The sequence below is a fragment of the Triticum aestivum genome, chromosome 5B (genome assembly GCF_018294505.1).
Source record: "Triticum aestivum cultivar Chinese Spring chromosome 5B, IWGSC CS RefSeq v2.1, whole genome shotgun sequence".
NCBI classification, from domain to species: domain Eukaryota; kingdom Viridiplantae; phylum Streptophyta; class Magnoliopsida; order Poales; family Poaceae; genus Triticum; species Triticum aestivum.
In genome coordinates this window covers 394356705-394428016 of record NC_057807.1, presented here as the reverse complement: position 1 = coordinate 394428016, position 71312 = coordinate 394356705, and the positions used below count along the sequence as shown (strand labels likewise).

The following is a 71312-nucleotide window of genomic DNA, read 5'->3' as shown; positions in this document are numbered from 1 at the left end:
AGGCTGTCCAAAATATCTTGTTGTTGCCCACTTACTAATGGCGCACCAACCACAAATGCGCCATTAGTAATCCAGGTTACTAATGGCGCACCTTCTGGTGGTGCGCCATTAGTAGTTTTGCAAAAAAACATACTAATGGTGCACTGCACCGGAGTGCGCCATTACTAGTTTAAACTAGTAATGGCGCACGGTGGAGAAGTGCGCCATTAGTAGTTTTGCAAAAAAAGGAATAAAAAATATAATAAAAAAACAACATTAGTGGCGCACTTTCCGATAGGTGCGCCATTACTAGTTACAACTAGTAATGGCGCATTTCGTCTGGATGCACCATTAGTATGTTTGGACAGGCGCACTAGTTCAAAAAGAAAATTGATACTAATGGCGCACCTTGGGCCTGGTGCGCCACTAGTAGTTTCAACACTAATGGCGTAGCAGAAGGTGGTGCACCATTAGTATATACTAATGGCGCACCGCCTGTCTGGTGCGCCATTAGTGTCAATCCCATCTATAGCCCTTTTTCTAGTAGTGACTGGATCATAAACCCACAATTCATCGGTCTCAACAAACACACCGCAAAAATAAGATTACATCGAATAGATCTCCACGAGAGAGGGGAAGATCATTGTATTGAGATCCAAAAAGAGAGAAGAAGCCATCTAGCTACTAGCTATGGACCCGAAGGTCTGAAGTAAACTACTCACACTTCATCGGAGGGGCTATGGTGATGATGTAGAAGCCCTCCATGGTGGATGCCCCCTCCGGCGGAGCTCCGGAACAGGCCCGAAGATGGGATCTCGTGGATACAGAAGGTTGCGGCAGTGGAATTAGGTTTTTGGCTCCTGTTCTGATCGTACGGGAATACGTAGGTATATATAGGAGGAAGGAGTACATCGGTGGAGCGTCAGGGGGCCCACGAGGTAGGGGGCGCGCCCAGGGGGCGCCCTCCACCCTTGTGACCGCCTCTGGCACTTCCTGGAGTAGGGTCCAAGTCTCCTGGATCACGTTCGGTTCGAAAATCGCGTTCCCGAAGGTTTCATTCTGTTTGGACTCCGTTTGATATTCCGTTTCTTCGAAATACTGAAATAGGCAAAAAAAACAGCAATTCTGGGTTGGGCCTCCGGTTAATAGGTTAGTCCCAAAAATAATATAAAAGTGGAAAATAAAGCCCAATATAGTCCAAAACAGTAGATAAAGTAGCATGGAGCAATCAAAAATTATAGATACGTTGGAGACGTATCACTTACCGCGCAGCGCGGTGTTGGCTTCGCCCAGCTACTGCTGCAAGGAGGCGTTGGCTTCTGCAAAGAGAAAAGAAGAAAGAACAACAACACTTAGCAAGGGAGAGATGCAGTTGCCGGGGAGATCCGGCCCGACTGCTCAGCAGTCGGCCCGAATCACGGGGACTACAGCCCACGGGTGCGCTATCGCGTCCCCACAGAGAAAGAAGTTATCAACAGTCAACAAGAGAAATACGGTTGCTAGGAAGATCCGGCCCGACTGCTCAGCAGTCGGCCTGAATCTCCGGGACTACAGCCCGCGGGTGCACCAGCATGCTCCCGCGAAGAAAGGAAGACAAGACTTACTCCGGCTCTCGGACAAGTTGGCGGTCTGCTTCTCCAGCTCCCGGACTCCGGAGTTGAAGGTGGCCGCGCAAGACGGCGGCGCACGGGTGTGCAGGCCTCAGGAGTTGGGCCTGTCACCACCTCATTCCCGGCTGGTGGCACTGGCAGGGCGGCCGGCTGCTTGTCTTGCGCTCTGCCGGTCGACGGTGGCGGAGGCACGATGACGTCTGACATGGCTACGTCCCCGCCTTCCCTCTCCATGACCGGCTGCTCGTCGCCGGCTCCCCCGGTCCTCGCCACAAACTCTGGCAGAGGGGGCGCAGAATTCAGGGGAGCCACGAGCAGCGGCTCCTGGCGGCGCGCGGCCTCCGCAAGCCGCTCCTTCGCTGCGGCATCAGCCTTTGCCTGCGCCAGCTTCCTCGCCGCGGACGCCGCCGCCTTGTCAGCCTCCGCCTTCTCCAGGTGGGCAGCTTCCTGCTCCTCGCACCTCCCGTGCGTTTCGCTCCTGCGCCTCCTGGAGGTTGGCGGCCGGATCGATTCACCGGGTGGTGGTGGAGGTCTCCGCCGACCTGATGACCGAGGCGGCGGCCAACTTTTCGAGGGTGGGCGGGGCCTTGAGATAATAAAGGAAGATAAAAAAGTTTTTAGGCCAGGTCGGCCAGAAAGTGGAAGCGTAAGGGAAATACTTACGCTGACACCATGGGCGGCACCTTCGGTTGCCTCTGGAACTTGGCCACCTTCGTCGCAGCCTCTTTCCGCCTGGTCGCCGCGGTCGGGTTCTTGGGCTTCATCGACGCGCTGCCGAGTAGGGCGGCGCCCTGTTTCCGCTTGTGCTGGCCGCCTCGAGCAGACGGCCCGGCGGAGGGGCCTGCGCTGGTGTTAGCGGTGCTCCGGGCAGGGCGCGGCTCATCTTCATCGTCATCATCATCGGGCCAGGTCTCCACGCTGCCCCCTTCTTCGGAGCCGCCTGCTCCGTCGCCGCCACCTACGGCGTCGTCCTCCAGGGCGGCCGCCCCCATGTCGGGGTCGTCCTCGTCGCTCACCTCCCGGTCCGGCTGGTAGTCACCACCCGGCCCACGATGGCGGTCGTCGCCGCAGACATATAAATCTGCGCTCCAGAGAAGGAACCACTTCATATCAAGATCAAGACTAAAACAAGAACTAAAAAAGTAGAAGCTAAGAAACTTACGGCAGGCGGCGGGTCGTCGCGGGAGTACGGCCGCTTCCCGAACCGCCAGGATCCCTCCGATACCTTGAGGTTGGAGATCTCGTTCACCATCCTCGCCACCTCGGCAGTCGGCATCTCCTTCGTGCATACCCTTCTTGGGTCGCGGTGCCCGCTCATCCGACAGATCAGATGAGGACGGCCTTGGAGCGGGAGAACCCGGCACTCGACAAAGGCGATCAGCAGGTCGGACGCCACGAGGCCCTCCGACTCCGTCAGCACCCGGAGCCGGCCGATGGCAGTAGCCATGTTAGCTGACACAGGCTTCGGCTTGTAGCCCCAGTTGGTCCGAAGGCCAACGGGGGGACCGGCCTCATAGGCCGGCAGGTTGAGGAAGTCGACGGCCGGGTCGACGTTCTCCACGTAGAAGTAAGATTGCTGTCATAGTTTCACCAACTGTGACAGCTTGATGACTGGGAAGGCGTTCTTCTTCGACGACCGGCGCACGGCGACGAAGGCACCGCACTCGGCCGCCGTCTCCTTGGTGGAGGTGCCTAGCTTGCCATAGAAGAAGGCTGCCCACAGCTCGATTGTGGGGAGGATGCCGAGGTAGCCCTCACATGCCATGACGAAGGCGGATAGCAACATTACGGTGTTGGGCGTCATGTGGTGCGGCTGGATGTGGTTGAAATCTATGAACAAGCAGAGAAACCCGCTCACCGGGAGTCCGAAGCCGCGGAGGAAATGCGAGCGGAAGACGACCCGCTCGTCCCCCTGCGGCGCCGGCGAAATCTCCTCCCGCGGCGGCACCCGCACCTTGACGAATGTCGTACTGGGCATCTGGCGCGTGGCCCGGAGGAAGGTGAGGTGATCCTTGATCACTGTCGAACCATCCCAGTCTCCACCCTTCTCACGCGCCATGGCGACCGAGCGGAGCTGCATGGGGAGGAAGAGCTCAACGACAGCAAGCTGCGGTGGCGCTACGGCGGGCGTTGAACAGCAGCAGCAGAGAGAGAGGAAGACGAAAGAGTGGGGAGGAGGGCGCGCGTGCTCCGCCGCTCCCCTACCTTCCCCCTACTTATAGCCCTTGGGCTGCAAAGCCGAGGGGGCGGGACATGGGATCGTGGGATTAACTGTGCCCATGACCCCACGACCCCCCTGATTATTACGCAGAGTTACTGCACAGTAACTCTTGCAGGAATCGCAACCGCCCGCCTTGGCCTCAGCGGATCCGCCCGCGTGCCAAGGCCCGGTAGTGGCGGTCCCGGCCCACTGTCACGTCCCGTCAGGAGCATGGGATGGCAGGCTGGCTAGGCTGACATGCGCCGCGTGGCGTGCTTGTGGCGGGCGGCAGGCCTGGGGAAGCTTAGCGAGGACGCCATCTGTTTCCCGCCTTGGAGTTCGAAATTGGCGGACGATCCCGCCTTGTCAAGTTGACTCCGGCAGTCGGCGAGTCACAAGGCAGGCCGAGCGTCAAGAGGGGAAGCTGCTGAGACTTCACGGCCCGTCGACCATGACGCCTCACCAGCTTCGAGGACTACTGTCGGAGTAATGGGCCACGGGTAGCCTCACCCGAGTCCCTGAACCTTACAAGACTTTGGGCCAGCTTCACCCCACGAGACCTCAGAATGAAGCACCGCCTTCCGGTGGCCGGCTGGCTCAACGAACGGCTGCCCGAAGACGGCCACACACCAGCATATGGCACCAAGACCGGCCGGCTCCTAGAAGACAGCCTCCGGAGAGGCCGGCTTCTAGAAGGCGTCCATCCAGCACCCTCAGAGTCTGCGCCCCTCATCAAGAGGACAAGACGAGGTGAGGCTACAGTGTAGTCCCTCACCCCCGAATCCCGAACATGGCATGGCCACAATGCCCCGTACAGGCGGAGATCTCCGCACGGCACGACACTGTTGCCATTCCCCCCTTGACGTCACTCCTGACAGGCGGAGCCCTACTCCCACGATGGCCTGTTGGTACGGCCTGTAGGCGGCGGGCCCTACCAGGCAGTGAGAGCCCGGAAGACGGCGGAGGCTAGACCAGCCAGACTGAGGGAGGCCGGCCTCTAGCAGGCGGCCAGTTCCTCCCTCGAGGCCCGTGCACCATTAATCAGATAAGACATGGTGTGGCTACAGTGATCTCCCGCCAGGCGGAGGGACTGTAGCCACGCTCCATTGACCAAGCCTGCGTCATTAGCATCACGGCTACAGTGACCAGCCACCAACCAGACCCGCCAGCGGTGGGAGCGGCCTATCGGCTCCGTACCAGACCAGTCGGCGGGGCCCACCAGGTGGCTGGCCCCAGTAGCCGGCGGAGAAGCCGGCGACCAGAGACACTGACAGCCGGGTCCAGCACCTGGCCAGATTACCATTGTACCCCTGGGGGGTAGGCCTATATAAACCCCCCAGGACATCCATGCAAAGGGTTCCCAACCTGTTAGAACTAGACTCCGCCCTAGAGGAAGAAGAGAGCTAGCCCTGCCCCCTTCCACCCCTAGCATACAGCTCAAGGAGCACCATTGTATCACATGTGCCTTAGTGATCATGCGGAGACCCCGCAGAGCAGGAGTAGGAGTGTTATCTCCTAGGAGAGCCCCGAACCTGGGTAAAGTGCACCGGCGTTCGTGTCTACGCCTCATCCTGTTTCCAGGCACCGGTGACGTTCTACTCGCTCCCACCATGATAATCCATCCTTTGGCATATGTCTCACCCAACCCCCGACACTATATAAATTTTTCCTTACCAAATTCCACCTACCAAACACGCTTCACTCCCCGGCAATGGCGCCAGAAAAGAGTCTTGATGACCCACAAGTATAGGAGATATATCGTGGTCATTTCGATAAGTAAGAGTGTCGAACCCAACGAGGAGCAGAAGGAAATGACAAGCGGTTTTCAGTAAGGTATTCTCTGCAAGCACTGAAATTATCGGTAACAAATAGTTTTGTGATAAGGTAATTCGTAATGGGTAACAAGTAACAAAAGTAAACAAGGTGCAGCAAGGTGGCCCAATTCTTTTTGTAGCAAAGGACAAGCCTAGAAAAACTCTTATATAAAGCAAAGCGCTCCCGAGGAAACATGGGAATTATCGTCAACCTAGTTTTCATCATGCTCATATGATTCACGTTCGTTACTTTGATAATTTGATATGTGGGTGGACCGGTGCTTGGGTACTGCCCTTCCTTGGACAAGCATCCCACTTATGGTTAACCCCTCTTGCAAGCATCCGCAACTACGAAAGAAGAATTAAGGTAAACCAAACCATAGCATGAAACATATGGATCCAAATCAGCCCCTTACGAAGCAACACATAAACTAGGGTTTAAGCTTCTGCCACTCTAGCAACCCATCATCTACTTATTACTTCCCAATGCCTTCCCTTAGGCCCAAACAATGGTGAAGTGTCATGTAGTCGACGTTCACATAACACCACTAGAGGAAAGACAACATACATCTCATCAAAATATCGAACAAATACCAAATTCACATGACTACTTATAACAAGACTTCTCCCATGTCCTCGGGAACAAACATAACTACTCACAAATCATATTCATGTTCATAATCAGAGGGGTATTAATATGCATAAAGGATCTGAACATATGATCTTCCACCAAACAAACCAACTAGCGTCAACTACAAGGAGTAATCAACACTACTAGCAACCCACAGGTACCAATCTGAGGTTTTGAGACAAAGATTGGATGCAAGAGATGAATTAGGGTTTGAGAGGAGATGGTGCCGGTGAAGATGTTGATGGAGATTAACCCCCTCTCGATGAGAGGATCGATGGTGATGATGATGGTGACGATTTCCCCCTCCCGGAGGGATGTTTCCCCATCAGAACAGCTCCGTCGGAGCCCTAGATTGGTTCCGTCAAGGTTCCGCCTCGAGACGGCGGCACTTAGTCCTGAAAGCTTCCTTATGATTTTTTTTCCAGGGCAAAAGACACCATATAGCAAAAGATGGGCATCGGGGGGCTGCTAGGTGGCCCACGAGGCAGGGGGCACGCCCAAGGGGGTAGGGCGCGCCCTCCACCCTCATGGATAGTGGGTGGCCCCCTTTGGTGCTTTCTTCGCCCAATATTTTTAATATATTTCAAAACTGACTTTCATGGAGTTTCAGGACTTTTGGAGTTGTGCAGAATAGGTCTCTAATATTTGCTCCTTTTCCAGCCCAGAATTCCAGCTGCCTGCATTCTCCCTCTTCATGTAAACCTTGTAAAATAAGAGAGAAAAGGCATAAGTATTGTGACATAATGTGTAGTAACATCCCATAATGCTATAAATATCGATATAAAAGCATGATGCAAAATGGACGTATCAAAAGGCATGATGCAAAATGGACGTATCAAAAGGCATGATGCAAAATGGACGTACTGGCGCCCAAGTGGCTTGTGGGGCCCCTGACTGGCCTCTGAGGCCCATCTTCTTCTATATGATGCCATCGACCCTAGAAAAAAATTAAGAGAAGACCTTCTGGACAAAGCGCCGCCGTCTCGAGGAGGAACCTGGGAGGAGCACTTTTGCTCTCCGGCGGAGCGATTCCGCCAGGGATACTTTCCTCCGGGAAGGAGAAATCGTAGCCATCTACATCACCAATAATCCTCTCATCGTGGGAGGACCAATTTTCATCAACATCTTCACCAACACCATCTCATTTCAAACCCTAGTTCATCTCTTGTATTCAATCTTTGTCTCAAAACCTCAGATTGGTACCTGTGGGTTACTAGTAGTGTTGATTATATCTTGTAGTTGATGCTAGTTGGTTTGTTTGGTGGAAGATTATATGTTCAGATCCTTGATGATATTCAATACCCCTATGATCTTGAACATGAATATGATTTGTGAGTAATTACTTTTGTTTTGATGACATGGGACAAGTCTGGCCATAAGTAATCATGTGAATTTGGTATTCATTCGATATTTTGATGATATATGTGTTGTTGCTTTCCTTAGTGGTGTCATGTGAACGTCGACTACATGATACTTCACAATACTTGGGCCTAAAGGAAGGCATTGAGTAGTAATTAGATGATAGGTTGTTAGAGTGACACAAGCTTAAACCCTAGTTTATGCGCTATTCCGTAAGGAGCTGATTTTGATCCATATATTTCATGCTATGGTTAGATTTATCTTAATTCTTCTTTCGTAGTTGCGAATGCTTGCGAGAGAGGTTAATCATAAGTGGGAGGCTTGTATAAGTAAGAACGACACCCTAGCGCCGGTGCACCCAGAAGAGGCACGATTTTGCTTCTGCGAGAGGCACGGCCGTGCCTCCCGGAAACGAAAAAAATGCTTTTTTTTTCTTTAGCGAAAACAAAAAAATGCTTTTCTTTTTGGAAAATGATTGCTTTTGCTTGACTAATTTTTGGGGGAAATCAATCGCCCCTCAGGCACGCCACGTGTTCCCGTGGGTCCTACCCACGACGACCGATGACCCACCGCCCATTCTTATCTCTAGCGTGAGCCGTGAGCCACCCATTTTATTTTCTTTCCCATGTCGCCATACCTTCTCTCTGCTTCTTCCCTCCGCACACACATGCTCACTCTCCGCCATGAGTGATGCAGCTCAAGCACCCTACGATGCTCCGATCGAGGATGCACAAGCTAGAGATTGTGTCGCAATGAAATGGTCGTGAATGTCGGCGAAGCTGCGATGCAGCAGCGATCGGAGTTGCGATGCAATCGTCGACGCCGGCAAAGCTGCGATGCAACGGCGACCAAAGTTGTGATGCAGCCGTCGTCGATGCCGCTGGAGTTGCGGTGCAGGGGTCGTTGATGTCACCCGGCTACGATGAAGCGGCCGCAAAACCCACCGGAGCTGCTATGTAGCGGTCATCAACGTCGAAGCCGCTGGAGTTGTGAACTTGTGATGCAGTGGCCGCCAAGCCGCCGAAGCTGCGATGCAGCGGGCCCGAAGCCGCCAGAGCTGCTATGTAGCAGTTAGCAGCCGTCGGCGCCGATGCATCGGAGCTACGATGGCGCTGCTGCCACGCTGACGTCAGAGTTGCGTTGCAACAGGAGAGGCGACGAGTTTCTGCCATGGCCGGTGGTGGAGCTGCGTTGTAGGACGCGATGCTACGATACGATGACGAACGATGGTGGAGCTGTGTTACAGCAGGCACGACTGCCAAGAGCGGTGACGGTGCTGGAAGAGAAGGCATGCGGGGTGTTGCAAGGGGATGTTCACCAGCAGCGATGGCGCTACTCAGACGAACGAGGAAAACGAATCAGCAGTACAGGGAAGTTTCGTTTGCGTGAGGATACAGTTGATTAATCCAATGGCTGTAGAGGCCTTGGTCTGACGGTAGATAAGGCGGCTGATAACTGGAGTTATCAACCGGTTGATTTGTAGCAAGCGCTTTCTTTTTTATCCTTCCACAAGAGGCACGATTTTTTTTGTCCGGCTTTTTCGTGAAAAAAAGTTCGGCAAAACCTATCAATATGTTATCTAGTTTTGAAGATCTCGACGCGAGGAATCCAATGGTGAAAATGGTTCGAGATTTAGACACATGGTTTAAGAGATAAAACATTTTAAATATATGGATATACGAAAAAAGAGAAAAATCATAGATTGCGACAAGTGGCACACATGCAGCGCGCCACTTTCGCAACCTGAGAAGATGAAGTGATCTTTGAAAAGAGTACTCCTCAATTAGTGATTTCGTCACATGCGTCAGATTCTTTTTTGAGAAAAATCGTGTGCATCAACTAGGAGTGGCTTCGTTAAAGCCTACGTAAATGGGCCGGCCGACTTTGCGCACGAAGGTATTTCTATAATTTTATCTTCGGATTTTTAGTTGGTTTTTCAACCAAAATCAACTATTTTTTAGAAGCTAGGATTTTTTAATAACTATTAAAAATTAGAAAATTTTATTTTCAAAAATAATTAAATATATGTTTTATGAAAAGTTCAGCGTATGTTAAAAATAGTTCACCATATATTTTAAAAAGGTTTGGTGCATATTAAAAAACATTCATGATATATTCAAAATCATTCAGTTTGTATTCTTAAAATGTTCACCATATGCTAAAAAAAGATCAATATGCATTTGAAAAAAGCTTACTATATGATAAAATAAAGGTTCAATGTGCATTTGAAAAAGTTCACTTTATATTTCAAACATATAAAAAGAAAAAGGAATTGCAAAAACAAAAGAAATAACAAGACTTGAAAAAGAAAAAAAACAAGAGAAAAACATAACAGAAGCAACTATTAAGTTGGCCCAGCGCATCTGGAGGTTCCTTCAGCGAAGCCTCCACAAGGGCGTCATATAGGATTGGCCTTCCAGCCCTATTAACGTGTTGACTACCACTTCCAAGTTTTTGTTCCACTCAATTCCCCAACTTCGTCTCAAAAGAAAATCTAATTGCCCAACTCTCCAGCTTGACCATTTGGCAACGCTTCGCCGTCTAGAGCTTTGCGTCACTGAAGAACTGGAGGAGGGAGAAGAGAACCTCACGGGGTTTCTCAACTATTTGGATCTGGAGAAACCAGAGAGAACTAGAGAAGGAACGCCCAGAATCAAAGAGACTTGTGTGTTCTAAGCCCCCCCCCCCCCAAGTGTATATTGGTGCAAGGGGGAGGGGGTAGTCGACTTGGCTTGGTGCCACCCACCCACCCACCCACCCCTCCCTCGCTTGTCCAACAAGCTATGAGGGCGCCACCCCCTGATGGTCCTTTTAGGCGTATGAGTCCCGCCCTAAAGGCCTTTACCCTATTAGGACAGCCATGGCACATAGATAAATTATGGGGGGCTCCCCGTAATTCCCGAAGCACTCATATATTTATCTTAGATCTTGCGGTATATTTTGCACCTATTCGGTATTCTTCGAAGTCATTCCAGTAAAGAAACTCAAAACTGTTGAAGATAATATTCTCGACTATATCTCTAGCGCATTGTATCTCTCTCTATTCTGTTTCTATCTTCTGTAGGTAGTTTGAATAGATATAGATAGATTCTATCTTTACTTCTCTTGTACTCCAAGAATGTAATTCAAACAATGTATGCGTCTATGGGATAAGCCCCATCAATCTATAAATACACGCGGCCCTCCAACGAGGGTTATACGCTTCCTCATATCGATTTCAACATGGTAATCAGAGCATCCTCTTCCTTCTCGTCCTAAAACCACAGAAGCCTAGATCGATCTCTCCAGAGAAAAACCATGTCGTCCTCCTCCTCCACCCCAACTCTCTCTGGCCTCGGATCCCAGGTCACAGAGAAGCTCACCCGCGAGAACTATCTCCTGTGGAAGGCGCAGATCCTGCCGCACTTCCTCGGGGCGGGCCTTTACGGCTATCTGGACGGCACCACTGCCGAACCAGAGAAGATGCTCACCGTGAAGGACAAGGAGGGCAAGGACCAAGTCATCATCAACCCGGCGTATGAAGCCTGGATGCGTCAGGACCAGCAGGTCCTCGGGCACCTCATGAACAACCTGTCAAAGGAGGTGCTAGTCTCGGTCGTCTCCATCAGGACGGCACGAGCACTCTGGACATCATTGGGTAATATGTTTGCTTCTCAATCACGCTCACGTATTAATAATCTTCGGATCTCCCTGTCCAATGCCAAAAAGGGCAACCAATCTGCACCGGTGTACTTCTCCCGGATGCGTGGATATGCTGATGAGCTCGCTGCCGCGGGGAAGCCACTGGATGAGGACGAACTCGTTTCTTTCCTGCTGGCAGGGCTGGACCTCGACTACAACCCTCTGGTCTCGGCCCTAGATGCGCGCACGGAGCCGGTCACTGTCGATGCACTCTATTCCCAGGTGTGCAACTTCGATCAGCGAGTCGAGCTGCTCACAGGAGGCCATGATGCGGGCTTCAAATCTTCTGCAAACTCTGCCCGTCGTGGCGGAGCTCCCCCTCGTGGCTATGGCAGGGGGAGAGAACAGAAGCAAGGTGGTGGCGGCGGTGGCTACAAGAAGAAGCAGACCACCGGAGGGCGCCCCTTCTACAACAACAACAAGGGTGCTCGTCCTGGTGGTGGCTCGTCCAGCGGCAACAAGGCCAACAATGAGCCGATCCAGTGCCAGATCTGTGGCAAGATCGGTCACAGCGCAAGGGACTGCTGGTACCGCTTCGACGATGACGCTCAAGAAGAAAAAGTTGCTGCTGCGGCCCAGTATGGCGTTGACACAAACTGGTACGTCGACAGCGGCGCAACTAACCACCTCACAGGAGAGTTGGAGAAGTTGACAACTCGTGAGAAGTATCGCGGCCATGACCAAATCCATGGTCCAGATGGATCAGGTATGAGAATAAATCATGTTGGTCAATCAATTATCAAAACCCCTAGCCGTCCTATTCATCTTAAAAATATCCTTCATGCTCCTAGTGCTAAAAAAAACCTTCTTTCTGTACATCGCATTGCTCTAGACAATCATGTATTACTTGAGTTTTACCCCTTCTTCTTTTTGATTAAGGATCTGGCAACGAGGAAGGTGCTCTACAGAGGTAGATGCGTTGGAGGGCTCTATCCATTGATCCCTCGCCTTAGGAGCTCAAATAAACAAGTTTTTGGTGTCACCCAATTATCTTCGGCAAGGTGGCACGATCGATTAGGACATCCTTCTTTTGCTATTGTTCAACGAGTGCTTAGAAAAATAAACTCCCTTTTGTTGGTGAGCCTAGTAGTGAAACAGTGTGTGATTCATGTCAGAAAGCAAAAAGTCATCAACTACCATATCCAGTATCGACTAGTGTTTCTTCCAAACCATTAGAGCTCATTTTTTCTGATGTATGGGGGCAAGCACCCACTTCTGTTGGTCGACACAAATACTATGTAAGCTTCATTGATGATTATAGCAAGTATACATGGATTTATCTTATTAAACATAAGTCCGATGTGTTTCAAGTTTTCCAAAATTTTCAAGCACTTGTTGAACGAAAGTTTGATAGCAAAATCATTACAGTCCAATCGGACTGGGGTGGCGAGTACGAGAAACTCAACTCCTTCTTCCAAAAACTGGGAATCTCCCATCATGTTTCTTGTCCCCACGCACACCAACAGAATGGCTCTGCTGAACGCAAGCATCGCCATATTGTTGAAGTTGGTCTTTCTCTACTTGCAAATGCTTCCATGCCATTAAAATTCTGGGACGAAGCTTTCCTCACTGCCACACATCTCATTAATATCCTTCCAAGCCGTGTCATCAATTACCAAACACCTACAGAACGGCTTTTGCAAACCAAACCAAACTATGCATCTCTCCGAGTTTTTGGGTGTGCATGTTGGCCCAATCTTCGACCCTACAATACCAGAAAACTTTCTTTTCGCTCCAAACAATGTGTGTTCATTGGTTATAGTCCTCAACATAAAGGAGTCAAGTGCTTAGATGTGCAAACTGGAAGGGTTTACATATCCAGGGATGTGGTGTTCGATGAGTCTGTTTTCCGTTCCAAGATCTCCATCCCAATGCCGGAGCTCTCTTACAAAAAGAAATCCTTCTTCTTCCTAGTTCTCTTTCCGGCTTAGATCAAGGGGGTAATGATATTTTTGATGACCGCATGACTAATCCTCATAACCATACAACACAGTCTCCTGGTGATGCAGATGATACAGGTTTTTGTGGCGCGGAAAATGGTGCACAAACTGCTGAAAACGAAGCTGTACAACAGCCAATATTTCATGCAGCAGAACCGGACACGGGCGCTGGACACGAGGAGGATTCACCTGCGTCGGGATCAGCGGGCTCCAGATCCCAGGAGGATCGCCTGCAGCGGCAGGCTACCTCGGAATCAGCGCGCCGCAGCGACAGCGCCTCCCTCACGAGGCGGGCCACGGACCCCACGAGGCGGGCCACGGACGCGCCGTCCAGTGCGTGTGGACCACGCACGGACCCACCTTCGGGCCAATCATCAACCGCCACACGCGGCGTGGTCCAGCGGGCCGCTGACAGCGACCGGGCCCCCGACCGCGGTCGGGCCCATGACAACGACCGGGCCAGCGCTGATTCGCCCGGCGCGCCTGGTGTACCTGACGGCGGATCGCCCTCGGGGTCTGCCCCTATCAGTCCTGCACGCTCAGGCGGATCGGGCGGATCTTCTGCACCGCAAACTCCTGTAGCGCGTTCTACACGCGTTGGTACACGTCTACAAACAGGGAAAATTAACCCTGTTAATTACAAAAATATTCTTAAATTTGGGCTAACTTGTTCTCCAGATGTACCACATTCTGTTGAAGAGGCACTGGATGATGCTAAGTGGAGAAAAGCCATGGAAGAAGAATACAAGGCCTTGAGAAAGAATGAGACTTGGCACTTGGTTCCACCGGGTCAAGGTAAAAATTTGATAGATTGCAAATGGGTTTACAAAGTTAAAAGAAAGGCTGATGGCACTATTGACCGGTATAAGGCTAGGCTAGTAGCTAAAGGCTTCAAACAAAGATATGGGATAGATTATGAGGACACGTTTAGTCCTGTTGTTAAGGCTGCTACTATCAGGCTTGTGTTGTCTATTGCTGTTTCCAGAAACTGGTGCTTGAGGCAATTGGACGTACAGAATGCGTTTTTACATGGTATTCTGGAAGAGGAGGTTTACATGAAACAACCACCTGGGTTTGAAAACAAGCATGCACCTTTCCATGTGTGCAAGCTTGATAAAGCTCTATATGGTCTGAAGCAGGCCCCAAGGGCGTGGTACTCACGGTTGAGTGCAAAATTGCAAAATATTGGTTTTGCTCCATCCAAGTCGGATACCTCATTGTTTATTTACAATAGGTCTAATATCACAATGTTCATGCTTATATACGTTGATGATATTATTGTCACCAGCTCATCTAGTGAAGCAGTGACAGCACTTCTGAAGGACTTGGGCTCGGAGTTTGCTCTCAAGGACTTGGGAGATCTGAGCTTCTTCTTGGGAATTGAAGTCAAGCAAACTGATAATGGTATAGTCCTCTCGCAAGAAAAATATGCAACTGATCTTTTGAAAAGAGTTGGCATGCAGAATTGCAAACCCTCTCCAACTCCGTTATCTAGTTCAGAAAAACTATCTTTGCATGAAGGAGAACTTCTAAGTCTGGAAGATAGCACTCAGTACAGGAGTATGATTGGTGCACTTCAGTATTTAACTCTTACTAGACCTGATATTTCTTTTGCTGTGAACAAAGTTTGTCAGTTTCTACATGCACCTACCACCTTACACTGGTCTGCTGCAAAACGTATTCTGAGGTATGTGAAGAACACAGTAAATGTTGGTTTAACATTCAGCAGATCTCAGTCTACCCTTATTAGTGCTTTCACTGATGCTGATTGGGCTGGAGACCCAGATGATAGGAGGTCAACAGGTGGCTTTGCCATATTTTTTGGTCCAAATCTAATATCATGGTGTGCTAAGAAACAAGTCACAGTTTCTCGGTCTAGTACAGAGGCTGAGTATAAAGCTCTAGCTAATGCTACGGCAGAAATCATTTGGGTACAGTCCATGTTAAAGGAACTTGGAGTGTCACAGGCGCAAGTTCCCTGTCTTTGGTGTGATAATTTGGGAGCCACATACCTCTCTGCAAATCCTGTCTTTCATGCCAGAACCAAACACATTGAGATAGATTTTCATTTTGTTAGAGAACGGGTTGCTAACAAGAAGTTGGACATTCGGTTTATTCATTCAAAGGATCAAGTTGCAGATGGCTTCACAAAAGCTTTGCCTACACGGAGTTTTGAAGAATTCAAGCGTAATCTCAACTTGGCCAAGTTGTGATTATGGGGGCGTGTTGAAGATAATATTCTCGACTATATCTCTAGCGCATTGTATCTCTCTCTATTCTGTTTCTATCTTCTGTAGGTAGTTTGAATAGATATAGATAGATTCTATCTTTACTTCTCTTGTACTCCAAGAATGTAATTCAAACAATGTATGCGTCTATGGGATAAGCCCCATCAATCTATAAATACACGCGGCCCTCCAACGAGGGTTATACGCTTCCTCATATCGATTTCAACAAAAACAATTTCTTTTATTTTTGAAACTTTTCCGGTAATATTTTCTCATGGACGCCACCTCATCGGTTCGCAAGATCACCACGTCCACAATCCCCATGTCCCTTGAGGACTTCTACGCCACCTTCCCCAATTCCTCCATAGGTTCGGATCTTGCATCACGATTCCGGCGGAGAATTCACGTCGCTACTTCCGCCGGTATGGACAACGTTTATGGTCCTCTCCACGCACCAGAAAGTTTTCATGTCGTTACATTTTTTGAAAGACAAATATTTTGAAATTTGGAACATTTGTAAAAATACTAACATTTTTTGAAACAAGAAGTTGATATTTTTTTATCATTTTTACAAGTCAAGCATTTTATGAAATTCTCAAATATTTTATAATTCCTCACATTTTTTTAACAATGGTTTTAAGCTATAACTTCTGAACAGTTTTTATAAACACCTTTTCTCTAAACAAAAGTAGCCTGAATATTTTTCAGTATTTTTTTACTTTTTGAAAATTAAAGAAAACAGTAAAGAGAAAGCAAAAGTAATAAACAAGAAGGTTCCCAAATCCAAGGAACCCTCTAGAAGATTCCTCAAACCGGGTATGTGTGCTACCTTAGAGCAACTCCAATGGGGCGACCCATTTCGTCCACAGCCGTCCGTTTGGGTCGGCGCAGACACAAAAGGTGGCCCAACGCGCCGACCTAATCGTACACGCGTCCGCTTTTCGTCCACGGACGACCCATTCCTGGCCCATTTTTGAGCCGGATTTGCGTCGACGCGGACACATCACGGACGCGCGCACGCTCGCCTTCTCCTCCCCCGGGCCCGCTGGTCGGTGGCACATTGGCCTCCCCCATCCAACAACGACCCTCGCCCGCCTCCTTCGTCGTCGTCTCCGCCGCCCATTTTTGTAGGCGACTCTGCCAACTGTCGGCGACTCCACATCCGCCCAGCAATGTCGCCCACCCCCACGTCGCCCGCCACCACCATCTTGCAGCCGGGGAGCCGACTGCTTCCCACCCCCGCCCCCCCCCCTCCCCCCACCACACAGCCGCCCCCGATCAAGAAGCCGCCCCGCCAGATCCTCACCGGCCCACTCGTTGGACGCCGGCAGGGCAGCTAGCTGGTACGTGCGCGCCGCGACTCCCTTCGCTGTCTGTCTCCTTCATCGACACCCGCAAGCTGTTCGACAGTTTGCCAAGGTACAAAATGAACTCCGCCAACGAGTTCTTTTTTCACAATTTCCTTTGCGACTCTAACGATTCGTCGTCCGATGAGGAGGAAGAGATATTGGTTGCCGTGTTGGTCCAACACCACCTCAACAGCCAGCGGCCATTGTTTTGTGGCTCCATTCCGGGCCACCTTCCGGCGTTGAATCGCAACCGAGAGAGTGGCCATTTCCTTCTTTGGGAGGACTACTTTGATACAACAAACCCGTCGTTCAAACATGAAAAATTCCGCCGCCGTTTCCGTATGAGTAGGCATCTTTTCAACCGAGAGAGCGCCCGGAACGTCTGAACGATCAAGGGTTTCATTTTCAATGTGAGAATGTTTGAACTGTTCAACCAATTTCATCATGACATGCGTGATTGGAAAACTCATGTGCACCTGCAAAATGATTTGGTTGATCATATGTGGGCTCATGTTGGCAATCAATAGATGTATCTTTTTTTATTCGTTTGCAAAACTATGTCAGAACTATGTCAGACATTTTTATTTTTATTCGGCTTGTAAAACTATGCTATTTTTTATTCGGTTCAAACTATGTTATTTGATTCAAACTATACAAATTCATTAATGCAAAATAGGTCGGCTGCCGATCCATATCTAAAGACGCCAGGCGGGCGGCCGACCCAAGCGGACAAAAAACAAACAAAATCGCTGTCCGTTTGGGTCGCCCCATTGGAGTTGCTCTTATGGGGTACGTGTGCTACCTTATGGGGTGTGCCACGATTCTCGTTCAGATGTGAGGCCCATCTCTATAGAAGTTGGAGAGCTAGCTAGTAGTTAATTCTTTCGTTATCCTACATCCTACCCCCTCCTTTTTCGGTTTATATGACTCATCTGAAAAAAATGTTTTTTCATTTTATAAGTCTCAATTCTACTACGCATCATTACATGTTCAGATTTCAAGATGCATTAAATCACTGCATGCTAGGATCAAGAAAAAAAACGAAGCATGCCAAATTATTGGTCATTTAATGGTCATGCATGCATTGTAGTTAATGCATCAATCGACACATCTTTTGAGAAAAATGAGTGTAGTAATTAAGTACTTTTGCAAAGTATGAAATTTATTCCACCACTCATCATTTACCTTGGTTAGAGAGATTTACAAATTGAGTCATACAAACCGGAAAGAAAGTTGTATATATCTAAATAGTTGATCCACATTAACTTAATTATCTTAACATGCAATTATGCCAACTCATCGTGCTATCATGCATGCCCAGTTAAATTCTCTCAACATACAACTATGCCAACTCATCATGAGACTATGCATAAAAAAAGACCCACCTTAATATGCACCTTGCATGCTAGTCATATTCAATAAAAAAATTTACAACTATGCAATAATTAAATTTAATAACTTATATGTACTTAGTTTCAATTCTCATATTGCTAATTCAAATACTAAAGTTTAATACTTCCAATTCGCATTGAAATAGCTATTTCTAATTCCCGCCGCAGCGCATTGGGTATCATCTCCAGTTTAACATGTAATAAAATCGACTAATGGTCCGACGCATATCTGTGACCGAAAGCTGGATCAGTGAGACCCCTAGTTGCCTGGTGGCTGACAACCTGGCGAATGTTTTAGATGAATAAAGTTCTGGTTTTTCCAGGAAAGGAAACAGTCTCCGCGTCTGTTTCTACGACAATTTGTCACAAAGAGTGTCAAATGGAATATATTTATTTTCAAGAATTTTCAACAGAGAATACATAAAGACGAGCCCAGGAAAATCACCAATGATGAGCTCATGGACCGCGCATTGTGAACGAAAATTAGCAATGGTGCATGGGCCACCCCGTTTAAAGCATTTTGCTAGAACGCAAAACAAATCTGATTGTTTTGGAAACACATACACATGTATATTATGTATCTGCAAATTTTTCATATCATTTTTATTATCACACGTGGCGTACAAAATAAAGAAAAATATGTATTTTCAAATGGGCTTCTTTTTCTTGTTCTTGGGCTGGAATTTTGGTCTTTTCGTAAAGCTTGCATTACATTTTTTCAAAACAAAATTTTATGGATTCTTAGTGAATACATACAAGTTTCTACAGAATTATATTTGAATTATTCCAAAATTTTAAATATGTTTTTCGATTTTGTCAAAAAAAAAAGGCACCAAGGTGCCCGAGCACCAGAACTTCGCACTCGCGTTGTGAAGCCCATCCCAGCCCTATTAGCAGCATCTTTGACCCTTCTCTCCGGCCCTATTAGCGTGTTGACGACGACTTCCAAGTTTCTGTTCCACCCAATTGCCCAACTTGCACGCGCGCAAATCAGTATCCATTCCAACCAAAAACAAACAAGAGCTCTCTACACATGTGGTGTGGTGACTATACAAAGCTGCCACGCAGCGCAGGGCGTCCGTCTTCGCGGACTGCAAACAAACTTCTCCCTCGACGAAGCAGTTGACTCTCCTGGTCTCTCTCCCATGGCTGGGCACGCCCATGCTCGCTTCCTCCTGGCATGCTTCGCCGCCTCGATCCTGTTGACGGCGCAGGCGCAGCCGACCACGCCGACGGAGGTCAAGGTGGGGTTCATCGTCGACGCCGGCTCGCCAGTCGGCAAGATCGCCACGACCACAATCCCCATGGCCCTGGAGGACTTCTACGCCGCCTACCCCAACTCCTCCGTCCGGGTTCGGATCGTGCCGCATGACTCCGGCGGAGACGTCGTCGCCGCTGCGTCCGCCGGTATGGACTGACAGCGCTTCTGTTCTGATCCCTCTCCACGCGCGCACCAGCGCGTCTCCACGGTCGTTGTTTTGACGCCGCGTGTTCTTGCCTTGCTGCGTGCGTGCAGCGTTGCAGCTGATGACGGTCCAGGGAGCGCGTGCCATCCTCGGCCCGCAGTCGTCCGTCGAGTCGGCCTTCGTCGCCGACCTCGCCACGCAGGCGGAGGTCCCCGTCGTGTCCTTCTCGGCCACGAGCCCGTCGGTGTCGCCTGGCACGGCGAGGTTCTTCGCCCGTGCCGCGCTGAGCGACGCGTCGCAGGCCGACGCCATCGCCGCGCTCGCCACGCACTTCGGGTGGCGCCGCGTCGTGCCCATCTACCAGGACGACGACTACGGCGCCGCCTTCGTGCCCTTCCTCGTCGACGCCCTCACCGCCGAGCGCGCCGAGGTCCCCTACCGCTGCGCGCTCCCGGCCGCGGCGTTGCACGACGCCATCGCCGCGGCGCTGCTACGCATGGAGTCCGAGCAGACGCGCGTCTTTGTGCTGCACACGCGCCCCGAGCTCGCGAAGAAAGTGTTCGCCGCCGCCGTGGAAACCGGCATGATGGCCGAGGGCTACGTGTGGGTCATCACCGACGGGCTCACGGGCCTCCTCGGCTCGGTCGACCCGCCGCAGGGCGTCATCGGGCTGACGCCCTACGTGCCACACACGACGCGGCTGCGCGACGTCAAGAAACGATGGGCGCACCGGTACATGCGCGACCACCGGGACGCCGAGCCGGCGCAAGCCGTGATGGGCTGCTACGCTCTGTGGGCGTACGACGCCGCGTGGGCCGTCGCGTCCGCAGCAGGGCGACTCAGCTCCGGCGACTTATCGTCGCCACCGGGGCTCGTAGGCGGCAAGGGCGGCCCGACCGACATCGCCGGGCTCGGCAAGTCAAGATCAGGCCTCAACTTCCTCCGAGCTATCAACAGCACGAAATTCGACGGCCTCGGAGGCAAGTTCGAGCTCGTCAACGGCGAGCTCGCCGTGCCGGCCTTCCAGGTGGTGAACATCATGGACAACGGAAGAGAGAGGATCATCGGGTTCTGGACGCCTCGGCACGGGCTGAGCCGGCAGGTGGACAGCGGTTCCAACGAGTCGAGCGGCGAGCTCCGGCCGGTGATCTGGCCGGGAGATTCGACGGTCCGGCCAACGGGGTGGGTGCAGCCGACGAGCGGGCGGAAGCTGCGGGTGGCGGTGCCGGGGAACGTGTCGGACAGCTACAAGCCGATCGTGCGGCTGGAGGTGGATCCGGCGACGAACCAGACGACGGCCAGCGGGTTCGTGATCGAGGTGTTCGAGGCGGCGGTGCGGCTGCTGCCCTACGCCCTGCCGTTCGAGTACGTGAAGGCGGCGTCCATGCCCTACGACGACCTTGTCCAGGCGGTTGGCAATGGGGTAAGTAGCAGTCCTTAATCTAACCTGCTTTCATGATGCTGTTACTTATCATTGCATGTTTGTTAAGTCATGCACCATGATCCCAAAGATATCACTTCAATTAACCACCATTTTCTACCCTGACGTGATGATATAAAAGTTACACGTTACATAAAATAAAACTAGCATCAGTACTCTATGCTGGATCAAACAAACGTATATCATGCACAGATATATACTAGTACTAATAAGGGTCAAGACATTAGCGAGGGTCAACTTGGTGACAAGAGTATTGTTTTGTGAGAGAAAAATATGTGTGTGGCCCGGCATAGACTAGTCGCACAACACCATACAGTACATGTGTGATTGGGACGAGAGATTTTGGGCATACCTTGTTAAAATTTCTTTGGCGAATATTTTGAGTTGAATAACATTCCTAGCCATTAAGCCAGTTGACCGTTTTGTTTTTGTGGAGATAGGCCAGCTGACCATTGAATGCCAGTATACCATTATTGTCAAGGTTTCTTTTTCCCTTTGAAAACGTCAGTGTTATCAAGTTGTTGGTTAACATCCATGGACCGAAGACGGGTCAATGTATATACTCCCTCCATTTCAGAATATAAGATTTATTGATTTTGTGTAAGTTAAACTTGTGTATGTTTGATCAAGATTATAAAATAAAATATCAATATTTACAATACAAAATAATAAACTACAAAAATATTTTTCTTGATGGATCTAATGATACAAAATTGATATTGTAGATATTGATATTTTTTTTAAAAAAACTTGAACAAACATGCACATGTTTGACTTTTAAAAAACGGATATACCTTATATTTTGAAACTGAGGGAGTATAAGCCAAAGAAGTAATAGACTGTGGATCCTCTTACGCATATGGATTGATTATATATTTTATTATTTTCTATCTTACTACTCCCTCTGATTCAAAATAAGGGACGTAGTTTTGAATTAAGATTAGTTTAACCTTAATTTAAAATTATGACACTTATTATGGACCGAAGAGAGTAGTATTTATTAGATACCTATGCGGCAAAAAAGTATTCATTATATAACTCACAGTGACTTTCTTGAAAAATAATGTGTCAATTTATTGTACCCCCTCCAATCCATAGTACTACTTGTATTAAAGTTGTACTGAAGTAGCAACAAGTAATATGAATTGGAGCAAGTACTATATTGTTTGTATATATGCTTTTTGTATGTAAAACGGGAATATTGCAAAAGCAAAGGTCTATAATGATGGATTTTTAACATTGCAACACGTATTAGGAAAACTAATGCATGCTAGAGCATATATTAACAGTGGCTCATGATCTAGTGCATGAAACCTAAACAACCTTTCACCCTTGTTAACTCGTACTCCCTCTATATCAAAATATATGATGTTTGTTGATATAAATGGAGTATCAAAAAAGATCTTATATTTTGATACAAGTGAATATTTGGTATGCAAGTTTTTGCTAAAGGGTGCTCTCTCTCTTTTTTTTAATAGAGAATGATAAAAAGCTACTCTCTCTCATTGGGATTACAAGGCCCCTAGAAAAAAAAATATCAGCAATAGTTTAAACTTTTCAATTTGGATAGTTTTAAGTCGTCTGATGACGGCTTTGTGATTTACGAGGCGGAGGAAATTTAGATTAGGTGGAGAAAATTTAGATTAGGTAGCTAGCACATCCTACATCTATGTAAAAGCTACTTAAACCTACGAACCAATCCCTTGTTTCCACGTCCTTTTTTACGTAAAAACCATATACGTCGTGGGTGTAACATTGCTCATTTTGTAGTACTACCTCTGTTATTTGGAACCTAGCAAGGCATGATGTGTGCCCTGCCAACGTGAGCCCAGTATGTCACGATTGACGACATCACGCCCCACACACTGAACTTTGAACGTTCCACGTCGTCTGAGAAGATTGGGATCTGCACTGCACGCAGCGCGCTTACTGGAATCTGTAGTCGTGTCCCCACGAGCTTGTCGTGTAGCGTAGTGGGTGGCCGTGGCTGCTTGTTTTGGGAACCGAATCGTGCTCGGGTGATCTCGTCTGGCGGTAAGCGATCAAGCAACTGTGATGATGATTATACTGCTTAAATTAGCAACAACTGGTCGCAGTTTTGTATAGTAGCAGTGGAGATCCTTGTCATCCTACTAGGTCACTAGGACTATATAGGACCCTGCTTGGCTGGTCTGGGTACCATTTTAGCGTAGAAAAAGTCGTGCGTGTGTTAAACATGTATGCATTCTTTTCCCTTTGTTTTTGTTTGGATTTGGAGGAGGTGACACGCCAAAGACCGCTACCGTCTACGAAAACGATGGGCGACCATGCCGAAGATGCGTTGGATAACTAAAATTAAGAAAATGAGATCTAGCAATATAGAAGAAGCTCACCGAACCGAATGAGATCGCGTAAATTCGCTGCCGACGTGAGTCGAACAACAGTCTGCAAGGATGGGCCACTATCACCTTGCGTCCTTGCCATTGGGCTGGGCTGCTGCCCAGTTCTCAAGATGCATGGATAACTCATATTGGCTGCATTGCCGGTCGTATTGGTCATATCGGTCGCTGTTTTTAGATTAAACAAACAGGATCTGTCTAGGACACATCTAGATTTGACATAGCTATGTCACATCTGGTTGTAGTCTATTTTTTTATTCAAGTTTTTTCTTTGTTTCTTATTGTTGCATTATATATTTATGAGAGCTTAGATCTGACATCCTTAAAAAAATATCTAGATGTGAATTAGACAAACTGAAACAAATGACTTAGATGCTGGATATTTTAATATGAATTGCATACTATATTGTTATCAGTTATCAAAGCGATATTTGTTGAAGAAGAGGCCCTGCAGATTATGTATAAACCTATCAGTTTTCACATTACATACCGAAGGATTTCTTTCCGTTGAGAAAAAATTGGATAAATTAATCGGCCTTGTCGTTCCTCCATTTTCTGCAGACGTTCGACGCGGCGGTGGCAGACATCACCATGACGGCGAACCGGTCGAACTACGTGGACTTCACGCTGCCTTACGCGGGGACGGCCATTGCCATGTTGGTGCGGGTGCGCGACCAGCGGAGCAACAAGCGGACGTGGGTCTTCCTTAAGCCGCTCCGCTACGACCTCTGGTTCGTTAGCGCCGCCTTCTTCCTCTTCACCGGCTTCGTGGTCTGGGCCATCGAGCACCGCGCCAACCGCGAGTTCCGCGGGCCGGCCTCCTACCAGGTCGGCACGCTCCTCTACTTCGGCTTCTCCACCCTCGTCTTCGCCCACAGGGAGACGCTCAAGAGCAACCTCTCCAGGTTCGTGGTGCTCGTGTGGGTCTTCGTCGTGCTCATCCTGCAGTCCAGCTACACGGCGAGCCTCACGTCCATGCTCACGGTGCCGCAGCTGGAGCCGGCCGTGGCCGATTACGGCGAGCTGCAGCGGGGCACGGAGATGGTCGGGGTCATGAACAACTCCTTCGTGCTCAGGGCCATGACGGCGTCGGGGTTCCCGCAGGGAAGGCTCGTGCGGTACCCGAACTCGCAGACCATCCACGAATGCCTGCTCAACGGCAGCATTGGCGCCGTCGTGAACGAGACGCCCTACCTCAGGATCTTCCTCAAGACCTACCGCGACAACTTCACCATGACGGGGCCGCTCAACAGGACCGGCGGGTTCGGGTTCGCCTTCCCCAAGGGGTCGCCGTACGTGACGGACCTGTCGCAGGCCATCCTGAAGCTCACCGAAAGCGATGAGATGAACATGATCGAGCGCAAGTGGTTCGGCGACCCCAACGATGATGGTGCTACACAGGACGGCGGGCCGTTCACATCCAACAGCCTCAGCTTCAGCAGCTTCTGGGGCCTGTTCCTCATCACCGGCGCCACCTCACTCCTCTGCTGCGTCGTCCACCTCGCCACCTTTGTCGCGGCCAACCGACGGGAGCTCCCGCCGCACTTGTCCTGGAAGGACTGGCTCTCGAGTTTGTTCAAGCTCTTCGACGACAAGGACCCCTCGTCGCACACCTTCAGGGTCAAGGACGACGGCGGCGCCGTGTCTGTCCGGAACAACACGGTTGCCTCCCCTCCTATTGCGCACAGCGAGCTTGGCAGCCCGCTCAGCGCGCCCTACACGAGCGAGTGGTCGGGGACGGCAAGCCCGGCAACCGGTGAGATCGAGCTAGCCGCCGGTCGACAGGAGAGGGATGAGGCGGCTCTGAATCCCGACGGCTCTGGAGAGAATGGCAGAGGCCCTTAAACCTTGGGTGATCAACTACGGCTCTCCGAGACTCCGACTTGATTCTCTTGCAGCGATGACGATGACGATGAATAGCTAGATTGATTGTAGTGACTAGTGAGCAATGGAGAATTACTGTACATTGTAGACAAGCAACTGTAAATTGTAAAAGTCGGACACCAAAAAAAAGAAGACCGTATTACAATCAGTCTTGCTAAGTCTGAGTCAGAAGTCTCAGTCGGTGCTATATTCATGGGATCTTGCATTAAGATATGTGCAAAATTTTCTTTTCTCTTTTGCATGTTATGTCACTTGACTGAGACTTGATTAAACCTTAGTCGACTGAGACTTAACCATACCCTATTACAATCTCAAATTGTCACCAAAGTCTAAAACACAACCCTATACAGACGACAAAAATGTCTAATTCACAACCATCCACTTTGAAAACTAGACAAAAACAATAGTCATGTGGTTTTTCACTATTTTTCACCAGTTTCGACCGGTTAACATCCCAGACGGCAACTTTTTTGTCTCTCCTCCCTTCGTCTCTCCTCCCTTCGTCTCTCCTCCAAGAAAAGGCGGCTAGGGTTTCTGCCTCCCGTCGGCGGCGGCGCCGATCTTCCACATATTCTATGGCCTTAGAGCCATGGGTGCGCCGTGGATCCCGGCCCTTGCCGGAGGGAGGGCTCCGTTTTTAGGTGTTTCTTCAAGTTTTGTTAGGTTTGTGTCCTGCTCAGAAAGACGAGACAACGACAGCTTTATGAAGATGGAATAAGGTTCTCCCCGCTAAGCCCCCGCCCCGGTGGTGCGTCTAGCATCGTCGGAGAGCGTGTGGAGGTGTGTCTCCGGAGGATCTCGCGGGATTCGATCGGCAGTTGCCTTTGGTGGATCTGTTCCAGTCCGGTCTTTGTTCGTCTTTGTCCATGTGTCTTCAGGTTCGATCCTTCCTATCTAAGCTTCTATTCATCGGCGGCGGTTGTTGTTCTGATGCCTTGGTCCTTTGATGCCTAGCATGATGACTTCCCGATTGTCTACTACAACAAGTTGTGTTCGGCTCCGGCGAGGGAGGGGCGATGACGTCGGCTTTCTTTTGGCTCGCTTCAGTGCTCCTAGTCGTCGCTAGGTGGCCTAAGAATCTAGATATTATTACTTCTATTGTTCGTTGTACTGTCATGATTAAAGATGAATAGATTGGAAGTTTTTCAGAAAAAAAAAACATTCTAGTCGGTGCCAACTCATAAGCCATGTCACCATGCTTGTGAATTTGAATTATGCTTGTATTTTTTTTATCCATTTGGCAAAATTTCTTAAACTTTTATAAATAGGGTTTGATCTATTAGGTCCGATGTGGCCAACGCGCTTGAGCGTGTCTGGACTTCCCATATCCACCCCGAATATGGGTTGAACATGAGAGGTGCCGTCGTGCTGGTCTATAGGACAGGTTTGAAGGGGATGGCTGGATCGTGATTTTTGACCGGTGTGTCCACACACACCCCCAAGTGACAGCTGCTTCGTCTCCTTCCCTCCACACTCTGAAATCCTCTATTTGCTTGTTTCTTTCATTCAGAAAGATTCTCGATCGAGCTTGTTTTGGCTTTACCAGCTGACTTTGATTTAGCGCGTACAAGATCTTGAGTCCCCATTTAGCAGATCGCTGCTGCCTGCTGCAGAAAACTCCAGCTGCAGGAGTAGGATCAGTACGCACGCCTACTGTATGCAAGCTGACTTCTCCATGGCCATACACGGCAATAATTTGGCAACTTTTCAACGGCCAAACACGGCAACTTGGCAAGCTTCCGGAGTTCCTTGAGGAGGGAGACCTAGACCAATAACTTTGAAGTTTGAACCCACACCGTCCACACGCTGCTCCCTCGTCCTGGAAATGCCATGAATTTTCGAGTAACATCTAATAATATCTTGAACTCTTGGGTTTTTCATTATGTTTCCTCGCAGAGAAATTAAATAAGTAAATAATTACCCGCCACAGAAGGAGCCACGCGTGCACCGATCAGACGGTCAGCTGAGGCGGGTCACAATGGGCAAGAACATAAGCTAGTAATTTCACACTTCCCTAGACTATGTTACTACCACCATAGTGGGTAGGAACATCTATGTAGTGTCATGCAACGATGTATTTATTAGGTTATAGACTAATTGTTTCTTGGAGTGTGTGATGTTCCGGTAACTTAGCTAGTTACCACAAGCACCTCTCTCTTCACTAAATATGTGCCACATAAGCAAAGTTGTATTGGAGTGTGTGATGTTACTCCTAAGTTCCTCCCCACTGTGACCAGCCTGAGTGTGAGCTTGGGGAGAGAACACTGCGTAAATGGTCAGTGAAAGGAATTGGCTGGCGCGTGCATGCATGTAAAGGCAGCCACAATCACAAACCCATCGCGGCGTTCATCAAAAAGTATGAGAGCCGTGGCGCTTCCTCGGGTCGCCATGGCGGTCCTCCGCCGCCACGCCCTCCTCCTCGCTCTAGCGCTTCTATTCGGCGCGGCTTCCGGTGTCGCGGCGCGGCGGGGTGGCGTGGTTCCTCGGCGGCGGCAGCAGGTGGTGGACGTGGGTGTGATCTTGGACAGGTCGACATGGGTGGGGAACATCAGCTGGACGTGCATCGAGCTGGCTCTCGAGGACTTCTACGCCGACGCTAGACACGCCGCCCACCGCACCAGGCTGAAGCTTCACCTCCGGGACACCGGAGTCGACGCCGTCGAGGCCGCGTCCGCAGGTACGTACCCGCTGCACAGCCTCCCCGTTCAAACTGAGCAGTAGGCAATACTCGCTACGAAGACGGGTACATGGGCCTAATGATCTTCTGAAAACACACGGGCTTATCTTTTGGGTGGGCCGATCATGGGCCTTGATTAACTTAAGACCAACCTTCCGCGTGAGTCCATGGCATCCGGCAGGGGAGGCGCCGTCGCCCCTTTCTACTTCTTTTCACTTCTCGTTAGGGTTTCCTCCTCTCGGGCGACGGCGCTGCCTTCACCGTAGAGATCGTCGTCCCCTGCCGCTTCTCCCCGACGGTGGCCTGCTGCTTCTTCTGGACGTGGTGGCCGCGCAGAGGGGGCGGAGATAGGGTCCGTACCGCTCGCGGAACCACACCCCGAGCGAGAGAATCATGGCTGCGAAAGCATCGGCGTCGGGTTCATCCTCTGAACTTGAATCGCTGATGGAGGAACTTGGTCTAAGGGAAGATGATCTGCAAGATGTGGTGGTGGAGGACGGTGAGCTGCAGCAAGAGGCGACTCGCTGGATGGCTATAGCTAGGGTTCACACCGAAAAATTTTATAGCCAATACTGGTTTTACAAGGGCATGAGGGTGGCGTGGGATCTGGCGCAGGAAGTTAAGATCAGGCCGCTGGAAGACAACCTCTATACCCTCCAATTCTCGTGCCTCGGCGACTGGGAGAGGGTAATGGAGGAGGGACCGTGGTACTTCAAGGGGAAGGCGGTGGTCCTGGCGCCCTACGACGGATTCACCAAGCCGTCGACCATTGAACTCAAAAAGATCGATATCTAGATGCAAATACATGATCTACCTGATGGTTACTTTTCCAAGATCAAGGCCCTGTCGTCAACGGTGGGAGAGTTCATATTTGCTGAACCAAGGTCACAGGACTTTGAGGGCAATTTTGCAAGGGTTCGGGTAAGAATAGATGTGACGAAGCCTCTAAAAAATGCAGTCTCATTGGTGGTGAAGGAGGGGATGGAACGTGTTATCTTCAGAATCAAGTACGAGAGGTTGCCAGACTGGTGCGCTGTATGTGGTTACTTGGGGCACTTGTATAAGGAGTGCGGCGATGGAGTTCACCCACCGAAAGCACTAGTCTTCAAGGACATCAAAGCAGGTTGGTTCCAAGGCCCTGGTAGAGGTCCGGGAGGGGATGAAAGCCCTAGAGGTGGCCGCGGTCGCGGCCGTACATGGCGAGGAGGAGGGAGAGCTGCAGCTAGAGGTGCAGCTGATAGCCAGCAGTACGTGGATCCGGGCCTGTCAAGCAGTGATGTCGCGATGGAAGACCTGGATAGAAACAGAAAAAGAACTGCTCTAATGGATCCAGCAACCGCACAACCACAACACCCCATCCAGATTAACAAAAACCTGCTTATGCCACCTCCGGCGATCCCTCCGAGCCCCACGTCCAAGCAGGAGACAAAGAGAAACAAGCCAAGCCCTTCCACAGCTGAAACAAACACTGCGAAGAGTGCAACTACTAGCAAGACCCCTGATGCGCGTTTGGCGAACCCTCAAGAAGGGGTTCGCCAGGCGCAATGAGTCTATTGTGCTGGAACTATCGCGGAATTGGCAAAGCCGCGACAGTTCGTGAGCTTCGCACTCTAGCGAGGCAGTTTGCCCCCTCAATCCTCTGTATTCTTGAAACACAATTAGAAGGCTCGAGGGTTGAACAGCTAGCGGAAGGTTTAGGTTTTAATAGAAGTTACGCAGTGAGTAGTTGAGTAGTTCTGGACGAAGTGGTGGTCTTTGTATTTTTTGGAATGATGAAATAAAAGTGGAAATAATTGGTTACTCGAGGTACCACATTGATGCTCTAGTTGACAATATGGTGGACATGCAGGTCAGAATCATTTTTGTCTATGGCGATGCGCAAGTACCAAACAGGCAAAACACGTGGAATACTCTAAAAAACATAGCGGAGACACAGAAACAGGCCATGGGCTGTTATTGGCGATTTCAATGAAGTTTTGAACCTGAGCGAACATGATGGCGTTGGAAGTCGGAGCCAAGCTCAGATTGATGGTTTCTGTGAGGCGGTCGACACTTGTGGGTTGTCTGATTTAGGGTACACGGGCACAACCTGGACTTTCGAGAAAAAGGTTACGAATGGCACCTATACTCGCGTTCGGCTGGATAGATGTTTGGCTAATCCAGAATGGCTGTCAGCATTGCCAGCGTCTACACTTCAGCACAAAACGGTAGCGGGATCCGACCACAGCCCGATCCTTCTCATGCTACGTGATGTGCATGCATGCAGGGTGGGTCCCAAAACGTTTAAATATGAGACCATGTGGGAGAGGGAGGAATCCCTCTTTACTACTGTAGCGGGCAGGTGGAGCATGCAGGATGGTGGGAGCGTGCAATCATTACATGAAAAGCTGGGTGACTTGGCTGGTGATCTGTCGGCTTGGGATCGGCAGAGCTTTGGCTCGGTTCGACAGCAAATAGCACAGCTAAAAGTACAGTTGCAGCTCCTGCGAGCCATTCCAGGAAGATCCGGCCCCACCAGGGAAGAAACGAAAATTGTTGACAGGCTGCTGGAGCTCTTTCACCGCAAGGAAATGCTTTGGCGCCAGAGAGCGCGTGTGGAATGGCTAGTTCATGGTGACAAAAATACTTACTTTTTCCATCTACGGGCCAGTAGAAGGCGACGCAAAAATCAAATCAAATCTTTGCATGATGATCAGGGGCAAGTGATTGAGGAGCCAGCTGCGATGGAGGAGATGACAACAGCGTTCTAAAAAAATTTGTACACGTCAGAAGGGGTGCATAACATGGAGGAAGTTCTGCGACACGTCCCAACCAAGGTAACATCTGATATGAATGCCCTCCTGAATGCTCCATATACCCATGAGGAGGTCAAGTGCGCCTTGTTTCAAATGTTCCCAATTAAGGCTCCTTGTCCGGATGGATACCCAGCACACTTTTTTCAGCGTCATTGGGAGGTATGTGGAGAAGAGGTCATGAAAGTGGTGCTCAAAATAGTAGAGGGTAATGAGTCGGCAGCTTGCATCAATGACAATCTTGGTACTCATTCCCAAGGTAAAAAAAACCCACACTCCTCAAACAGTTTAGGCCTATTAGTCTGTGCAATGTCCTCTACAAGATTGCGTCTAAGGTAATATCCAATCGACTCAAGCAAATACTCCCAGATATTATCTCACCAGAATAGTCAGTTTTTGTCCCTGGCAGATTAATCACAGATAACATCATCGCGGCCTATGAGTGCTTGCGTTTTATGAAAAGGAACAAAGCCAAAAAACATCAGTCCTGTGCCCTCAAGCTAGACATGATGAAGGCCTATGACAGAGTTGAATGGCCCTACCTCCAGGCAATAATGTTGAAATTGGGGTTCACTTCCAGGTGGGTGGATATTGTTATGAGCATGGTATCTTCAGTGAAATTTTCTGTCCTTTTCAACGGTAAGAAGCTTGAGGAGTTCTGTCCTTCACGTGGTATCCGACAAGGGGACCCGATATCTCCATACTTGTTCTTGTTAGCAGCAGAGGGCCTGTCATGCCTGTTAAATTCAAAAAGAGAGTCATCCAACTTAGGTGGGATCCAAGTGGCACCTACGGCGCCATTAGTTAACCACCTATTATTCGCTGATGACAGCCTGTTGTTCTTCAAGGCAAATGGTGTGGGGGCTACCGAGGTGAACCAAGTCCTGGATATTTATTGCACTACCACAGGTCAGCGGATAAATTTTGACAAGTCATCTATTTTCTTCAGCAAAGGTGTTCCCGAGTTGGTTCACAATGATGTCAAAAATATCTTGAACGTCCCTAATGAAACTTTGAGTGAGAAATATTTAGGGATGCCCACAGACGTGGGAGCCTCGAAAAATGGCGCGTTCAAATATTTGAAGGACAGATTGTGGAACAAGATTCAAGGATGGGTCGAGAGGACTGAGAGGACGATGTCTTCTGCGGGCAAAGAGGTGTTGGTCAAAGCTGTGGCTCAAGCAATACCTGTTTTCTCAATGTCGTGTTTCAAATTACCAAGGGGCCTTTGTGAGCATCTGAACATGTTGATCAGGAAGTTTTGGTGGGGAAGTAAGAACGGTCAGCGCAAACCACACTGGGTCTCCTGGCAGGCTATGACTCAACCAAAAAGCATGGGAGGGCTTGGCTTCAAGGATTTCGAGCTTTTTAATCTTGCTATGCTAGCTCGTCAAGCTTGGCGTATGCTGCAGGACCCCGCCTTCCTTAGTGCGCGTATACTGAAAAGCATCTATTTCCCAAACTCCAGCATACTTGAAGCTTCACTTGGGAGTCATCCTAGTCAGGTCTGGAAAGCCCTAGTGGAGGGACGGGATATCTTGAAGCTGGATTTAATTAAGCACATAGGCAATGGAGAGAGCACAGATATTTGGACAGAAAACTGGCTCCCCCACCCAGAGATGATGAGACCATATGGATGCCTGGTAGCTGCACCTCCAGTCACAGTTTCTGAACTGATTGATTACACAAATGCAACGTGGAACAGGACATTGATCAATTCTACATTCCTTGCGTTTAACGCTAAGTTAATCCTTAGCATACCGCTGCCCACAACACCCATGCACGACTTCTGGTGTTGGGCTCACGAGCGTTCGGGCCAGTTTTCGGTACGGTCAGCATCAATATGCTAGTGGTAACGATGCAGAGAAGAGAAGCTTGGTTAAACAGTGCCTCGGGATCATCACATTCGCATGCAGACTCCAGCGCCTGGAAGTCTCTTTGGAAGACGGAGGTGCCTTCGAAGGTTCGAATGTTTTTATGGCGACTCTCGAAACACTCGCTCCCGACCGAGGACGTGAGGGCGAACCGGAACATGTCGACGGCGAGCACATGTGAATTATGTGGCGCTCCGGACTCCTGGCGACATTCCCTGCTCGAGTGCACCATTTCAAGATGTACTTGGGCGCTAGTGGACGAGGAGCTAGGCAGTGCCATTGCTGCTACACATGAGAACCGAGCCAAGAGTTGGCTCTTCAACCTGTTGGAGTCCCTCTCGCACGACCAATTCACCCTGGTGGCAGTGACGATGTGGGCTGTTTGGACATCGAGGAGGAAAGCCATACATGATGGAATATTTCAAACCCCACATGCGATATCGGCCTTTATAACTAGGTATATTCAAGATCTTGATGTGCTGAGAAAACCCAAGAAACAAGGTCGCCTCACGACTGGTAACAGAAGGTCAGTGCGACCGAGAGCACCCCCAGCAAACCATGCAAAGATCCACGTAGATGCGGGCACTCGGGGGCAGCTTGGAGGCTCAGCCATTGCTATATGCAGAGATAGCCAGGGTCGCTACATGGGCAGTTCCGCGCTTGTCATTGCAGGAGTTTGGAATCCAGCAACTTTGGAAGCAATAGCGTGTTGTGAAGCCGTGGCTTTGGCGGAAGATCTCAACCAACATAGCTACATCGTAGCATCCGATTGCAAGCAAGTTGTTGAAGATCTAGTTAAGGGAAGCCAAGGACAGTATGGAGCTGTAATCAGAGAAATCAGAAGCAGAGTCCCACCCACTAGTAATTTTTTTTTCGAAGGTCGTGAGGCGAATGTTGAAGCCCACAAGTTAGCTAAATACGCTTTGTCGTTACTTCCTGGGCGTCATGTGTGGCTTGGCCAGCCACATGACCAAACTTGTATCCCACCTTCTGTGGACTTTGAGTAATAAAAGGCTTTTACCCCTCAAAAAAAAACTTCTTTTCGCTTCCCATGTCGCCGGCGGCCGGCGCTGCCCTGCTAGGCGCGCCCTCGGCTCCTTGCTTATTTCGACACCGTCGCGCCGCCCCCCGAGGTATAGATAGAAGGTATCCCCTGCTTCCGCGTCCCCCAGCTCGTCGAGCCAAGTAATTTCGGAAGTCTCCCCGTCCTCAGATTTGGAACTGAAGTATATGAGTTGAAAAGCTAGAGCTATTCTCAACATTTGTTATTTATAATCTGTTTATTATTCGAGGGAAAATATACTGTTGTCAGCTGTTATTTTTGTTAGGGTGAAACCGACCTCGTGTACCCCGAACCTTTTGTACTGCAGATTTTACACCAATTTAATCATATGTTAGTGAATGGTATAGAGCCACCCAAAAGCTTAGGTGCTGCTATGTACTGTACCTATGCACGTTTTCCTTGCATTTGTTTGATAGTGACCCTTAATCTGCTGTAAAATATATGTTTTAAAGTAGTATCATTGCAGGTATTGATCTACTGAAAAATGTCCGCGTGCAAGCGATAATTGGCCCGCAGACGTCAACTCAAGCTAAATTTCTTGCTGAGCTTGGTAACAAATCATCGGTTCCAATCATTTCATTCTCTGCAAATAGCCCGTCGCGATCTGCGCAAACTCCATACTTCATCCGGACGGCATGGAACGACTCCTCTCAAGCAGAAGCTATTGCCGCACTTGTTCAGAAACACAGTTGGAGGGAAGTCATCCCTGTCTTTGAGGATGATGATTCCAATACCAGGTTCATTCCTGATCTTGTTGATGCCCTCAGACAAGTCGACACTCATGTTTCATACAGGTGCAAGATCCATCCTTCAGCCACAGAGAATGATATAAAGAGTGCTATCTCCGGCTTAAAAGAGAATTGGACAAGTGTATTTGTTGTGCGTATGTCTCATACTTTAGCCCGTAACTTTTTCAAGCTTGCTAAAGATGAAGGAATGATGGGCCGGGGCTTTGTCTGGATTACCGCATATGGCTTGACAGATATCTTTGATGTGGTTGGTTCGCCGGCACTTGATGTGATGCAAGGAGTTCTTGGGGTGAAACCTCATGTTCAACATACTGTGGAACTTCAAAACCTTAGTCAGAGATGGCGCAAGAAATACCAATTGGAGAATCCTGGAATTGCAGTAAGTATGCCTGTGGTGTATGGTCTCTATGCTTATGATACCATATGGGCATTAGCATTAGCAGCAGAGAAGGCTGGATATGTGAATTCAGACTTTGGGCCATCTGTAACAAACAATGGGTCCACTGACTTTGACAGAATGGATACTTCAAAGGCTGCTGAAAAATTGCGAGGCTCACTCTTGGACATCACGTTCATGGGCATGAGCGGGAACTTCTGTATTGCGGACATGCAGTTATTATCAGTCAATTACACGATAATCAACATTATCGGTCAGAAGAGAAAAGTAGTCGGTTATTGGACTCCAGGATCTGGCATCTCTGGCAGTCTAAATGTGAAGGCCGATCTTGGCACCATCAGATGGCCAGGAGATAACGAAAATGTGCCTAGAGGTTGGCTATTGCCAATGAATAAAACTCTCCAAATAGGCGTACCTGTCAAACCTGGGTTTGAAGAATTTGTAAAATTTGAAAATGGTAAACCCAAGGGGTTCTGCATAGATGTGTTTGAGGCAGTAATTAATGCATTATCCTACGATGTACCCCGTCACTATAAGCCGTTTGCAGACAAGAAAGGAAATAGTAAAGGAACTTATGACGATCTTGTCTACAGTGTTTATCGTAAGGTATGCATGGACTTCTTTTTGTTCCATTTTTCTCCTTTTTATGATCTCTCCTACCCCAGAGGAGATATATTTGGAGCTAAAACTGGCAAAAATGAAATAAATTCGTGAGATGATCAGAATGGCCTAACCGCACTAGGATTTCAGTGTTTTTCTTCTCAAATACTTAAGTATACAAAGAGTAGAGTGTAATTATCTAATTGACCATTGGTCATTAGTATGGTAATGTATAAAATCATATATCCGCACTCGTTCATGAAAGTTTTCTTTATTGTTGCTTGTTTAACCCGTGCACAAACAAGGAAAAAAAATAGTCTACATTGACAAATTGTACAGTTCCTTTCCTTTTCCAGATTGTATTACATTTTTTGTACTATTTACCATTCATGATAATTTTTTAGATTTTGTTACTCTTCTTCTAGGTGATTATGCTTAATTGCTTGCATTTTGTCTTATCTGCATTATTTTAGTGGTGTATCAATATGAATACGCCCAAGTTGAGGGTTGTCTTCCAGTTATTAGTATAATTAGCAATTAAGTACTTTGCATATGTAACCCGCAAAAAAAAGTACTTTGCATATGTTGTACTCTTGTAAAGCCCTGTAAGGTTAAAAGGGGAATTATCGCCTTTTGAAGTCATTGGAAGTATCGCAACTCACTTTATATGTGTTGCTGGCAGGAATATGATGTTGTGGTAGGTGATATAACAATCTTGGCCAACCGTTCTCTATATGTGGATTTTACTCTTCCTTACACAGAGTCAGGGGTGCGCATGCTGGTTCCAGTCCGGGACCAGAGGCAGAAGACTGCATGGACATTCCTAGATCCTTTGACAGCTGACCTATGGTTAGGAGCTGGGGCCTTCTTTGTCTTCACAGGTTTTGTAGTCTGGTGTATTGAGCATAGAACAAATGAAGATTTCAGAGGGCCCCCAGGCAGTCAAATTGGATTGGTCTTCTACTTCTCCTTCTCAACACTCGTGTTTGCTCATAGGGAGAGGATACTGAACAACTTATCAAGAATTGCAGTAGTTATTTGGCTTTTCGTAGTGCTGATATTGCAGCAGAGTTATACTGCAAGTTTAAGCTCAATTCTCACAGTGGAACAACTTCAGCCAACAGTCATCAATTTAGAAGAAGTTATCAGGAACGGGAGCTATGTCGGCTACCTCAATGATTCTTTCTTGCCTGTTCTTTTGAAAAGGTTGAAAATTGATGAATCAAAGATGATTCCCTTCGACTCTCCTGAGCAATACAATGAAGCCCTAACATCTGGAAGAGTTGCAGTCATTATTGATGAGATACCATACCTTAAGGTGTTCCTTAAACAGTATTGCCACAACTACACTATGGTTGGACCAACCTACAAGCTCGATGGATTTGGTTATGTGAGTACCAGTTTCCTGTTTTTGTATAGTAGCACATTTCTTGCATTCTAAATCCTAGATGCTGAATCAATTTCCGCTGCTATTTTGCTGTAGGATCATGCTAGTAGCTCAAATTTGTATATATTTATAGGCCATCAGACTATCTCCAAAAGAAACATTATTAGAGTGAACTGTTGGTTAAAATTATAGTTTTAGCCAATCTTTGAATTGTACTTTAAAATTCCTGATTTGTCACATGTGAACAAGCTAACGAAGGACGAACTTAAGATTAGATATTTTCATTGTCAAGAACCTAAAAATGATGCTGGATCATGTTCTGTGGAAAGTGTTGCTACATTATTTGTATTCAATTGGGAAATAGAATGCTTGCTTGCTTGCTTCTTGAAGTGTTGAATGGCATGATAAATCTACTTAATAAGGTCTTCATTTAGTTTGCTTTAACTTTCTGTTTGTATTACACTAATCTGTATCAAGTATATTGAGTTTAATTTCAGTAAGATCATTAGCCATTCTGAGAGCGAGCATTATGATCAATCACCTTACCAAGGGCTTGCGTGAATGACCAATATATCTGCCTTGCTTTATTTTGGGATGGTGGAAATTGATAATTTAATAACTGGCTCAGCATTATGCCTGGCATGTATTCACCAGTGAAGCCTTTTCTGATCGTCATTGTGTGCTAACTCTGCAGGCATTCCCTCGAGGCTCTCCACTCACACCTGATATTTCGAGGGGAATACTGAAATTCGCATCAGACGACAGAATGGTTAATATGCAGAAAGAATTGTATGGTGCTACGTCATGCCTTGACAAAGATGACTCCCAAACTTCAAGCAGCCTTACATTGCTCAGCTTTCAGGGGTTGTTCATCATCACAGGAACATCGTCAGTGCTGGCATTAATCATGCACGCTGTCATAACCATTTACAACAACCGACATGAATTCAGCAGTGACGGCGGTCAGAGTTCATGGCGCAGATGGCCTGCCATTCTCTCTAAGCTCTTCCACGAGGGCGACAATTCATCTAACACTCCAGATAAAAACGAGCCCGCAATAGAAAATGTGGATGGTGCAGCAGAGAGCCCACTAAGCATACCTAATCACATTATCGAGCACCTCGCAGACATGGATACAGGAAGCCCACCAGAAGGAGAAGGAACGCCAGGTAGGGAACTTTCAGTTCAGGGCACCGAACCATTGTCATTTGCATACATGCATTCTGAGAGGGGGCATAATGGAGCAGCTTCTTTGTCTCGGAATGGGAGCTCAATCCGCAGGAGACAGATAAGCATGGAATGACATACGTGGTGAACATGTAATTACTGATAACTGTAATTTAGCATTCATTTAGCACTCTGTATATGTTTATAGTTTCTCTCTTTTGGAACACATAGCTTGATGTGCATTGCCACATTGGAAATTATAATGGTAGTTGTGAGGAGCAACTGGTTCAGATGCTTGTGGTTTTGATAAACAGAAAATTATTAGCCTGCATACTGATTTTCCAGGAGCTGTTTGTCTTGTAAGGTGCCACCTGATGCTATTTTCCAGGAGCTGTTACTTACTAATATATGGAACGCAAAATATGTACTCCACATGTAAAGTATACATAAATATGGAGTCTCTCGCCCCCCGCGTCGTCTCCCCGAGCGAGACGACCGGGGGCTCCCATCCCGCCCTTCCCAGCGCCTCCCCTCCCCTTTTCACCCTCCTGACGCCGCCAGCCTGGACCACTGGGCCTTGCTCGTGTAGTGCTGGCGGCGGCGGCCCCGTTCTTCCCCCCCGTGCAGCGCCACGGCTCGGGCGGCGGGCGGCTGGCGGCGGTGCACTTCGGCGGCAGCTGATCCGGCGGCGACATGGCTCCTTGGGTGGCGCAGTGCCGGGTAGCGAGGTGGTGGTCGCGTGGCTGCTTGGCGGCGGGGCGACGCGGTGGCTGGCGGCGATACCCTCCCGGCCCAGATCTGGGCCCTTTTGGGCCCCATCTGAGTCTGGCGCGAGCCTGCCCGGAGCTTCTCTGTGACGTCTCCGGCGGATGGTGGGGTGACTTGTGTGGGGGGTGGCGGCGACGGCGACTCGTGTACTGCAGCGCGGCGACGGGGGCTTCACGAGCCCGTTTCGGGCTTGGCCGGGCCTATCTGGGCCTTCGGCGCGGGGGCGAAACATGGTTTCCGGGGGGGGGGGGGGGGGCTGGAGCCGGCACAGGCGTCGGTCGTGGCCATGGGCCACTTCTCCGCCTCCCCTTTCCCACAGTCGATTTATGGTCGCAGGTGCCTGGTTTGCCCCTGTTGCCTGATGTCTAGTACACAACCTTCTTTTTGTAGACGTTGTTGGGCCTGCAAGTGCACAGGTTTGTAGGACAGTAGCAAATTTCCCTCAAGTGGATGACCTAAGGTTTATCAATCCGTAGGAGGCGTAGGATGAAGATGGTCTCTCTCAAGCAACCCTGCAACCAAATAACAAAGAGTCTCTTGTGTCCCCAACACACCCAATACAATGGTAAATTATATAGGTGCACTAGTTCGGCGAAGAGATAGTGATGCAAGTGCAATATGGATGGTACATATAGGTTTTTGTAATCTGAAATAATAAAAACAGCAAGGTAACTAATGATAAAAGTGAGCGTAAACGGTATTGCAATGATAGGAAATAAGGCCTAGGGTTCATACTTTCACTAGTGCAAGTTCTCTCAACAATAATAACATAGATAGATCATATAACAAGTCCTCAACATGCAACAAAGAGTCACTCCGAAGTCACTAATAGCGGAGAACAAACGTAGAGATTATGGTAGGGTACGAAACCACCTCAAAGTTATTCTTTCGGATCAATCTATAAAAGAGTTCGTACTAGAATAACACCTTAAGATACAAATCAACCAAAACCCTAATGTCACCTAGATACTCCATTGTCACCTCAAGTATCCGTGGGCATGATTATACGATATGCATCACACAATCTCAGATTCATCCAACCAACATAAAAGTATTTCAAAGAGTGCCCCAAAGTTTCTACCGGAGAGTCAAGAACGTGTGTGTCGGAGTAATGGGCCACGGGTAGGCTCACCCGAGTCCCTCGATTTATCAAGACTTTGGGCCAGCTCCGCCTAGCTGGACCCCAAGCTGAAGCTCCGCCCTCTGGGACCGGCTGGCTCAGCGGCCGGCTGCCAGAGGGCGGCCAACCCAAGTCTACGGCGCTTCGAGTGACCGGCTCCTGGCGGCCGCCCTCCAAAGAGGGCAGCAACGGGCAGGCGGCTGTTGGAAATATGCCCTAGAGGCAATAATAAAAGCATTATTATTATATTTCCTTGTTCATGATAATTGTCTTTATTCATGCTATAATTGTGTTATCCGAAAATCGTAATGCATGTGTGAATAATAGACATCAACATGTCCCTAGTGAGCCTCTAGTTGACTAGCTCGTTGATCAACAGATAGTCATGATTTCCTGACTATGGACACTGGATGTCATTGATAACGAGATCACATCATTAGGAGAATGATGTGATGGACGAGACCCAATCCTAAACATAGCACAAGATCGTATAGTTCGTTTGCTAGAGTTTTGCAATGTCAAAGTATCTTTTCCTTAGACCATGAGATCGTGTAACTCCCGGATACCGTAGGAGTGCTTTGGGTATGCCAAACGTCACAACGTAACTGGGTGACTATAAAGGTAGACTACGGGTATCTCCGAAAGTGTCTGTTGGGTGACATGGATCAAGACTGGGATTTGTCACTCCGTATGACGGAGAGGTATCACTGGGCCCACTCGGTAATGCATCATCATAATGAGCTCAGAGTGACCAAGTGTCTGGTCACGGGATCATGCATTACGGTACGAGTAAAGTGACTTGCCGGTAACGAGATTGAACGAGGTATTGGGATACCGACGATCGAATCTCGGGCAAGTAACATATCGATAGACAAAGGGAATAGCATACGGGGTTGATAGAATCCTCGACATCGTGGTTCATCCGATGAGATCATCGTGGAGCATGTGGGAGCCAACATGGGTATCCAGATCCCGCTGTTGGTTATTGACCGGAGAGTCGTCTCGGTCATGTCTGCTTGTCTCCCGAACCCGTAGGGTCTACACACTTAAGGTTCGGTTACGCTAGGGTTGTAGGGATATGTATATGCAGTAACCCGAATGTTGTTCGGAGTCCCGGATGAGATCCCGGACGTCACGAGGAGTTCCGGAATGGTCCGGAGGTAAAGATTTATATATGGGAAGTCCTGTTTCGGGCATCGGGACAAGTTTCGGGGTTATCGGTATTGTACCGGGACCACCGGAGGGGTCCCGGGGGCCCACCGGGTGGGGCCACCCATCCCCGGGGGCCACATGGGCTGTAGGGGGTGCGCCTTGGCCTGCTTGGGCCAAGGGCACCAGCCCCACTAGGCCCATGCGCCTAGGGTTTCCAAGGGGGAAAGAGTCCTAGGGGGTTAAGGCACCTCCTAGGTGCCTTGGGGGGGAGGGAAACCTCCCCTTGGCCGCCGCCCCTAGGAGATTGGATCTCCTAGGCTGCGCACCACCCCCCTTGGCACCCCTATATATAGTGGGGGAGAGGAGGGACCTCATACCTTGAGTCCTTGGCCTTTGGTTGCCTCCTTCTCCCTCCCCAACACCTCCTCCAACTCCATAGCGCTTAGCGAAGCTCTGCCGGAGTACTGCAGCTCCATCAACACCACGCCGTCGTGCTGCTGCTGGTGCCATCTCCCTCAACCTCTCCTCCCTCCCTTGCTGGATCAAGAAGGAGGAGACGTGGCTGTTCCGTACGTGTGTTGAACGCGGAGGTGCCGTCCGTTCGGTGCTAGGATCTCCGGTGATTTGGATCACGTCGTGTTCGACTACATCATCCCCGTTCTTTGAACGCTTCCGCTCGCGATCTACAAGGTATGTAGATGCATCCAATGACTCGTTGCTAGATGAACTCCTAGATGATCTTGGTGAAACGAGTAGGAAAATTTTTGTTTTCTGCAACGTTCCCCAACAGTGGCATCATGAGCTAGGTCTATGCGTAGTTCTTCTTGCGCGAGTAGAACACAATTTGTTGTGGGCGTAGATTTGTCAACTTTCTTGCCGTTACTAGTCCTTTCTTGCTTCAGCGGTATTGTGGGATGAAGCGGCCCGGACCAACCTTACACGTACGCTTACGTGAGACCGGTTCCACCGACTAACATGCACTAGTTGCATAAGGTGGCTGGCGGGTGTCTGTCTCTCCTACTTTAGTTGGAGCGGAATCGATGAACAGGGTCCTTATGAAGGGTAAATAGAAGTTGACAAATCACGTTGTGGCTTTAACGTAGGTAAGAAAACGTTCTTGCTAGAACCCTAATTCAGCCACGTAAAACTTGCAACAACAATTAGAGGACGTCTAACTTGTTTTTGCAGCAAGTGGTTTGTGATATGATATGGCCAAAGTTGTGATGAATGATGAATGATCTATATGTGATGTATGAGATGTTCATGCTATTGTAATAGGATTCACGACTTGCATGTCGATGAGTATGACAACCGGCAGGAGCCATAGGAGTTGTCTTTATTCTTTTATATGACCTGCGTGTCATCAAGAAACGCCATGTAAATTACTTTACTTTATTGCTAAACGCGTTAGCCATAGTAGTAGAAGTAATAGTTGGCGAGCAACTTCATGGAGACACGATGATGGAGATCATGATGATGGAGATCATGGTGTCAAGCCGGTGACAAGATGATCATGGAGCCCCAAGATGGAGATCAAAGGAGCTATGTGATATTGGCCATATCATGTCACGTTTATTATTTGATTGCATGTGATGTTTATCATGTTTTGCATCTTGTTTACTTAGAACGACGGTAGTAAATAAGATGATCCCTCACAATAATTTCAAGAAGTGTTCCCCCTAACTGTGCACCGTTGCGACAGTTCGCTGTTTCAAAACACCACGTGATGATCGGGTGTTTTATTCAGACGTTCACATACAACGGGTGTAAGACAGATTTACACATGCAAACACTTAGGTTGACTTGACGAGCCTAGCATGTACAGACATGGCCTCGGAACACAGAAGACCGAAAGGTCGAGCATGAGTCGTATAGAAGATACGATCAACATGAAGATGTTCACCGATGTTGACTAGTCCGTCTCACGTGATGATCGGACACGGTCTAGTTTAACTCGGATCATGTAATACTTAGATGACCAGAGGGATGTCTAATCTAAGTGGGAGTTCACTAATAATTTGATTAGTTGAACTTAATTATCATGAACTTAGTCTAAAATCTTTGCAATATGTCTTGTAGATCAAATGGCCAACGTAGTCCTCAACTTCAACGCGTTCCTAGAGAAAACTAAGCTGAAAGACGATGGCAGCAACTATACGGACTGGGTCCGGAACCTGAGGATCATCCTCATAGCTGCCAAGAAAGATTATGTCCTACAAGCACCGCTTGGTGACGCACCCGTTCTCCCTGCAGAACAAGATGTTATGAACGCTTGGCAGGCACGTTTCGATGACTACTCCCTCGTTCAGTGCGGCATGCTTTACAGCCTAGAGCCGGGGCTCCAAAAGCGTTTTGAGAGACATGGAGCATATGAGATGTTCGAAGAGCTGAAAATGGTTTTCCAAGCTCATGCCCGGGTCGAGAGATATGAAGTCTCCGACAAATTCTTCAGCTGTAAGATGGAGGAAAACAGTTCTGTCAGTGAGCACATACTCACTATGTCTGGGTTGCATAACCGCTTGACTCAGCTGGGAGTTAATCTCCCGGATGATGCGGTCATTGACAGAATCCTCCAGTCGCTTCCACCAAGCTACAAGAGCTTTGTGATGAACTTCAATATGCAGGGGATGGAAAAGACCATTCCTGAAGTATTTGCTATGCTGAAATCAGCAGAGGTAGAAGTCAGAAAGGAACATCAAGTGTTGATGGTCAATAAAACCACTAAGTTCAAGAAAGGCAAGGGTAAAAAGAACTTCAAGAAGGACGGCAAGGAGGTTGCCGCGCCCGGCAAGCAAGCTGCTGGGAAGAAGCCAAAGAATGGACCCAAGCCCGAGACTGAGTGCTTTTATTGCAAGGGAAGCGGTCACTGGAAGCGGAACTGCCCTAAGTACTTAGCGGATAAGAAGGCCGGCAAAACAAAAGGTATATGTGATATACATGTAATTGATGTGTACCTTACTAGTGCCCGTAGTAGCTCCTGGGTATTTGATACCGGTGCAGTTGCTCACATTTGTAACTCAAAGCAGGGGCTGCGGAATAAGCGGAAACTGGCAAAGGACGAGGTGACGATGCGCGTCGGGAATGGTTCCAAGGTCAATGTGATCGCCGTCGGCACGCTACCTCTGCATCTCCCTTCGGGATTAGTTTTAAACCTTAATAATTGTTATTTAGTGCCAGCTTTGAGCATGAACATTGTATCGGGATCTCGTTTAATTCGAGATGGCTACTCTTTTAAATCTGAGAATAATGGTTGTTCCATTTTTATGAGAGATATGTTTTATGGTCATGCTCCTATGGTGAATGGTTTATTCCTTATGAATCTCGAACGTGATGCTACACATATTCATAATGTGAGTACCAAAAGAAGTAAGGTTGATAATGATAGTCCCACATACTTGTGGCACTGCCGCCTTGGTCACATAGGTGTTAAACGCATGAAGAAGCTCCATGCTGATGGACTTTTAGAGTCTCTTGATTATGAATCATTTGACACGTGCGAACCATGCCTTATGGGTAAAATGACCAAGACTCCGTTCTCAGGAACAATGGAGCGAGCAACCGACTTATTGGAAATCATACATACTGATGTGTGCGGTCCAATGAGTGTTGAGGCTCGCGGTGGCTATCGTTATGTTCTCACCCTCACTGATGATTTAAGTAGGTATGGGTATATCTACTTAATGAAACACAAGTCTGAAACCTTTGAAAAGTTCAAGGAATTTCAGAGTGAGGTTGAAAATCAACGTGACAGGAAAATCAAGTTTCTACGATCAGATCGTGGAGGAGAATACTTGAGTCACGAGTTTGGGGCACACTTAAGAAAATGTGGAATAGTTTCACAACTCACGCCGCCTGGAACACCTCAGCGTAATGGTGTGTCCGAACGTCGTAATCGCACTCTGTTAGATATGGTGCGATCTATGATGTCTCTTACCGATTTACCGCTTTCCTTCTGGGGCTATGCTTTAGAGACTGCCGCATTCACTTTAAATAGGGCTCCGTCGAAATCCGTTGAGACGACACCGTATGAATTATGGTTTGGGAAGAAACCTAAGCTGTCGTTTCTAAAAGTTTGGGGATGCGATGCTTATGTCAAGAAACTTCAACCTGAAAAGCTCGAACCCAAATCGGAAAAATGCGTCTTCATAGGATACCCAAAAGAAACTATTGGGTACACCTTCTACCTCAGATCCGAAGGCAAGATCTTTGTTGCCAAGAATGGGTCCTTTCTGGAGAAAGAGTTTCTCTCGAAAGAAGTAAGTGGGAGGAAAGTAGAGCTTGATGAAGTATTACCTCTTGAACCGGAAAATGGCGCAACTCAAGAAAATGTTCCTGAGGTGCCAGCACCGACTAGAGAGGAAGTTAATGATAATGATCAAGATACTTCTGATCAAGCTCCTACTGAAATTCGAAGGTCCACAAGGACACGTTCCGCACCAGAGTGGTACGGCAACCCTGTCTTGGAAATCATGTTGTTAGACAACGGTGAACCTTCGAACTATGAAGAAGCGATGGCGGGACCAGATTCCGACAAATGGCTAGAAGCCATGAAATCCGAGATAGGATCCATGTATGAAAACAAAGTATGGACTTTGACTGACTTGCCCGTTGAGCGGCGAGCCATAGAAAATAAATGGATCTTTAAGAAGAAGACAGACGCGGATGGTAATGTGACCATCTATAAAGCTCGGCTTGTCGCTAAGGGTTATCGACAAGTTCAAGGGGTTGACTACGATGAGACTTTCTCACCGGTAGCGAAGCTGAAGTCCGTCCGAATCATGTTAGCAATTGCCGCATTCTATGATTACGAAATATGGCAAATGGACGTCAAAACGGCATTCCTTAATGGTTTCCTTAAGGAAGAATTGTATATGATGCAGCCGGAAGGTTTTGTCGATCCTAAGAATGCTGACAAAGTGTGCAAGCTCCAACGCTCGATTTATGGGCTGGTGCAAGCATCTCGGAGTTGGAACATTCGCTTTGATGAGATGATCAAAGCGTTTGGGTTTACACAGACTTATGGAGAAGCCTGCGTTTACAAGAAAGTGAGTGGGAGCTCTGTAGCATTTCTCATATTATATGTAGATGACATACTTTTGATGGGAAATGATATAGAACTCTTGGACAGCATCAAGGCCTACTTGAATAAAAGTTTTTCAATGAAGGACCTTGGAGAAGCTGCTTATATATTAGGCATCAAAATCTATAGAGATAGATCAAGACGCCTCATAGGTCTTTCACAAAGCACATACCTTGATAAGATATTGAAAAAGTTCAATATGGATCAATCCAAGAAAGGGTTCTTGCCTGTGTTACAAGGTGTGAAATTGAGCTCAGCTCAATGTCCGACCACGGCAGAAGATATAGAAGAGATGAGCGTCATCCCCTATGCCTCAGCCATAGGTTCTATTATGTATGCCATGCTGTGTACCAGACCTGATGTAAACCTTGCCGTCAGTTTGGTAGGAAGGTACCAAAGTAATCCCGGCAAGGAACACTGGACAGCGGTCAAGAATATCCTGAAGTACCTGAAAAGGACTAAGGAAATGTTTCTCGTTTATGGAGGTGACGAAGAGCTCGTCGTAAAGGGTTACGTCGACGCTAGCTTCGACACAGATCTGGATGACTCTAAGTCACAAACCGGATACGTGTATATTTTGAATGGTGGGGCAGTAAGCTGGTGCAGTTGCAAGCAAAGCGTCGTGGCGGGATCTACATGTGAAGCGGAGTACATGGCAGCCTCGGAGGCAGCACATGAAGCAATATGGGTGAAGGAGTTCATCACCGACCTAGGAGTCATACCCAATGCGTCGGGGCCGATCAAGCTCTTCTGTGACAACACTGGAGCTATTGCACTTGCCAAGGAGCCCAGGTTTCACAAGAAGACAAGGCACATCAAGCGTCGCTTCAACTCCATTCGTGAAAATGTTCAAGATGGAGACATAGAGATTTGTAAAGTACATACGGACCTGAATGTAGCAGATCCGTTGACTAAACCTCTCCCTAGAGCAAAACATGATCAACACCAGAATTCCATGGGTGTTCGATTCATCACAATGTAACTAGATTATTGACTCTAGTGCAAGTGGGAGACTGTTGGAAATATGCCCTAGAGGCAATAATAAAAGCATTATTATTATATTTCCTTGTTCATGATAATTGTCTTTATTCATGCTATAATTGTGTTATCCGGAAATCGTAATGCATGTGTGAATAACAGACATCAACATGTCCCTAGTGAGCCTCTAGTTGACTAGCTCGTTGATCAACAGATAGTCATGATTTCCTGACTATGGACACTGGATGTCATTGATAACGAGATCACATCATTAGGAGAATGATGTGATGGACGAGACCCAATCCTAAACATAGCACAAGATCGTATAGTTCGTTTGCTAGAGTTTTGCAATGTCAAAGTATCTTTTCCTTAGACCATGAGATCGTGTAACTCCCGGATACCGTAGGAGTGCTTTGGGTATGCCAAACGTCACAACGTAACTGGGTGACTATAAAGGTAGACTACGGGTATCTCCGAAAGTGTCTGTTGGGTGACATGGATCAAGACTGGGATTTGTCACTCCGTATGACGGAGAGGTATCACTGGGCCCACTCGGTAATGCATCATCATAATGAGCTCAGAGTGACCAAGTGTCTGGTCACGGGATCATGCATTACGGTACGAGTAAAGTGACTTGCCGGTAACGAGATTGAACGAGGTATTGGGATACCGACGATCGAATCTCGGGCAAGTAACATATCGATAGACAAAGGGAATAGCATACGGGGTTGATAGAATCCTCGACATCGTGGTTCATCCGATGAGATCATCGTGGAGCATGTGGGAGCCAACATGGGTATCCAGATCCCGCTGTTGGTTATTGACCGGAGAGTCGTCTCGGTCATGTCTGCTTGTCTCCCGAACCCGTAGGGTCTACACACTTAAGGTTCGGTTACGCTAGGGTTGTAGGGATATGTATATGCAGTGACCCGAATGTTGTTCGGAGTCCCGGATGAGATCCCGGACGTCACGAGGAGTTCCGGAATGGTCCGGAGGTAAAGATTTATATATGGGAAGTCCTGTTTCGGGCATCGGGACAAGTTTCGGGGTTATCGGTATTGTACCGGGACCACCGGAGGGGTCCCGGGGGCCCACCGGGTGGGGCCACCCATCCCCGGGGGCCACATGGGCTGTAGGGGGTGCGCCTTGGCCTGCTTGGGCCAAGGGCACCAGCCCCACTAAGCCCATGCGCCTAGGGTTTCCAAGGGGAAAGAGTCCTAGGGGGTTAAGGCACCTCCTAGGTGCCTTGGGGGGGAGGGAAACCTCCCCTTGGCCGCCGGCCCTAGGAGATTGGATCTCCTAGGCTGCGCACCACCCCCCCTTGGCACCCCTATATATAGTGGGGAGAGGAGGGACCTCATACCTTGAGTCCTTGGCCTTTGGTTGCCTCCTTCTCCCTCCCCAACACCTCCTCCAACTCCATAGCGCTTAGCGAAGCTCTGCCGGAGTACTGCAGCTCCATCAACACCACGCCGTCGTGCTGCTGCTGGTGCCATCTCCCTCAACCTCTCCTCCCTCCCTTGCTGGATCAAGAAGGAGGAGACGTGGCTGTTCCGTACGTGTGTTGAACGCGGAGGTGCCGTCCGTTCGGTGCTAGGATCTCCGGTGATTTGGATCACGTCGTGTTCGACTACATCATCCCCGTTCTTTGAACGCTTCCGCTCGCGATCTACAAGGTACGTAGATGCATCCAATGACTCGTTGCTAGATGAACTCCTAGATGATCTTGGTGAAACGAGTAGGAAAATTTTTGTTTTCTGCAACGTTCCCCAACAGCGGCCACCTCACTACTACCGTGCGGCCAAGCCCCCATCGAGAGTACAAGTCAAAGCATGGCTATAGTGAAGCACGTCGCCTCCAACGCTCGAGACGGGCGTGGCTACAGTGCTCCGTACAGATGGAGATCTCCGCACGACGGAGCACTGTGTCGTATCTACCCTGACGTCACTCCGGGCAGGCAGAGCCCTGTTCCCCACGACGGCCTGTCGATACAGCCTACCGGAGGCGGGCCCTATCGGGCAGTGACCCCAAGGAAGACGGCGGAAGCACGACCAGATGGATTCGGGAGGGGCCGGCCTCCAGCAGGCGGCCGTCCCTTGTCCCGAGGCGAGCACACCATTAAGCTGATAAGACCAGGTGTGTCTACAGTGGCCTCTCGCCAGGCGGCGGGACTGTAGCAACGCTAAGATGACCAAGCCCCCGTCACCAATGACACGGCTACAGTAAGCAGCCACCAACCAGCCGATGGGGCCCACCAGGCGGCGGCCCCAACAATCTGCGGAGAAGCCGGAGGCTGGAGACACTGACAGCCAGGCCCAGCACCCGGACGAATTACCATTGTACCCCTGGGGGGTAGGCCTATATAAACCCCCCCAGGTCACCCATGTAAACGGTTCCCACTCCATTAGAACTAGCCACTCCCCTAGAGCAGGAAGAGGGCTAGCCTTGCCTCCTTCTGCCTCTAGCACACAGCTCAAGGAGCACCATTGTATCACTTGTGCCTTAGTGATCATGCGAAGACCCCGCAGAGCAGGACTAGGGGTGTTATCTCCTAGGAGAGCCCCGAACCTGGGTAAAGTACGCAGGCGTTCGTGTCTACGCCTTATCCTGCTTCCAGGCACCGGCGATGTTGTACTCGCTCCCACCATGATAAGCCATCCATTGGCATATGTCGCACCCAACCCCCGACATTTGGCGCCCACCATGGGGCGAGGTGCACCGTCTCTCGGAGATCTGCTCTGGACGGGAACCCTGTTCCTTCCTGGCGAGCGAAGCCAGCCCAGCACGCCCGACGGCGTCAGCCCTGACGCGCTGCATGTCGCGGAGATCGCCTGCGCGGCGAGCTGCCTCGCCGACCTTGTCGGCGAGATCGACCTCTCCGACGAGCCGGCCTCCGACGCGAGCACTAGCTGCCCTGAGAGCCGCCTCGTCAGCTTCCTCGACCAGCTGCATGTCACCAGCGAGTCTGCTGTGGACCTGGAGTCCGTCGGCTCGACCGATCCGATGATCGTCGACTCTGACACGGCGTCGCTCGACGCGTTCCCCACCAGCGTGGTGGTCTATGATGAGCCGCCTCCTCGCGAGTACAGTGGCGGGAGCACCGTCACAGAGGTACTTGTCATCAACAGTGAAGAGCACTCGGACGGGCGTGCTCAAGATCCCCTCGAGCCACTCTGCATGACCTCACGGCGCCCATCCCTGAGGGCGCGGACACTAAAGCGCTGGAGGCACGCCACCTCTAGCTTCTCGAAAATGCTGGCCACCTGGCCATCATGCGCCGGCTTTCGGACACCTACCGGCGCGAGATGGACCGGGCCGTAGGCGGCACGCCGGCTCCCGAGGGGCCTAGCCGCCTCGGCACAGTTCGGCAGCATGGTGCGACCATCGCCAGCATGTTCGGGGTGGAGCGCCCCGTCTACGCCACGCCTGCGGAGAACATCCGGGCCGCCCAGGCGGTAACAGATGAGTTGGACAAATACGACGACGACGAGCGCCGCCACATGACTGAGTGAGTCCAGCAGCTCCTAGACGCGGCTGCCGCGCAGCACGAGGCCGCCTGCCATGCTGAAGTCCCAGCCCGACGAAACAACGAGCCTCCCCCACGCCAAGATCATGGGGAGACCTCCCGGACGCTGACTGGTGGCGCCCGCGGAGGAAAGGGCAACGAGTCGGCTGCCAACCGCAGTCGGACGCACCTCTCCATCGAGCGGGACGAGGACAGCCGCCCTCGTGCATGGCGAGGCGACCTGTTGCCTCCCCCGCCTCGTGGAGCAAGGTACCCCACTCCGCCTCCTGTCACGCATCCGACACTCGCCGGGCGCCTTGGCCGTCGAGAGGGAGTCGGAGAGAATGATGCTCGCCATCGGATCGATCATCTCAACTGATCCCTGGCACTTGAAGAAGAAGATGCGCTGGGCCCCCCTGTTTCGGCCCCCGAATCCGAGATGAGCCCTTCCCCAAGGGGTTCACCCTCCCGCGAGACACACCCAAGTACACCGGCTCCATGAAGCCGGAGGACTGGCTGGTCGACTACTCCACGGCCGTCAGTATAGCAAACGGCAACAAGCACGTTGCCGTGAAATACGTCCCGCTCATGCTTCAAGGCACTGCCCGGACGTGGCTCAACAGCCTGAAGCCCCGCAACATCAACAGCTGGGTTGATTTCACTGAGGTCTTCATCCGCAACTTCACCAGCACCTACAAGCGGACTCCCAAGCCCCGACAGCTCTCCTTGTGCGTCCAAGGGCCCACGGAGTCAACTCGCGACTACCTCACGCGCTGGACCGAGCTGCGCAATTCCTGCGAAGGCGTGCATGAGGGGCAAGCGATCGAGTACTTCACTACCGGGTGCCGAGAGGGCACCCTCCTCAAGCACCGACTCCTCTGCGACGAGCCCGAAACCCTTGATGAGCTGCTGGTCATTGCCGACAAGCACGCCACGACCGACTCCTCCATGAAGGCGGAAAATTCTGGTTGATGCGTCCGGCAAGGTGGCACCTCAGGCCCCTCGGATTCCGGCTGGTGACACCAGTTGGCGACAGCAACCAGGTGATAACAAGCGGAAGGCCACCCAACCGGCTTCCACCAGCCGACAGGTGGCAACGGTTGAGGATCAGCAGCCAGAAAGACAGCCGGCCCCCAAGCGGCAGAAGGGCGGCAAATCCAATTGGTTGCCTGCCTTTTCTTACGAGCAAACCTTAGATGCACCATGCAAGTTCCATAGTGGTGCGAAGTCATCCAACCACACCACTCGAAAGTGTCACTGGCTCACCAGAATCGCCAAGGGAGATGGACTCCTGCCTCCTCCGCCTGCCGGACCGCCGCCTCCTTAGCCCCAGCAGCCGGCGGCCCGACCAGTCGGTGCCATACGAGACGAGCACTCTGAGGAACACGGAGCATATGTTGTGTTCACCAGCGTGGCCGACGACAGACGCAGCAGACGGCAACAACAACAAGAAGTGCAAGCAGTGGCCACCAACACTCCAGAGTTCATGCATTGGTCCGAGAAGCCTATCAGTTGGAGCAGGGCCGACCACCCGGAAGTGATGCCTTCCCCTGGTTCGTATGCCCTGGTCCTAGAAGCGACCCTTGCAACGGAGAGGCGGGCCGCCCGTTTCTCCAGAATCCTGATAGATGGCGGCAGCAGCATCAATATCTTGTACCATGACACAATGGAGAAGTTGGGAATCAAGCAGAAGCAGCTCATCCCCAGTCGGACTGTATTCCATGGCATAGTTCATGGCCTTTCCTGCTCGCCAATCGGCAAGACCCAGATTGATGTCCTCTTCGGAGACAAGAATCACTTCCGCCGAGAGCCAGTTTGGTTTGAAGTGGTGGACCTTGAGAGCCCCTACCATGCACTGCTTGACCGGCCTGCTCTGGCCAAGTTCATGGCAGTCCCCCACTACGCCTACCTCAAGATGAAGATGCCGAGTACCAAGGGGATCCTGATAGTGGTCGGAGACTACAAGAAGTCGGTCGCTTGTGCCGCAGATAGCAGCCGGCTGGCCGAGTCCCTCGTGATTGCAGCCAAGAAGCGGCTCCTTGACCGGGTGGTGGCGTTGGCAGACAAGAAGCCGGAAATGTCACCCACCCCCCAGGAGTCGGAGGTTGAGGGCTCGTTCAAGCCGGCCAACGAAACAAAGAAAATACCCTTGGATCCGGAGCACCCGGAGAGGCACGCTATCATAGGCACCGGCCTTGACAGCAAATAGAAAAGCGAGCTCGTCAATTTCCTCTGTGAGAATCGGGACATCTTCGCATGGTCTCCCAAAGACATGCCGGGTGTTCCGACGGATTTCGCCGAGCACAAGCTACATGTCCGACCTGACGTCAAGCCGGTCAGGCAGCCCTTGCGCCGCCTGTCAGAAGAGAAGAGAAGAGTTGTCGGAGAAGAGATAGCCCGGCTTCTAGCAGCCGGATTCATCATGGAAGTGTTCTTTCCAGAATGGCTGGCCAACCCAGTCCTAGTGTTGAAGAAAAACAAGCAGTGGCGCATGTGCATTGACTACACCAGCCTCAACAAAGCCTGCCCCAAAGATCCCTTCGCTCTGCCAAGGATTGATCAAGTGATAGACTCCACAGCCGGATGCGAGTTGTTGAGTTTTTTGGATGCATACTCCGGGTATCACCAGATAAAGCTGAACCCGGCCGACAGGATGAAGACCGCCTTCATCACGCCGTTTGGAGCCTTCTACTACCTGACCATGATGTTCGGCTTGAGAAACACCGGCGCCACATTTCAGTGTTGCATGCAGAAGTGTCTCCTCAAGCAACTCAGCAGAAATGCCCATGTATATGTTTATGATGTGGTGGTGAAGACGGAGAAGCGTGGCTCTGCTAGAAGACCTTAAGGAGACTTTTGAGAATTTGCGCCGATTCCAGATCAAGCTCAACCCGGAGAAATGTGTCTTTGGAGTTCCGGACGGCCAGCTTCTCGGCTTTCTGGTCTTAGAGCGCGGCATAGAATGCAACCCCGTGAAGATCAAGGCAATTGAGATGATGAAAGTACCCACCCGACTACTGGACGTGCAGAAATTCACCGGCTGCCTAGCCTCAGTCAGCCGTTTCATCAGTCGGCTGGGCGAGAAGGCTCTTCCCCTGTATCAACTCATGAAGAAGACCACTTTTTTCGAGTGGAACGACAAGGCGGACGAAGCGTTTCTCCAACTCAAGAAGATGTTGGCAACCCCACCTATCCTGGCGGCTCCGACTGAGAAGGAGCCCATGCTCCTCTACATTGCAGCCACTAGTCGGGTTGTTCGCGTAGTCATGGTAGTAGAGCACAAGGAGGAGGACAGAGCATTGCCGGTCTAGAGACCAGTGTATTACTTGAGCGAAGTATTGTTCGCCTCCAAGCAAAACTACCCCCATTACCAGAAGATGTGTTACGGCGTGCACTTTGCCGCCAAGAAGCTGAAGCCTTACTTTCAAGAGCATCCAATAACCGTTATCTGCACAGCTCCACTTGCTGAGATCATTGGGAGCAGAGACGCCTCCGGCCGAGTGGCCAAGTGGACTATTGATCTGGCCCCTTACACCATCTACTACCAGCCTCGCACCACCATCAAATCACAAGTGTTGGCCGACTTCCTCGTCGATTGGGCCGAGACCCAATATTTGCCGCCTGCACCAGACTCCACTCATTGGCGGATGCATTTTGATGGTTCCAAAATGCGCACTGGTCTGGGAGCCGGCGTCGTCCTCATCTCTCCCAAGGGCGACAAGCTCAAAGACGTGTTGCAAGTCCACTTCGCCGCCTCCAACAACGTAGCAGAATATGAGGCACTCATACACGGGCTCCGGCTTGCCAAGGAACTCGGCATTCGTCGGATCATGTGTTATGGTGACTCCGACTTGGTGGTCCAGCAGTCGTTAGGCGACTGGGACGCCAAGGATGCAAACATGGCAAGCTACCGTTTCCTCGTACAACAACTCAGCGGATACTTTGATGGGTGCAAGTTCCTTCACGTGCCAAGGAATGACAACGAGCAAGCGGATGCCTTGGCACGAATTGGCTCCACACGACAAGCAATACCAGCCGGCGTCGCCCTACCCGCCTTTTGAAGCCGTCTGTCAAGCCGTCTCCTGATTCAGACTCCATCTTTGTGCCCCCCCCCCCCGAGGCAGTCGGATCCGACTTGATGATCCCGGAAGCCGACACGGGGATTTTGGTAGGCGACCCAGGGACTGCTACAGCCACACCCGGCCCGGGGTTTTCAGAGCCCGGCCCGGGGTTTTCAGAGCCCGGCTCGGGGACTTCAGCAGACGACCCGGGGACTTCAGCAGTCGGCCCGGGGACTTCTTCAACACAGTAGGCGGAAGTAGCTGCCAACCCGCCGCCTCCCGGCCCAACCGCCCTCATACAAGTTGAAGTAGTCCCAGTCGAAGAAATTGCGGCACCCTCATGGGCTCAGCCGATCCTCAAGTTCTTGGTGAATAAAGAGCTGCCGACCGATGAGGTCTTAGCCCGACAAGTGCAGAGGCGAGCATCAGCCTACACCATAGTCAACAAAGAGCTGGTGTGACGAAGCGTCACCGGGGTTTATCAGCGGTGTGTGGAGTCGGACCAAGGCCAAGCAATACTCAGGGATATCCACCAGGGCGAGTGCGGCCACCACGCGGCTTCAAGATAACTTGTGGCCAAGGCTTTCCGCCATGGGTTCTTCTGGCCGACTGCCCTGGAAGAGGCCAAAGAGCTAGTTCAGAAGTGTCAAGGGTGTCAGAGATTCCGCTCCAAGCCACACCTACCGGCTTTTGCACTCAAGACCATTCCCATAGCCTGGCCCTTTGCTGTTTGGGGTTTGGATATGGTAGGTCCATTCAAGACAGCCCGCGGTGGCATGACTCACTTGCTTGTTGCTGTGGACAAGTTCACCAAGTGGATAGAGGCAAAACCAATCAAGAAGCTGAATGGGCCGACTGCCGTGACCTTCATCGCCGACATCACCACGCGATACGACATCCCACACAGCATCATCACCGACAACGACACCAACTTCGCCAAAGGAGCCTTGCTCGTTTCTGTGCAACACAGGGCATCCGCCTGGACTTAGCGTCCGTTGCCCACCCACAGTCAAATGGCCAAGTGGAGCGTGCAAACGGCCTCATTTTGTCCGGCCTCAAGCCCCGACTGGTCGAGCCTCTGGAGCGTTTGGCCGGCTGTTGGCTCGACAAGCTGCCGGTCGTCCTCTGGAGCCTACGCACAACTCCGAACAAGTCAACGGGCTTCACGCCCTTCTTCCTCGTCTATGGTGCCGAAGCCGTCATCCCGACAGATATTGAGTTCGACTCCCCAAGAGTCACCATGTACACCAAGGCGGACGCCAAGGAGGCGCGAGAAGACGGCGTCGACTTGCTGGAGGAAGGCCGGCTGTTGGCACTCAGCCGGTCGGCCATCTACCAGCAGAGTCTGCGCCGATACTACAACCGCAAGGTGAAGCCAAGATCCTTCCTAGAGGGAGACCTTGTGCTCCGGCTAATCCAGCGAACGGCTGGACAACACAAGCTCTCGACACCTTGGGAAGGCCCTTTCATCATCAGTAAGGTGTTGGGCAACGATGCCTACTATCTGATCGATGCCCAGAAGCCTAGAGCACGCAAGAGAGATGATTCAGGCAAAGAGACGGAGAGGCCATGGAACGCAAACCTCCTCCGAAGGTTTTACAGTTGAAAGCAGTACGTATCACACTACCTTTTGTACTATGTATAAAGACTCAGGGTCCCCCGAGAAGAGCTCGGGGACTGCCCTCTTTTATCTATATGATAAATGTCATGCCTATGAGAATGTATAGTTTTTCCGCCTAGCACCGGGTTCGACCAGTCGGCCCGGAGCCTCGCCGTCTTCTACAATATGCCGCCTCCCGCAGCCGGACAAGTAGTGTGCCGGCACCAAAAACTTCCTTTGTCAGAAGCCACAGCTCGCAGAGGGACTTCATGGCGGGCAAAGGTTGCAAGGCAGTGCCCCACACGAAAGAATGACTAAGGAAGGAAACACATATAGTAGAGGGCGGCATCGCACCTAACCGTTTGGCTGCTTGGCAGCCGGACGGCCGGCCTCCGGCTTTATTACCAAAAACTCCGAATGGCTAAGTCCTAGCCCCCCTCACAAACGGCTAGAGTGCTCAAATCAACCACGGTCCGCAGAGTGGCCGCCCGGCTGGTTAGAGCATAGCCAAGGGTTGGCGGCAAAGGAGAAAACCAAGGAGAAAAAGGAAAAAAGGCTGGAGGTTGGCACAACAAGCATAAGCAATGATAAATATTTACATGGATAAAGGCCTCTGGCCAGCATTCAAACATACTTTTGATATACACCCCGCGGGTGGAGTTGCACGAATTTAACAAAATGTTCAAAGCAGCAAGTAAAAAGCAGATAAAACCCTAAGGAGCAGCAAAAGACTCCGGCTGGGCGGTGCCGGTTGGCGCAACAGAAGACTCCGGCTGGGCGGTGCCGGCTGGCACAGCAGAAGGATCCGGCTGGACGGTGCCGGATGGTGTGGCCAAGGACTCTGGCTGGACGCTAGAGTCAGCTGCACCACCTGGCGCAGCAGGTGGCTCCATCCGAACAGAGGAATCACCAGCAGCAGGTGGGGTGTTGGAGTGCTGGAGAACGGACTCGATGGCGTCCGTCGGAAGAACGGGCGGCGGGTCAGCCCCCACTTGGACGCCTCCAGTAGCGGGCGACACCTCGTTGCGTGGCTCGTTGCTTGAGGCCCGGTCAGGCTGGGATTGACCGTCCGCCCCGACCTCCGCCAGGTCGACGTCGCTCTCCTCGTCTTCCTCCTCCTCCTCCTCTTCCTCCTCCCCGTCTTCCCCTTCGTTGCTGGAGTCGATGACTTCAGCTGAATCTTCGTTGTCCTCCGGGTTTAACCCGAGCCACTCTTGCGAAGCTTCGCCGCCTTCCTCGACCACCTCCGGGACAAAGACACTGGTGTCGGTGAAGTCGGCGATCGCCGCCGCCCTGTTGACGAGCTCAGCTTCCACCGCCGCCAGCTCCTCCTGCGCCTCCACCCGGAATGTGGCCAACTGGGCTAGATCTAGGCCAGGGTACCACGCCTTGATGAATTCCAAGGCCCGGCGCGCCCCTGCCCGGGCTGTTGAGCCTTTCCAGGCTTCCAGGCGGCCGGCCGCCACCTCCAGCCAGTCGGCAGTCCGACTTGGGGTGCGCGGAGCCGGCAAGCCTGGCCAGAGGGCGGAGACCGCCTGGGCTCCGATGCGCTGGAGGCGGCGTAGCATGCGGTGAGCAGGCCGAAGCCGGGCCTGAATGCTGAGGACCTGTTCGCCAAGAGTCCGGGGAGCATCAGCGGCGATCTGCGCACCCTCCGCCCTTCGCTCCTCGCGCTGGGCCTCGATCATTTGGATCGCGGCTACAAAATGGCCCGGGAAGAAGTCTGTCCGGGCGGAAGAAGAAAAAGTCCAAGGCTATAAGCAAGGGCTGACAGTTCAAAACAAGAAACCAAGAGAATGAGGCTTACCATCGACCAAGTCTTCGATGCTGCTGAAGCAGGCCGTCATCTGGGCCTCCTTGTCGGCCCAGGCAGAGCGCTCGATCTCAAACTCGGCGAGGAGGCCGGTCTCCGTCGTCTTCACCTTCAGCTGGGCCGCCTTGAGGGTTTCCGCCTGCTCGGCAAGTTGGGCGACCAGGCGGTCCCGCTCCTCCGCCAGCTTGCTGCACTCCGCCTCCTTGCCACGCAGGGCGGTGTTGGCTTCGCTCAGCTGCTGCTGCAGGGCGGCATTGGCCTCTGAAGAAAGAAAGAGAAGAAAAAGGCATCAGTCAAGCAGACAAGACAATGGAAAGAAACAACCGAGGAGATTCGGCCCGACTGCTCAGCAGTCGGTCCGAACCTCGGGGACTACAGCCCGCGGGTGCGCCAGCACGCCCCCGCGAAGAAAGAAGATAGAAACTTACGCCGGCTCTCGGCCAGATGGGCCGTCTGTGTCTCCAGCTCCCGAACCTTGGAGTTGTAGGCGGTCGCGCGGAGATTGTGATAGTCCTGCAGAAGAGACATCAAATGAAGTCAGCAGTCGACAGTCGCAAGATAAAGTTCCAACCCGCCTGCTCAGCAGCCGGCCCAAAACTTGGGGACTACACCCAGTGGGTGCACTTGCGCGCCCCCACGAGAGAAGCAAGAGGATCATCCAAAGAAGAAACCCAAAGACAACTTACGCGGATGGCGGTGCGCGACTCCAAGTAGGCCTCGTTGCAGCACTTGAGCACCTCCGCCTCTGCCCGGAGCTTGGCCTGGACGTCAAGAGACGCCTGGTTCAGGGCGCCAGTCCCGCCCCCGTGTATCCAACCCACGGGCGCTGCGCTGGTCGCCTCGGTATCGGGGGCCGACGAGCTCGTGGCGCCGATCTCCTGCGACCGCGGTGCTGAGGCCGCCTTCTCCAGACGGCGGCGCGTGGGGATGCAGACCGTAGGAACCAGGTCCGTTACCATCGTATTTTCGACCGGCGGCGCAACCGGCTGCTCGTCCCGTGGCTCGTTGGCTGGCGGGGGCGGGGGCGGCGGCACGAAGACGTCCGGCATGGCTACGTCGCCGCCCTCCCGCTCCCGGATCGGGTAGTCGCCGCCGGCTCCTCCGGCCGTCGCCTCGAATTCAGGCGGAGGCGGCGCAGTGTTCAGGGGCGCCACGAGCAGCGGCTCTTGGCGGCGTACGATCTCCGCGAGCCGCTCCTTCTCCACAGCCTGGGCTTCCGCCTGCGCCAGCGCCCTCTCAGCAGACGCGGCGGACAAGGCTTCCTGCTCCTTGGCCAGGCGGTCGGCCTCTTCCTCGCGCGTCTCCCGCACATTCCGCTCTGTTGCTTCCTGGAGGTCGGCGGCCGGGTCGATCCGCCGGCTGGTCGAGAAGGTCGCTGCCGACCTGAGGACCGAGGCGGCGCTCGACTTCTTGAGGGATAGCGGGGCCCTGAAACAAGAAGACAAGTCGGAAGGATCTCACGCTAAATTGACGAGAAGACAAGAAGTGAGGGAAGGATACTTACGCCGACACCATAACAGGCACCTTCGGCTGCCTCTGATATTGGGCCACCTTGGCCACGGCTTCTTTCTGCCTGGTCGCCGCAGCCGGGTTCTTGGGCTTCTTCGGGACGCTGTCGAATAGGGCTGCGCCCTGTTTCCGCTTGCGCTTGCCGCCATGGGCAGGCGGTCCAGAAGAGGGGCCGGCGCCGGTGGTGGCGGAGCTTCGGGCAAGGGCGGTTCGTCTTCGTCTTCGTTGTCGTCAGGCCAGGGCCCCACGCCGCCGCCTGCCTCGGATCCGCCTGCTCCACCACCACCGTCCGCCCTGCCGCCGCCGCCTGTTGCGTCGTCGGCCAGGGCGGCCGCCCCCAAGTCGGGGTCATCCAAGTCGCTCTCCACCCTGTTCGACTGGAGGTCATCACCCGGCCCAAGGAGGGCGGCCGTAGCCTCGGACATATAAATCTGCAACCAAGAAGGAGTTGCGTCATGAAGAGAAATGAAGCTGAAAGAAGCAGTTCAAAGGACAAAATGAAGAAACTTACAACAGGCGGCGGATTGTGGCGAGAGTACGGCCGCTTCCCGTACCTCCACTCCGTCTCCGACACTTTGAGGTCAGAGATCTCGTTTACCATCCGCGCAACTTCAGCGGGCGGCATCCCTTTCATGCACAGCCGGCACGGATCGCGGTGTCCGCCCATCCGGAAGATCAGATGAGGGCGGCTCTAGAGTGGAAGGACCCGGCGCTCGACAAAGGCGACGAGGAGGTCGGAGGCCACGAGGCCCTCCGACTCCTGGAGCACCCAGAGTCGGCCAATGGCAGCCGCCGCGTCGACCGACACCGGTTTCGGTTTGTACCCCCAGGTGGGCCAAGCCCCGGTGGGGGGGCCGGCCTCGTAGGCCGACAGGTTGAGGAAGTCGGCAGCCGGGTCCATGTTCTCGACGTAGAAGTAGGACTGCTGCCACATCTTCACCGACTGCGCCAGCTTGATTACGGGGAAGGCGTTCCGCTTCGCCGGTCGGCGCACAGCAACAAAGCCCTCGCACTCGGCCGCCGTCTCTCTGGCGGAGGTGTCGAGCTTCCCGTAAAAGAACGCTCCCCACAGCTCGATTGTGGGGAGGACGCCGATGTAGCCCTCGCACGCCGTGACGAAGGCGGAGAGGAGAGTCACGACGTTGGGCGTGAGGTGGCGAGGCTGAAGATGGTAGAAGTCGAGGAAGGAGCGGAAGGAGCCGCTCACCGGAAGGCCGAAGCCGTGAAGGAAGTGTGAGCGGAAGACGACCCGCTCACCTTCCTGCGGCACCGACGAGATCTCTGTCTCCGGCGGCACCGGCGCCTTGACAAAGGCCGCGCTGGGCATCCGGCACATGTCGCGGAGGAAGGAAATGTGATCTTCGATCACGGTCGATCCGTCCCAGTCGCCGCCCCTCTCGCGCGCCATGGCTTCCGGCTGGCAGCGTGGAGAGGAGAAATGCGTCGGCGGTGGGCAACGGCGGCGGCGCTACAGCAGCAGCAGCAGTGGAGGATGAGCAAGCAGAAGAAGAAGAGTGGGAAGGGGCGCGAGAGCTTTGCCGCACCTCTCCCCCCTTCCTACTTATATCACCCATGCTATGTAGCCGAGGGGACGGGACGTGGGTGGTGGGATTAACTGCGCCCACGTCCCCACGACCCCCGTTTCCCGCGCGCATTCACCACGCCGTAAATGATCGTGGGGAATGGCAACCGTCTCCTTCGGCATAGTGGATCCGCCCGGTTGCCAAGGCACGATAGTGGCGGGCCCGGCCCAATGTCACGTCCCGTCTAAAACGTGGGGTGGCAGGCTGACCAGGCTGACATGCGCCGCGTGGCGCGTCCGTGGCGGGCGGCGGCCTGAGAAGCTTAGCAGGCATGCCACCTATCTCCTGCCTTGAAGTTCAAAAACAAATCGTGCAAGCTCCGCCTGGAAGAAGTCGGCCTCAGCAGTCGGCTGGCCGCACGGCGGACCGGCACCTTCCCGGAGCCCGGTGAGGGAGGAAGCCGCTGAGGCTTCGCAGCCCCTCGACCGCGGTGCCTCACCGGCTTCGGGGACTACTGTCGGAGTAATGGACCATGGGTAGGCTCACCCGAGTCCCTGAATTTATCAAGACTTTGGGCCAGCTCCGCCTAGCTGGACCCCAAGCTGAAGCTCCGCCCTCTAGGGCCGGCTGGCTCAGCGGCCGGCTGCCAGAGGGTGGCCGACCCAAGTCTACGGCGCTCCGAGTGACCGGCTCCTGGCGGCCGCCCTCCAGAGAGGGCGGCAACAGGCAGGCGGCCACCTCACTACTACGATGCGGCCGAGCCCCCATCGAGAGTACAAGTCAAAGCATGGTTGCAGTGAAGCACGTCGCCTCCAACGCTCGAGACGGGCGTGGCTACAGTGCTCCGTACAGACAGAGATCTCCGCACGATGGAGCACTGTGTCGTATCTATCCTGACGTCACTCCGGGCAGGCGGAGCCCTGTTCCCCACGACGGCCTGTCGGTACAGCCTACCGGAGGCGGGCTCTATCGGGCAGTGACCCCAAGGAAGACGGCAGAAGCTCGACCAGACGAATTCGGGAGGGGCCGGCCTCCAGCAGGCGGTCGTCCCTTGTCCCGAGGCAAGCACACCATTAAGCTGATAAGACCAGGTGTCGCTACAGTGGCCTCTCGCCAGGCGGAGGGACTGTAACCATGCTAAGATGACCAAGCCCCCGTCACCAACGACACGGCTACAGTAAGCAGCCACCAACCAGGCGGCGGGCCCCAATGGTCGGTGGAGAAGCCGGAGGCTGGAGACACTGACAGCCGGGCCTAGCACCCAGACGAATTACCATTGTACCCTTAGGGGGTAGGCCTATATAAACCCCCCAAGTCACCCATGTAAACGGTTCCCACTCCATTAGAACTAGCCACTCCCCTAGAGCAGGAAGAGAGCTAGCCTTGCCTCCTTCTGCCTCTAGCACACAGCTCAAGGAGCACCATTGTATCACTTGTGCCTTAGTGATCATGCGGAGACCCCGTAGAGCAGGACTAGGGGTGTTATCTCCTAGGAGAGCCCCGAACCTGGGTAAAGTACGCCGGCATTCGTGTCTACTGATGGGGTTGTGTACCTAGGGTAGGATCATGGACCTGATCCAAGTAACTTACCCTAGGACGTCCTTAGAAGAGGTCGCCTTCCAGTCGACCAACGAGGATTCACTCGACTGGCCTGAAGGACTCGACCACGAAGACTCACTCGACCACCAGGAGGTCAAGAGGCACTCTGCACTGCAACGGCCTGTAATCAAGTAGACTTTATGATAGTAAAGGCACTTTATGTGGGGTGTTACCAGTAACGCCCCAGACTTAACTCACCTTAAACCCTCTCCTGCGTGGGCTGGCTAGGGTCCTGGCGCACTCTATATAAGCCACCCTCCTCCACAGGCAGAGGGGTTCGGCACCTTGTAATTCATACATTCATAATCCACTCGACCGCCTCCGGGCTCCGAGACGTAGGGCTGTTACTTCTTCCGAGAAGGGCCTGAACTCGTACATCCTTTTGTGCTTACAACCTCTCCATAGCTAGGACCTTGCCTCTCCATACCTACCCCCCACTCTACTGTCAGACTTAGAACCACGACAGTTGGCGCCCACCGTGGGGCAGGTATTTTAGCGATTTTATGGAGAAGTTGCGATTCTTCCAAGTACTCTCATCATGGTGTCTGCTGGAGTTTTGGTCAAGGGTCAAGAGATCCGTCTCGGCACTCTCACCTTCATCGCCGACGACTCCGCATGGCTCCAGGAGGCTCCGCTCGACGTAGACGCGCTCCCCGTCCGCGGTGCGACGCATTTTCGCGCATGTGTCTGCGGCGTTCTGCTGCGGCAACCGTCGACCCAGTATCGGTCGGCTCCTCCATCGTCCACCCTCCCGGTCTCCCGCCAGCGCAAGCGCTCAGGCCGGTCGAGGCTTCAGCGATGGGTGAGTCACGCGGTGGCTCGCCAATCGGCCACTACACAAGTTGCGGCAATCGAGCCCAACGAATCTCTCTACGGCTTGTTCGATCAGTCGACTGACTCCGGAGAGACTGCATCCGAGTGCGGAAGCAGTGATCCAGCGGCGGAAATCTTGATGGTCGACGGGCTCCACAGCCCTCCTGGCTTCGCCCGTGGTGGTGGAGCAGGTGACGGCGGCGACCCTGCACGAGACTACGAAGAGTACCAGCCCGAGCCACTCGACTCTCTGCAAAGAGAAGAGCTTCGCCGCAGGAACGAAGATCCCCTGCGTATTCCCATCGCAGGAGAAACCCCCGAGGCTCGTGCCTTGGAGGAGGCGCGTCTGGCCAATTTGGCCGAGCGCACTCGACTGGAAAACCTTCAGCGAGCACTCGACGAGCGCGCGCGGCAACGAGTTCCCGACACCAGTCGACGTCAACTCTTCCCTCCGACTCAGGTATATCGAACCCCAATTCAGAATTTAGCAGCTGCGACCCGTATAGCAGAGTCCATTCAGCCTTCGCAGTCGGAAGCTGGCAGAGGTTTGCTGCAGATCAGGGATCTGCTCCGGGCAGCAGGAGATCAGAATTCAGCCGTGTCTCAGTCGCGCAACAGAATTCACAGTCGATCTGTCACTGTGAATACGGTTCAGTCGGCTCACAGCCCCAGATCGCCTCCGCGGCGCGAAGGGCGTGAGAATCGGCGAGATCAATATGGCGACAGACTCGACCGAGATGATAGGCGTCGAGTGCCCTATTCCCCTCCAAGGGGTGGGTCTTACGCTCCTCGGCAGCCAGATGATAGGCGTCAATACAGTACAGGGCGTAGGGTTCCAGTTGACCCCAGAGAGCCAGGCTTCGACGCGCGATCCATTATCGTGCAAGGGTTGGTCGACCGGAACAGAGCCCATCGAGGCGCACTCGACAGAGATGTACCCACGAGCAGTCGAGTACATGTTTCTGGTCCTGAATGTTTCAGCAGAGCTATCAGAGCCGCAGTTATCCCCCCCAATTTCAGGTTGGCAACAGGAGTCAGCAAGTTCACTGGTGAGTCTAAGCCTGAAACTTGGCTTGAAGACTACCGAGTGGCAGTTCAGATCGGTGGTGGGAACGACGAGGTGGCCATGAAGCATTTGCCCCTCATGTTGGAAGGTTCTGCCAGGGCATGGTTGACTCAATTACCTCCTAGCAGCATTTACACTTGGGAAGATCTGTCCCGAGTGTTCGTCAGAACGTTTGAAGGGACTTGCAAGCGACCAGCGGGATTGACAGAGTTGCAAGTCTGCGTGCAGAAAACTAATGAGACTCTCAGAGAGTATATTCAGAGGTGGATCACTTTGCACCACACTGTGGAAAATGTCTCTGATCATCAGGCAGTATGCGCCTTCAAAGACGGCGTCAAGAACAGAGAACTGAGTTTGAAATTTGGTCGAACCGGTGACATGACCTTGAGTCGGATGATGGAGATTGCTACCAAGTACGCCAACAGCGAAGAAGAAGACCGACTCCGAAGCGGCAAGCACAAGCCGAGTCAGTCGGAAAAAGGAAACACCAGTCGGAAACAGAAGCGGAAGGCTGAACCGGCAGCTCCTGGAGAGGCTCTGGCCGTGACTCAAGGAAAGTTTAAGGGGAAACCAAAAGGATCCTGGAACCCCAAGAAGGTAAAGGATAAAGAAGGGAACGACGTGATGGATATGCCGTGTCACATTCACACGAAGAAAGATGAAGAGGGGAATATCATTTACCCAAAGCACACCACTCGCCAATGTCGACTCCTGATCCAGCAGTTTCAGGGAAAACAATCTAAGGACAAGGAGAAGGAGTCGGACAAGGCCGAAGACAAAGAGGACAGTGAGGGAGGATATCCGCATATCAACTCCACTCTGATGATCTTTGCAGATGTGGAAAGCAGAAGTCGACTGAAAGTGATTAACCGAGAGGTGAACATGGTTGCCCCAGCAAAGGCAAATTATCTGAAGTGGTCTCAAACACCCATCACATTCGACCAATCTGATCACCCGACTCATATTGCCACCCCCGGGAGGCAAGCTTTGGTGGTCGATCCAGTTGTCGAAGGCACTCGACTGACAAAGGTGCTGATGGATGGTGGAAGTGGGCTGAACTTATTGTATGCAGACACATTGAAAGGTATGGGCATTCCGATGTCCCGACTGAGCACTAGTAACATGAGCTTCCATGGAGTTATACCAGGGAAGAAGGCCGAGTCACTCGGCCAGATAGCTTTGGACGTAGTGTTTGGTGATTCGAAGCATTTTCGCAAAGAAAAGTTGACGTTTGAGGTCGTGGATTTTCAAAGTGCATATCATGCCATTTTGGGGAGACCAGCCTATGCATGGTTCATGGCTCGACCATGTTACGTATACCTCAAATTGAAGATGCCCGGTCCCAAAGGTGTGATCACTGTCACCGGTGATAGGAAAAAGGCAGAGGAGTGCTTTCAGAAGGGCTCCAAGATTGCCGATTCCCAAGTGACAGCGGTCGAGTTCGAAGAATACAAGCAAAACGCAGATCCGAGTGACTTGCTGCGATCCAAGAAGCCCGCCACAGAGTCTGCATTCCAGTCGTCCGGTGAGACGAAGCCTGTTCACATTCACCCGACCGACATGGAGTCCCGCACAGCATCATTACGGATAATGGGTCGAACTTTGACTCAGAGGAATTCAGAACCTTCTGCAACTCCCAGGGCACACGAGTCGACTACGCATCAGTCGCTCATCCGCAGTCGAATGGACAAGCAGAGCGAGCTAATGGACTGATTCTTAAGGGATTGAAGCCTCGATTGATGCGTGATCTCAAACACGCAGCTGGAGCTTGGGTCGACGAACTTCCCTCAGTTCTTTGGGGACTGCGGACCACACCTAATCGGTCGACCGGAAGAACTCCATTCTTCTTGGTCTACGGAGCTGAAGCAGTCTTGCCGAGTGATCTTCTTCACAATGCTCCTCGAGTTGAAATCTACAACGAAGCAGAAGCTGAACAAGCGCGGCAGGACGCAGTCGACCTTTTAGAGAAAGAAAGGGAGATGGCTCTGATCCGTTCGACCATCTACCAACAAGATTTACGCCGTTTCCACGCCAGAAATGTGAGAGGTCGAGCCTTCCAGGAAGGGGATTTGGTTCTCCGAGTGGATCAGCACAAACCACACAAGCTTGCTCCTTCTTGGGAAGGCCCCTTCATCGTCACCAAGGTCCTCCACAACGGGGCGTATCGTCTTTACAACGTCGAGCATAATATCGACGAGCCCCGAGCTTGGAACGCGGAGCTACTCCGCCCATTTTACACTTAAGTTTTATCACTCGGATGAGTTGCAATAAAGTACTTCCGTAGCTCATGGACCTCAAAATAATAGTGTCATAGTTCCTCCATAATTTCTGTCACTTTTTATTTTTGTCCACATAAAAACTCCCCCTCAGTGGGTGACTTAGCCGCGAATCCGTTTCGCCTAAGTTTGTAAAAATCCTATCGAGTGGTGAGCCAGACTCTCACTCGGAGGCTTAGCTGCGAATCCGTTTCGCCTAAGTTATCAAAATCCCACCGAGTGGTAAGCCAGACTTTCACTCGGGGGCTTAGCTGCAGTGCAAGCACTCGCCTAAGTTTATCAAAATCCTACCGAGTGAAGAGCAACCCTCTCACTCGGGGGCTTAGCTGCAGCCATGTGCTCGCCTAAGTTATAAAAATCCTACCGAGTGGTAAGCCAGCCTTCCACTCGGGGGCTTAGCTGCAGTCCAAGCACTCGCCTAAGTTATAAAAATCCCACCGAGTGGTAAGCCAGACTTTCACTCGGGGGCTTAGCTGCAGTCCAAGGACTCGCCTAAGTTTATCAAAATCCTACCGAGTGGTAAGCCAGCCTTCCACTCGGAGGCTTAGCTGCAGTGCAAGCACTCGCCTAAGTTTATCAAAATCCTACCGAGTGAAGAGCAACCCTCTCACTCGGGGGCTTAGCTGCAGTCCAAGCACTCGCCTAAGTTATAAAAATCCTACCGAGTGGTAAGCCAGCCTTCCACTCGGAGGCTTAGCTGCAGCCATGCGCTCGCCTAAGTTATAAAAATCCTACCGAGTGAAGAGCAACCCTCTCACTCGGGGGCTTAGCTGCAGCCATGTGCTCGCCTAAGTTATAAAAATCCTACCGAGTGGTAAGCCAGCCTTCCACTCGGAGGCTTAGCTGTAGCCATGCGCTCGCCTAAGTTTATCAAAATCCTACCGAGTGAAGAGCAACCCTCTCACTCGGGGCTTAGCTGCAGCCATGTGCTCGCCTAAGTTATAAAAATCCTACCGAGTGGTAAGCCAGCCTTCCACTCGGGGGCTTAGCTGCAGTCCAAGCACTCGCCTAAGTTTATCAAAATCCTACCGAGTGGTAAGCCAGCCTTCCACTCGGAGGCTTAGCTGCAGTGCAAGCACTCGCCTAAGTTTATCAAAATCCTACCGAGTGAAGAGCAACCCTCTCACTCGGGGCTTAGCTGCAGTCCAAGCACTCGCCTAAGTTATAAAAATCCTACCGAGTGGTAAGCCAGCCTTCCACTCGGAGGCTTAGCTGCAGCCATGCGCTCGCCTAAGTTATAAAAATCCTACCGAGTGAAGAGCAACCCTCTCACTCGGAGGCTTAGCTGCAGTCCAAGCACTCGCCTAAGTTATAAAAATCCTACCGAGTGAAGAGCAACCCTCCCACTCGGGGGCTTAGCTGCAGTCCAAGCACTCGCCTAAGTTATAAAAATCCTACCGAGTGAAGAGCAACCCTCTCACTCGGAGGCTTAGCTGCAGTCCAAGCACTCGCCTAAGTTATAAAAATCCTACCGAGTGAAGAGCAACCCTCTCACTCGGGGGCTTAGCTGCAGTCCAAGCACTCGCCTAAGTTATAAAAATCCTACCGAGTGAAGAGCAACCCTCTCACTCGGGGGGCTTAGCTGCAGCCCAGTGCTCGCCTAAGTGGACTAAAGAATAAGTCGATTGCAGCACAGGCACCTTGCTTTGAACCTGCAAAAGACATTCCGAGCCGAAGGCAATCGTATTCAAGCACCAAATCCAAGTTTGAATCGACATCTAAAGGAACCGAAAGTGCTCAGGCGTCAAGCCTGTTAAGGTTTGTCGGTTACAATTTCACTCGGCATACCGAGGCAAATTTAAAGCGTCGAGCCAGAAGAAGTTTTTTACCCCTCCTGTGGAGGGCTGGAAGGTGCAACAAATTCATCAAGGTCAATCCCGTCGGCGATCCGAGTGGCAGCTGCAAGGAAAGTTTCCATAAAGGATCTGAAGTCGTGCTTCTTGGTATTGGCCACCCGAAGGGCCGCCAGCTTCTCTTCTCGCGCATCTTTGCAGTGGACTCGGGCCAGACACAGAGCGACATCTGCACCACACCGAGCCGAGGACTTCTTCCACTCCTGCACTCGACCAGGGATCGTGTTCAAGCGGGCCATCAGCGACTCAAGGTCATTCTGAAGTGTCTCCTCAGGCCAGAGCGTCGAGTCGATGCGAGATGTGGCGGCCTTCAGCCTTGCGAGATAGTCCACGACAGCTGCAACACGAGACTCCAGTCGGAAAACATCCATGGCAACTTCGTCGTTCACCGAAGAATTGACGGGGTCAAGGTTTGGCTCCAGTCGGCTGGTTTCTTCTTCAAAGTTTTGACAAAATTCTGCAAGGATGATCACTAAGTCAAGGAGATAGTCGAATGGAAAAAGCCACAATTGGAAATATTTGCCAAACATGGAGGTCTACCTTCAAGCATAAGGAACAACTTCTTGGCAAGGCCACTCAGGAAGGCCTCCAGTTCAGTTTTCTTCTCAGACAATTTGCTGACTTGGTCGGTCAGGGCAGTTTTGTCAGTTTTCAGTCGACTGACCTCCTTGTTGGCAATCCCAAGAGCAGCTTTCAGATTGGTATTGTCTTGTTCGAGCTTGGTGACTGAAGCTAACTTCTCGTCAGCAAGCTTGATCTTCTCAGCTAGCTCAAGGTCTTTCTTCTGCTGGGCCTCCCTTACCTTACCTGCAAGTTACAGCAAGATCAGATGCTGAAACAAGCAAGGGGAAAAGCAGTCGTCAGGGTCTCACCAAACATACCTTCGGTCTCCTCCTTTGCCGTTGTCAGCTTCTCCTGAACCAGCTTCAAGCTCAGCTCGACTTGAGTATGTTTTTGTTCCAGCTCTGAGTAGCGAGCCACAAGATCACAGGAGTTCTGTGAAGAACCAATCGACTAAATGTCAAATATAATTCACTTCCGAGTGAAAAAGGGATAAACACACGTTTCTAAGACTACAGCCAAATACAAGCATTCGACCGTAGTCTCGAGGACTACACCCAGTGGGTGCACTCAGCGTGCCCCCACTAATCCTGTTGAAGACAAAGTCGACCAGTCGACCTCAAAAAAAAAAAGAGAGATGCATTCTCTAAGACTGTGATCAACTGCAAGCAGTCGACCACAGTCTCGGGGACTACACCCAGTGGGTGCACTCAGCGTGCCCCCACCGGTTTGTGAAATCCAGTCGACATAGTCGACTGAAAGAAAAATTGACGTCATAAAGCCTAAAGCCGACTGCCAGCAGTCGACCTTAGCCTTGGGGACTACACCCAGTGGGTGCACTCAGCGTGCCCCCACCGGTTTGTGAAGTCCAGTCGACCAGTCGACTGACAGAAAGGTTGACATCATAAAGCCTAAGGCCGACTGCCAGCAGTCGACCTTAGCCTTGGGGACTACACCCAGCGGGTGCACTCAGCGTGCCCCCGCTAACACGGAGTTTATTCGACGCACCCAGTGGGTGACTAATATAAATTCCGGAAAAGAAAAGTTTTTGGTAGCATATCCAACAAAACAAACAGCGGTCGACTGACCTGGACATTGCTTTGGAGGGCAGAACTGGCGTCATAAGCTGCCTGGCTCGCGTCCCGGATGGTCTTCAGCTGCTCCATCATGAGTCCCGCCTGGCGTATTGCCTCCTTCGCTGCGCCAGCTTGGTCCTCTGGGACGTGGTGCGTCGTAAAGAGGGAGGGCTGCTGAGCACTCATCAGTGGATTTGCGAAGGACACCGTGTGTCGAGTGGTGTTCCCTTCCTCCACAGTCAGAATCTCAGGCGCCGTCACATCCTGAGGTACCTTACTGGCGGACGCTTTCCGACTCCTCCTGCGTGTCAGTGGTTCTTCATCCTCGTCGTCGTCAGGGAGATTGATAACAGTGTTGGGTGGAGCTGCGGAGATGGATCAGGATCAGAGATCGCGAGTCAGTCGACTAAGAACGGTGTTAAGAACACGGTACCTGGATTCGAAGTTGCTGCATCCTCCATCTCGTGGTCATCAGCCCGGGCCGAGGTCTCAGAAGTAGCAGCACTGCAACTCCAAAGGATCAGTCGACTAACTTCAGCGTCGACCAGAGATAAAGTTCGCACAGAATAAGAAAATATGAGCAGCACAATTACCCTGATATGGTGGGGATGGACACCTTCATCTTCGGCAGGAGCTTGGTCGGCTTTGGCGGAGCCCCCCTAGGCTGCTTCGGCGCCTTTTCAGTCGGCGCTGGAGAAGTGGTCCTAGGGCGCTTGGTCGACTGCGTCGCAACCCCCTTGCCACGTTCAGTCGAAGGGTCGTGGACGAGCTTCGACCGCCTTTCCGAGCGCGGTGGCACGACCTCCTCCTCTTCCTCCTCGTCTTCAGCGTCATCATCATCACCGTCGTCATCATCATCGTCGTCGTCGTCCCCTGCAACGTCCGAGTCCCATTCCTCCTTGTCCTGGCTCTCGCCCCCACTCGCCTCACCCTCCTCAGTCGGAGTTTGTGCCCCATTGGGC

The 71312-nt window shown here is 51.4% G+C and overlaps 2 protein-coding genes across 2 annotated transcripts; both read left to right on the top strand.

Moving 5' to 3' along the window:
• Positions 1-19221: 19221 nt before the first annotated feature.
• LOC123112038 (glutamate receptor 2.8) lies at positions 19222-25472 on the top strand. The gene is made up of 3 exons (XM_044532942.1): positions 19222-19589; positions 19699-21011; positions 23969-25472. Exons 1-3 carry the CDS (start codon positions 19328-19330, stop codon positions 25250-25252), a joined length of 2859 nt encoding a protein of 952 aa, XP_044388877.1. The 5' UTR covers positions 19222-19327; the 3' UTR covers positions 25253-25472.
• Positions 25473-27668: 2196 nt separating this feature from the next.
• Positions 27669-38133, top strand: LOC123116206 (glutamate receptor 2.9-like). Its single transcript, XM_044537200.1, has 4 exons — positions 27669-27968; positions 34164-35449; positions 36126-36833; positions 37525-38133. Exons 1-4 carry the CDS (start codon positions 27680-27682, stop codon positions 38131-38133), a joined length of 2892 nt encoding a protein of 963 aa, XP_044393135.1. The 5' UTR covers positions 27669-27679.
• The last annotated feature ends 33179 nt before the right edge of the window (positions 38134-71312 follow it).

Excerpts from the sequence above, each read along its gene's own strand:
- LOC123116206 (XM_044537200.1), top strand. The coding sequence starts at position 27,680 with ATGGCGGTCCTCCGCCGCCACGCCCTCCTCCTCGCTCTAGCGCTTCTA. Across the intron at positions 35,450-36,125 it reads TCTACAGTGTTTATCGTAAG|GAATATGATGTTGTGGTAGG; the intron begins GTATGCATGGAC and ends TGTTGCTGGCAG. Across the intron at positions 36,834-37,524 it reads AGCTCGATGGATTTGGTTAT|GCATTCCCTCGAGGCTCTCC; the intron begins GTGAGTACCAGT and ends CTAACTCTGCAG.
- LOC123112038 (XM_044532942.1), top strand. The coding sequence starts at position 19,328 with ATGGCTGGGCACGCCCATGCTCGCTTCCTCCTGGCATGCTTCGCCGCC. Across the intron at positions 19,590-19,698 it reads CGTCGCCGCTGCGTCCGCCG|CGTTGCAGCTGATGACGGTC; the intron begins GTATGGACTGAC and ends GCGTGCGTGCAG. Across the intron at positions 21,012-23,968 it reads TCCAGGCGGTTGGCAATGGG|ACGTTCGACGCGGCGGTGGC; the intron begins GTAAGTAGCAGT and ends CATTTTCTGCAG.